This window comes from Oncorhynchus keta, chromosome 9 (assembly GCF_023373465.1).
Source record: "Oncorhynchus keta strain PuntledgeMale-10-30-2019 chromosome 9, Oket_V2, whole genome shotgun sequence".
In the NCBI taxonomy this organism is placed as follows: domain Eukaryota; kingdom Metazoa; phylum Chordata; class Actinopteri; order Salmoniformes; family Salmonidae; genus Oncorhynchus; species Oncorhynchus keta.
In genome coordinates this window covers 20,523,017-20,579,116 of record NC_068429.1, presented here as the reverse complement: position 1 = coordinate 20,579,116, position 56,100 = coordinate 20,523,017, and the positions used below count along the sequence as shown (strand labels likewise).

Below are 56,100 nucleotides of genomic sequence, written 5' to 3'. Positions count from 1 at the left end.
TAGGCTCTAATCTATGGATTTCACATCTTAGAAACGTGATCCACCGTTAAGACTCAGACTCAGGCCTGTACTAAGAACATACCTCAGCCTCAATGGATCAAAAGAGAAAGGAGGAGCGAAGACAACAGGTGATACTAAGTCCAACACTTAGCTACAGCCTCCACCAGGATTCTCATCCAACCCCTCTACACATAAACCTTGCTGTCTATCTCTCCGACATTTGCAACCTTGTTTCAATATTCAAATTTGATCTCCAGCTGTCCCATTGTAATGAACGCGATAGGCAGGCAGCGTTTCTCACCCAGTCGAAGTCAGGAATCAGCCGACATCTTTTTAATGGATATGTACAAAGAAATGTACATTTGAAAAAGGTCAAATGAAAAGAAGTGCAGCTACTTTGCAGTCTTTCCAGCTTCAGTTTGAAGACATTGGGTTAGCTGTGTTGTTGGCTAGCTCCTCTGAACAACAGTTTCCTGACAAAAGACCACATTATCTATGCCAGTAGAAATTGCGCCTCATTAGCTCATTGTTATGGATGTATCCAGATAAATGTCACTAGAAAACAGCTTAAACAAATGCAGCTACTGTTGTTATTCTGGCTGCATTGCTTGATGTGGCTGTAAGTTAGCTGTAGTTGGCCAGCTAGCAAGCAAGGGATAAGAACGTTGCCATGGAACATTTAGAATGAAAGACTGGGTCACGTCCATAGATACAGAACAAAAAGTCTCAACCACCAGCCGGCTTGGGTAGCAACCTTAGATTTGTGTGGAATTATATCTTGTGGAAGGATGAAACAGTATGAATAAATTCATCAAAATAATGAATTAATTAATATTTTAATGAATAAATGTTCATTAGTATTTATTTACAGTACCCCCACACCATCACACCTCCTCCTCCATGCTTCACCATAGGAACCACACATAAAGAGATCATCCGTTTAGCTACTCTGCGTCTCACAAAGACACAGCAGTTGGAATAAAAAATTTCACATTTGGACTCATCAGACCAAAGGACAGATTTCCACTGGTCTAATGTCCATTGCTCGTGTTTCTTGGCACAAGCAAGTCTCCTCTTCTTATTGGTGTCCTTTAGTAGTGGTTTCTTGCAGCAATTCGACAATGAAGGCCTGATTCATGCAGTCTCCTCTGAACAGTTGATGTTGAGATGTGTCTGTGAAGCATTTATTTGGGCTGCAATCTGAGATATAGTTAACTCTAATGAACTTGTGCTCTGCAGCAGAGGTAACTCTGGGTCTTCCTTTCCTGTGGCGGTCCTCGTGAGAGCCAGTTTCATCACAGCGCTTGATGTTTTTTGCGACTGCACTTGAAGAAGCATTCAAAGTTCTTGAAATCTTCCAGATTGACTGACCTTCATGTCTTAAAGTAATGAGGGACTGTTGTTTCTCTTTGCTTATTTGAGTTGTTACTACCTTCTGTATACCACCCCTACCTTGTCACAACACAACTGATGGGCTCAAATGCATTAAGAAGGAAAGTAATTCCACAAATTGACTTTTAACAAGGCACGAAATGCATTCCAAGTGACTACCTCATGAAGCTGGTTGAGAGAATGCCAAGAGTGTGCAAATCTGTCATCAAGGCAATATTCTATTGTGTGCGTGGTGTGTGTGATCTAATGTGTATTACGGTAATGACTTCATTTGAATGCTCATAGGGCAAGGAGGTTTTCCTGTCAACATCACCTGACAAGGAAAACCCGCAGGCCCTGCTCATAAACTGCAGAGAGTTGACTGATTGATGCATTACCACCAACACCATTGTGTCATTGGGATGTCATCAGTAGTGATAATGAACTATTGTTTGTTTGCCTCTGTCCACAGGGGCGTTAGTCAGTGGATTCCCAACTGCGTGTTTGACATCCTGATAAAGTTGGTCGGGTTCTCTCTCTCCACGCAGCTTTCCTGTAACATCCCATGTGATGCGCTCAAACACACAACAGGAACACGGACGACCCAGCTTACAACAGGAAAGGGACAGACCAGTGTGGGGGGGCGAGGGTGGGGCTTGGACAGGAAGTTGAGAGAAACATTAAGAAGGGGAACAGGAAATTACCTCAGACGAGACAGGGGGGAGGGAGAGACCAAGAGAGGGAGAGAGAAAAGAGTGAGAGAAAAGAGAGAGGGAGAGAGGAAGGAGTGAAAGAAAAGAGAGAGGGCAAGAGGAAGGATTGAGAGAGAGAGAGAGAGAGAGAGAGAGAGAGAGAGAGAGAGAGAGAGAGAGAGAGAGAGAGAGAGAGAGAAGTAGTGAGAGAAAAGAGAAAGAAAGAGAATAGATAATACACACCAGGACAATACTGTACTGTATATACTGTAGGGTGATGAGATTGTACGTCACAATATGGAAACTTTCTCCAAGGTATCCTATTGTATTATAATGAGCTACTCTACGTTATAAGTTAGAAAGTAAACATCCACCAATACCCTAAGTCTATATTTACACCTCTAGTTAGGAAGTGACTTCATATCCAACATCATCCTCCTCCTCCTTATCATCTTCTTCCTCCCCAGTCTTACTCTCTCAGGCGAGGAGAGCTACGCATAAAGAGAATTCAGATCACGAACAGGGGGTCAAGAGAGAATGGGGGTACCATTCTATTTTTGGAGGGCTACCATACTTCATTTTTCAAATGATAGGTCATGGCCGGTCCCTCTTGTGGTAGGTCCTGGGTTGTCGTTAAAAACATGGTTTTATCTATTTGGTGTTACAACCTTGAAATTATTTGGGTTGGTCACAAAGAAAACAAGTTTTAAAACCACTACAATATTATTCTATAGCACAATAGATTTGTGGTTTGGGGGCCTCTACAAAAGCCTATATTTCAGCCCTCTTCAGAATATGGACTTGGGTGATATTATTAAAATGACTATTTTCCATTAGAGCCCAGCTCAAGGAGGAGAGAGAGTACAGTATATTGTGAGAGAGATCTATATAGCTGATGTGTTCAGGTTGGGTGTCAGCCAAAACCCCTATCCATTAAAACTCATATACACAAATTTCAACCACCTCTCACTGGGGAGAATGAGAGCGCTTGAGACACAACGAGAGAGAGAAAGAGAACGAGAGAGAGTTAATGGGAAGGCCAACACCAGAACAGCTTTAGTCAATGGGTCAGTATCTGAATAATGACTGTTATAAATTATCCTGCTAAAATGTGAGAAATTCATACTTAAACTTTTGACCATTATGTAAAGGAAAGCAAGAGGAAGTGGAAAAGGATATAAAACACATGGGATAAATGACTGGTTTGATGGCGGCATGGACATCATGAAATAGCGGTTTCAATGTGGTTGATTTCCCTCTCTGACTGTGGTCATACATTTTGACCTGAAAACGTGTCAGTGAACTAACGAAGAAGCACCATGTTGACTGTTGTCCATCTCAAGGTGACAGCTGAGACAAATAAAGGATGTTTTCTCTAGTTAAACACAGAGAGAGCACACACACACACACCTGTTTGAACACTCACAAGAGCAGTTCCCTTTCAAAGAGTATGTGCCCTTAACAGATGAGGAAATACGAATGTACTGTGTGTACCAGCCAGGTAGGCCTAACTTAAATGTCCTGTCACTGCTAATGGTGTATTCCGGGACACAGAACAAATTATACCGTGAAAACCAAGAAAGAATATTGTACAGTACAGAAACTTAAAGGATAATTGAACTGAAATACTTAGTGTGAGACTATGTTGGTAGCGTGAACGAATAAGATCCCCTAAGTGGTACCGTGCAACTGTGAGATCACCTCTGAGTAGAGGTGTAATATACACAACTGAAATATTTTCTTAAAGTAAAGTAAAAAGCACAAATTTCTCAGCTACTACTATGTTGGCAAGCATGACCAAATAATATTCCCTGTGTTACCATGTAAGTGTGAGATCACCTCTGAGTAGAGGGGGTCTGTTATGGAGTCCGTACCATCTGGGAACCCCCACTGTGACAGGGGTCTTGGGAAAAACCTGCCTGGGTTGAGAGGAGGAAGGATGAGGAGAGGACACCCAAAATAAATGAATGAGCAGAAACAACATTAGAAGAGAAACAAACACAGGGCTAGTCTTACAGCCACCTGCTCCACAGACCACTGACTCTACACCCTAAACCCTACACCATACCCAACCCCTGTCATGAACCATGGGATAGATGTAACTCTCACTCCTGCTGAGCTACAGTTGATTCTGTCATGGAGAGTGCAGGAGGACAGAAAACAAACAAAAACTAAAATGGAAATATAAGAACAAAAATATAAATGCAACGATTTCAAAAGATTTGACTGAGTAACAGTTCATAGAAGGAAATCAGTCAATTGAAATAAATTCATTAGGCCCTAATATATGGACTTTACATGACTGGGTATACAGATATGCTTCTGTTGGTCACAGATACCTTTAAAAAAAAGTAGGGGCGTGGATCAGAATACCAGTCAGTATCTGGTGTGACCACCATTTGCCTCATGCAGTGCAACACATCTCCTTCACATAGAGTTGATCAGGTTGTTGATTGTGGCCTGTGGAATGTTATCCCACTCCTCTTTAAAGGCTTTGCGAAATTTCGAACATCCCAAACATGCTCAATGGATGACCTGTCTGGTGAGTATGTAGGTCATGAAAGAACTTGGACAATTTCAGCTTCCAGGAATTGTGTACAGATCCTTGTGACATGGGGCTGTGCATTATCATGCTGAAACGTGATGGCGGGGGCTGAATGGCATGAGAATGGGATCTCATCAAGGTATCTCTGTGCATTCAAATTGCCATTGATAAAATGCAGTTGTGTTCATTGTTTGTAGCTTATGCCTGCCAATACCATAACCCCACCGCCACCATTGAGTACTCTGTTCACAATGTTGACGTCAGCAAACTGCACGTCCACACGATGCCATAAACGTTGTCTGCAGTGTAAGGCCAGTTGGATGTCCTGCCAAATTCTCTAAAATGTTTGGGGCGGCTTATGGTAGAGAAGGGAACCTTGAATTCTCTGGCAACAGCTCTGATGGACATTCCTGCAGTCAGCATACCAATTGCGTTGTGCCTCAAAACTTGAAACATCTGTGGCATTTTATTGTCCACAGCACAAGGTTCACCTGTGTAATGATCCTGCTGTTTAATCAGATTGTTGATATGCCACACCTGTCAGGTGGATGGATTAGCTTGGCAATGGAGAAATGCTTACTAACAGGGATGTTAACAAATTTGTGAACAACATTTGAGAGAAATAAGCTTTTTGTGTGTATGGAAGATTTTTGGGATGTTTTATTTCAGCTCATGAAACATGGGACACTCCCTTTACATGTTGCTTTTATATTTTTATTCAGAGTAGTATAGTAAACACTGTCGAAGATGAAGCCAAATATGATACAGATTTTGCTGCTGGGGGTGCTGTCGTGTAACATCAGTACCAGCATAGCAATTGGTACGGCCAAAGATTTTTTATAACTAACCCAAGATAGACCACACAGCTTGTCGTTTCCAATGGAAGCAAATTAATCAATCATAGGGGGCAGAACAAGCAAAGAGGTGGGCAGAGCCAAGCACCAGCCAGCAAGCTCCTATTAGTAGGTTCTAGCATTTATTTGCATATTTCCGTTAGGGAACTACTACTCTGTGAAATGCAGGTGTGCAATAACTCAATTCTGCCCTTGAACTCCTTCTAAACAATGCATTTTTTAAAACTTTGGCAAAGTCCACAAAACTTAGTCCACTCTGTTTGTAACAGATGATAGTTTTGGGAACAGAAAACTGTATTGAGATCAAATGTTTAATCGATGACCAAATTTGCAGAATGTCGGCCAAAATCCATTTCGCTCAATCTTCTTCTACTGCCGGCCACTGGGTGGTAGAAATGCCAACGGAGGATTCAGATTTATACAAAAGGGTGAAGAATCAGGCTCATTGTTCTATCTGTGGTATGGTTGCAGCTATGGAGCCAGATAGAGGCCAAAAGGTTGAACGTACATATCGTTAGGATCGTAAGAAAATCCATACGTAAATTGTTGGATCGTAAGAAAAGCCATGCGTGAAAACATGAAACATAAATGTGAAATTTAATCTGTGAACATACAAACACCATGTTACGATTACGGACTAACATTTTAGGCTTGAACAGATCTTGTGTTGCAATTCTGACGTACAATAACACCTTTCAAAGTTTTGACAGTTTGATCTCACCAACAGAAAAACGCATACACCAAACAGCCTGTAAGGAGTGCTATGTGAACAAGAATAACAACGGTATTGAAAAAACAGAGGTCAGGGAAACCGGAAAGAGGTATCCTGCATATTTTCCAGTTAAAAGTCTCCATTCTCTATTACTCCTCAGTTGAGTTACTTCACATTTAGGCAGCTAATGTCATGGATTTGTTTTCCAGTGCAGGTCTAGATAGCACTAGCTGTATTATGCCTACAACAGTGCAGTTTCAGTCCACTAGGTGTATCTCTACAGCATGGGCATATCTCTGGGTGACGTGGACATCTCCATGCATGCATGCACCTTATAAAAACATGAGTAATTCAATATTGCACCGTCCCATTCTCTGGGCTCTGTCTGCAATCATAACCTGTAGTATATTCCAGGAATAATGAAGCATAGAATAATAAAAGAGGTGATGAATTATGTATGCCACCGGAGTCTCAGAATATGCCTTTCTGGAGGCATGCAGCCATAGTCATTATACCCTCATGTCTGCCTATTTGCCTCCTAGCCAAATAAAGTGCAGAGCATGCATGATGCGTGTAACTCAGAATTCCAACATTTAATTCATCCTTCATTCACTTCAGTCAAAATAGCCAGGTGGGACGCTAGCTTCCCATATACCCTAGAGAGGTTAATAGGCACAAATACCATAACTATTATCCAGGGAAGTGGGTAGCGCTACCTTGGAAAATATTTAATAGAGTGTATTAGAGACGGGAGTGAGGAAATCTAAACACCCTGGGCATGAGCAATATACCAATTTGGCTCGAATATGGGAAATTAGTAGAGGTACTCAGTTGCAAACAGACTGGGTACTGGAGTGCATTGATAGAATTTGTACTTAGGCTTTGATGGCAGGTTTGAAACCTGTGATCAAAATGGCAATTGCGGGGTTGTGGATGAAATAGAGCAAGATGTTTTGAGAGTGGAATATAACTCCACTCACTTTGCAGGCGTGTGAGAAGTTAATACGGCCACAGTGAAAGTTACTAACCATGGTTTCAATGGCCAGGGTAAGACAAAGAAACATAGCGAAAAAACATCAAAGCGTAAGGAGATAGCTCCCTGTTTTAGATGTGGGAAAATCGGACATTGGAAGAACGAGTTTAGAGTAGGAATGGAGCCTGCTGCATTCGGAGGAAATGCTGCCATGCAAACTTTTACATAGCTGTGTATGACCTCAGTTCCATCGATAGTGGTTCATAGAGATTACAGTTTCTATGTGAAGGAAGACATATGAGATCACATCTTACCCAGCTTTTTAAAACCTTTTAAGGAGGCTGCGAATTTTCGCAGATTTTTGTAAAAAAAATGTCAACGTCCTGCTACTCATGCAAGGAATATAGTATATGCATATGATTAGTATATGTGGATAGAAAACACTCTGAAGTTTATAAAACTGGTTAAATCATGTCTGTGACTATAACAGAATGTGTTTAGCAGGCAAAATCCCAAGGAAAACTGTTCAGTCTCTGTATTGTCTATGGCAAGGGAAAATAGATGGCGACCCGTTTACAATGCCTACAGCTTCCACATGATGTCACCAGTACTGTCATTTGCTTTGAAGTTAATCCTTGGTCAGATGAGAAATAGGCACTTCCTGTCATCAAGTACACAGCAGGAAGTTTTGAGAGAGAGAAAATGGACCATCATTTCAAAACGTGCTGCTATTGAATACAGATCGCCCCGTGATCAATTTTATCGATTATTAACGTTTACTAATACCTAAAGTTGGATTAGAAAAGTAGTTTGAAGTGTTTTGTCAAAGTTTATAGGCAACTTTTTTAATTTAAAAAAATGACGTTGCGTTTTTGAAAGCAGTTTTTTTCCTGATCAGACGGGCTTCATAAATGGACATTTTGGGTATACATGGACGGATTTAACCGAAAAAAGACCCAATTGTCATGTTTATGGGACATATAGGAGTGCCAACAAAGAAGCTCGTCAAAGGTAATGAATGTTTTATATTTTATTTCTGCGTTTTGTGTAGCGCCGGCTACACTAATTATTCTGTTTACGTCCTCTTTGGGTATTTCGGGGGTTGCATGCTATCAGATAATAGCTTCTCATGCTTTCGCCGAAAAGCATTTTAAAAATCGGACATGTTGGCTAGATTCACAACGAGTGAAGCTTTAATGGAGTACCCTGCATGTGTGTTTTAATGAAAGTTTGAGTTGTATCGAGTACTATTAGTTGCCACTTTGAAATTTCCGCTGATGTTGATCCCTGTACAGGGACAGCAGCCATAAGAAGTTTTAATAGTTGCCAGGATCAAATATTGCGTATTCCTTATGATGAGAAATTGGCTAAATTTGCCACAGGAAAACCATTTTGGCTTGAAGAATCATGCGAAATGCCAGGGGGATGGATTCTAAAAAGGTAACAAATTAAAATTATCTGGCCAAACATTCCTTGCAAACTCAGAAAATATATTTTTTTCGATCTCATGAGATATTTTGTGGTTTTATTATAAAATAGATTTACATTTTATGTCGTCTTATTCTGAAATAGATTTCTAAAACGGACGAAAGGGTCGAGGGGTAACAAGGAAATAGCAAGGGGGTTACTAAACCTAAAATGACCTTTTAATTGTTATAGTTCATGAACATTGTGGTACGGTGGTTATGCAGAATTATTGAAAGGTTTAAAATGTTTATAAATGGTTTCGGAAGGACAGGGAAAGAAAAGGGAGAGGAAATATTTAATGGTGTCAAATGCCCTGTATCCTGACTTTCTAGTGAGGACTTAATTATAAAATTAATGAGAAACACCAGTATCTGTTCTATTTTACCATTACTTTGTGAGACAGTATTTCCTTATGGAGTTATCAAGAGTTGTAATTCTAAGTTGATTGGTTATTTGAATTAGTTTATTTTTGATTTAACATGCTGTTTTTGTTCAAAAGGGAAATTTACCAGTTTCCTGGGGTCCTGGTCCTTGGGTAAATATACAAATGTATTTTGTTCAGTTTGCATATAGAAGGAAAAATACATGTTAAATAGGGATGAGTTACTCCAAATAGATTGTGATACGTGTATTGCTGATTTCATTTTTTCTTTTTGTGTCGATACAAATTTCACCAGATTGGGACTGCTGGATTGTTGGTGGGATTCTCCAATGTTTTTTTTTATTTCACCTTTATTTAACCAGGTAGGCTAGTTGAGAACACCTTTATTTAACCAGGTAGGCTAGTTGAGAACACCTTTATTTAACCAGGTAGGCTAGTTGAGAACACCTTTATTTAACCAGGTAGGCTAGTTGAGAACACCTTTATTTAACCAGGTAGGCTAGTTGAGAACACCTTTATTTAACCAGGTAGGCTAGTTGAGAACACCTTTATTTAACCAGGTAGGCTAGTTGAGAACACCTTTATTTAACCAGGTAGGCTAGTTGAGAACACCTTTATTTAACCAGGTAGGCTAGTTGAGAACAGGTTCTCATTTGCAACTGCGACCTGGCCAAGATAAAGCATAGCAGTGTGAACAGACAACACAGAGTTACACATGGAGTAAACAATTAACAAGTCAGTAACACAGAGAAAAAAGGGGAGTCTATATACAATGTGTGCAAAAGGCATGAGGAGGTAGGCAAATAATTACAATATTGCAGATTAACACTGGAGTGATAAATGATCAGATGATCATGTACAGGTAGAGATATTGGTGTGCAAAAGAGCAGAAAAGTAAATAAATAAAAACTGTGGGGATGAGGTAGGTGAAAATGGGTGTGCTATTTACCAATAGATTATGTACAGCTGCAGCGATCGGTTAGCTGCTCAGCTAGCTGATGTTTGAAGTTGGTGAGGGAGATAAAAGTCTCCAACTTCAGCGATTTTTGCAATTGTTCCAGTCACAGGCAGCAGAGTACTGGAACGAAAGGCGGCCAAATGAGGTGTTGGCTTTAGGGATGATCAATGAGATACACCTGCTGGAGCGCGTGCTACGGATGGGTGTTGCCATCGTGACCAGTGAGCTGAGATAAGGCGGAGCTTTGCCTAGCATGGCCTTGTAGATGACCTGAGCCAGTGGGTCTGGCGACGAATATGTAGCGAGGGCCAGCCGACTAGAGCATACAAGTCGCAGTGGTGGGTAGTATAAGGTGCTTTAGTGACAAAACGGATGGCACTGTGATAAACTGCATCCAGTTTGCTGAGAAGAGTGTTGGAAGCAATTTTGTAGATGACGTCGCCGAAGTCGAGGATCGGTAGGATAGTCAGTTTTACTAGGGTAAGCTTGGCAGCGTGAGTGAAGGAGGCTTTGTTGCGGAATAGAAAGCCGATTCTTGATTTTATTTTCGATTGGAGATGTTTGATATGGGTCTGGAAGGAGAGTTTACAGTCTAGCCAGACACCTAGGTACTTATAGGTGTCCACATATTCAAGGTTGGAACCATCCAGTGTGGTGATGCTAGTCGGGCATGCGGGTGCAGGCAGCGATCGGTTGAAAAGCATGCATTTGGTTTTACTAGCGTTTAAGAGCAGTTGGAGGCCACGGAAGGAGTGTTGTATGGCATTGAAGCTCGATTGGAGGTTAGATAGCACAGTGTCCAATGACGGGCCGAAAGTGTATACAATGGTGTCGTCTGCGTAGAGGTGGATCAGGGAATCGCCCGCAGCAAGAGCAACATCATTGATATATACAGGGTTAGGGTGCTAACTCCCTGATCTTACATTTGTTATTGAGATAATGTTATTAAGAAAATTGGGAATGTAATTTGTCATATAGTCAATGCTTGTCTGGATTTCTTGAAAGAGAAATGAATTGAACTAAACTGTTGTTCTGATCTGTCCTCTCTTGAGGTTATCACGGAAGGTGACGTCAGATGGTGTCTTAATGCATATAGGAATAATTTGGCCACAAACAATGTGTGTGAGCCTCGAAACCCTCCCTAACCGTCTGAAAAAAGAGCAACAAAGGCGTTCAATGCAATAGTGATTTTATACACTCCGATCTGAGTCCGAGTCAAACCTGGGTACGGGCGGCAGGAGTGCGGAGACCGTGAGTGTGGAGTGAGCGTTGAGAGATAATGGCTCAGGTGAGAGACTCGTGTATGTGGGAGAAACGGATGTATCTATTTGGATATTGAATCGGGACATTTTCAAAGACCATCAAATATGATAGGCAAGAATGAACTGTAATGCTATCTGAAGAAGACATGCTAGAATGATAAGTGCTGGGAGAAGGGGGTGGGGGGGGGGAGAGAGGTCTACACACTGCAAACCATTTAGATTAAGTATGCACTGAGATACCGATCTTTCATTACAAGGCCACTTGCGACAGGACAACAGGGACAAAGGGTGGCTGTGATGAGAATAGTTATTACCAGCTCCATTTTACAAATGTACATTAATTCTTATGGCTGGAGGGCAGTATTGAGTAGCTTGGATGAATAAGTTGCCCAAAGTAAACAGCCTGCTCCTCAGTCTCAGTTGCTAATATATGCATATTATTATTAATATTGGATAGAAAACACTCTAAAGTTTCCAAAACTGTCAAAATATTTTCTGTGAGTATAGCAGAACTGATATTGCAGGTGAAACCCTGAGGAAAATCAAACCAGGAAGTGGCTTCTATTTTGAAAACTCCATGTTCCATAGCCTGCCTTTGCTCCATTTAAAGGGATATTTTATTTATTTATTTCACCTTTATTTAAATAGGTAGGCAAGTTGAGAACAAGTTCTCATTTACAATTGCGACCTGGCCAAGTTAAAGCAAAGCAGTTCGACACATACAACGACACAGAGTTACACATGGAGTAAAACAAACATACAGTCAATAATACAGGAGAAACAAGTTTATATACGATGTGAGCAAATGAGGTGAGATAAGGCAAAAAAAGGCCATGGTGGCAAAGTAAATACAATATAGCAAGTGAAACACTGGAATGGTAGTTTTGCAATGGAAGAATGTGCAAAGTAAAAATAAAAATACGTAGAATGTATGCACACATGACTGTAAGTCGCTTTGGATAAAAGCGTCTGCTAAATGGCATATTATTATTATTATTATTATTAAAAATAATGGGGTGCAAAGGAGCTAAATAAATAAAATAAATACAGTAGGGAGAGAGGTAGTTGTTTGGGCTAAATTATAGTTGGGCTATGTACAGGTGCAGTAATCTGTGAGCTGCTCTGACAGCTGGTGCTTAAAGCTAGTGAGGGAGATAAGTGTTTCCAGTTTCAGAGATTTTTGTAGTTCGTTCCAGTCACTGGCAGCAGAGAACTGGAAGGAGAGGTGGCAAAATAAATAATTGGTTTTGGGGGTGACTATAGATATACCTGCTGGAGAGCGTGCTGCAGGTGGGAGATGCGATGGTGACCAGCGAGCTGAGATAAGGGGGGACTTTACCTAGCAGGGTCTTGTATATGACATGGAGCCAGTGGGTTTGGCCACGAGTATGAAGCGAGGGCCAGCCAACGAGAGCGTACAGGTCGCAATGGTGGGTAGTATATGGGGCTTTGGTGACAAAACGGATGGCACTGTGATAGACTGCATCCAATTTATTGAGTAGGGTATTGGAGGCTATTTTGTAAATGACATCGCCAAAGTCGAGGATTGGTAGGATGGTCAGTTTTACAAGGGTATGTTTGGCAGCATGAGTGAAGGATGCTTTGTTGCGAAATAGGAAGCCAATTCTGATTTAACTTTGGATTGGAGATGTTTGATGTGGGTCTGGAAGGAGAGTTTACAGTCTAACCAGACACCAAGGTATTTGTAGTTGTCCACGTACTCTAAGTCAGAAGGTTTGTACAGTTACAGATCTATTTTAACGGTTACATTTAATGTTTTACGCATGGCTATTCTTACGATCCTAACAATTTACATATGGATTTTCTTACGATCCTAACATACGTTCAACCTTCCGGCAGTGGTGTAAAGTACTTAGTAATAATTTAATGTATTTTTAATTAAGTAGTTTTTGGGGGTCTCTGAACTTTAATATTCATGTTTTTTTATTTGTTTTACTTCACTACATTCCTTTTAAGAAAATATCATACTTACTCCACACACCAAAAGTACTCATAACATTTTGAATGCTTAGCAGGACAGGAAAATGGTCCAATTCTAACACCAAACAGACCGTCCCTACTGCCTCTGATCTGGCGGACTCACTAAACACACATGCTTCATCTGTAAATTGTCTGAATGTTGGAGTGCGTCCCTGGCTATACGTAAATAAATACAGAATTTGAAATGATTTATACTTTTACTTTAGATCCTTAAGTGTATATTAAACCAAATACTTTTATACTTAAAAAAATAGTGGTAGGGTTGTAGAGAATCAAAGAACCATGAATGTAATAAGAAATCTTAAGTGAGCTTAAGCCCGGTAGCAACCACTACAGAATGTCCGGTCAGAACAAGGATGCGATGGGTGTCCAGGTTAAGGGGAGTTTAATGGAAGACACACCTGACCACTCATGGTTCAGATAACTGAGAATCATGTCCAGTGAGAACAGACATTAAGTTAAGATGCGGCAGCGTAGCCTAGTGGTTAGAGCGTTGGACTAGTAACCGGAAGGTTGCGAGTTCAAACCCCTGAGCTGACAAGGTACACATCTGTCGTTCTGCCCCTGAACAGGCAGTTAACCCACTGTTCCCAGGCCGTCATTGAAAATAAGAATATGTTCTTAACTGACTTGCCTGGTTAAATAAAGGTAAAAAAAAAAAAAAATTCACAATAAACATCAGACATACAGGGATTCAATCCAAAGGAAAAGTTCAACAGAAGAGCTAACTGTGGAAGTGCTCATCAGGATGGGGAACGCATGTTTCTGACCACAAGGCATGCTGGGGTCATATACTAACTGAAGTTCTGGGAATCAAGTCCACTGACAGGCTGAAGGAGATGTGGTGATAAGTATTTGGTGTGACCTTGACCAATAAGACACTAACAAAAGTGGGGGTCATCTGAATGGGAGACTAAGTTGCCTGACTAGAACTAACCAGAAGGGATGGCTAGAATCAGCGACTAGTTTAACAGACTTTGACTCAAATATAATTTTTTCTGGGTTGCTATTATCACGAACATTGTAGATCAGACTGGATCTCCTTCAGCATAACAGCATATGTTGAACTTTTACTATCAGTGTGGTAGCGTTTCTTTTGGGGGGGATTTCAGATTTATGAATTGTTGCAACTGGTTTTCTTAACATATCCTCCTTTGCAGTAAGTAAAGGGCTTATTCCTTGGCTACTTGCAATTTGAATTTATTATGGATCCCCATTAGCTGCTGCCAAAGCAGCAGCTATTTTTCCTGGGGTCCAGCAAAATTAAGGCAGTTTATACAATTTAAAAAACATTACATTCAGATTTCACAACACACTGTGTGCCCTCAGGCCTCTACTCCACCACTACCACATATCTGCAGTACTAAATCCATGTGTATGTATAGTGCATATGTTATTGTGTGTATACATGTGTCTGTGCCAATGTGTGTTCCTTCACAGTCCCATAAGGTGTCTTTTAAATCTAGTTGTACTGCTTGCGTCAATGACTTGATGTGGAACAGAGTTCCATGTAGTCATGGCTCTATGTAGTACTCTGTGCCTCCCATAGTCTGTTCTGGACTTGGGGACTGTGAAGAGACCTGTGGCATGTCTTGTTGGGCATGCATGGGTGTCCGAACTGTGTACCAGTAGTTTAGACAGACCGCTCAGTACGTTCAACATGTCTTATAGATAAAAGTAGTGATTAAGTCAATTCTGTCCTCCACTTTCAGCCAGGAGAGATTGACATGCATATTATTAATATTAGCTCTGTGTACATCCAAGGGCCAGCCATGCTGCCCTGTTTTGAGCCAATTGCACTTTTCCTAAGTCCTTTTTTGTGGCACCTGACCACACGACTGAACAGTAGTCAAGGTGTGACAAAACTAGGGCCTGTAGGACCTGCCTTGTTGATAGTGTTAAGGCAGAGCATCACTTTATTATAGACAGACTTCTCCCCATCTTAGCTACTACTGCATCAATGTTCTGCATCAATATCCTTGCCTGTGAAGCCCTTTTTGTGCAAAGCAATGATGACGGCACGTGTTTCCTTGCAGGTAACCATGGTTGGCGAGGAAGAACAATGATTCCAAGCACCACCCTCCTTTTTGAAGCTTCCAGTCTGTTATTGGAACTCAATCAGCATGACCGTGATCCCCAGCCTTGTCCTCGTCAACACTCACACCTGTGTCAATGAGAGAATCACTAACATGTCAGCTGGTCCTTTTGTGGCAGCGCAGTGGGAATGTGTTTTTGGGATTCAGTTCATTTGCATGCCCAAGAGGGACTTTGCAATTAATTGCAATTCATCTGATCACTCTTCAAAACATTCTGGAGAAAATGTAAATTGCCCTCACACAAACTGAGGCAGCAGACTTTGTGAAAATGAATGTGTCATTCTTAAATTTTGGCCACAACTAAGTGACCTGTAGTGACTATTTTACTTAGCTGAAAGTCAGCTGTCAATAAGACGTTTAATCATACAAAATGAAGTTATTTCTGATCCCTTAATATTTACTGTGTTGCTCATCTCCATAGCAACACTGGAGGAGATAAAATAGTTCAGGTGGCCCTGGACTTCTGGAGAGCAGGGCGAGACAGAGATGGAGCTGAAGGATTTGGAAACACCGCTCTCCTTGTCCTACAACAAGCAGAGTAAGCCAGCTGTTCACTATCACTCTTTAGATGCACGGTTGTCGTTCTCGTATTTAACAAATCATGCATTGAAAGATCAAGTTACACGTGTCTAATGTTAAGATTAGTCCCTTCTGTGTTTATAATCCTGGAATTAGAAAACAAGGCTTTTTAGACCTCAAATACAAAATTCATTTTTTATTCTGTCCATCCTTGTTTCTTTTCCCTAACCCGTCACATCTGATGTGTGACATGGTTGAGATGGCTGCCAAGGGCCTGAAGCCCAACCAGGAAGTGGCTAACCAGTCGGCCAGAGAAAACAGAGAAGCTCTTCTCCGTAAAGGGCTGCAAGACCATCAGCAGCAAGCTGGACCAATGCACAGCGTTGCAGTTAGCAGCTGCGGAGTGAACGATCTACGAATCATAATGAGTAGTAATTTATGATGAAAGGTGATTTTGTAGGTCTGATAAATCGGTCTGTAGATGCCGACGGCAAAGAAAAAGAGAACATCTACCATCTACTCTTCTGTGGGGACTTTGGATGACCCTCAGGTATCCAGACATCAACGGGCTTGCCTGCTGTCAGACTTTTCTGAGGAGTGCAGGGGACTTGTATAGGCTGGCTTTCTCCCACCATCCTTTTTCATAAGCATTGCACTTAATCAGTTTTGAAGGACCCCCCCCCTTCTCAGAGCGCAGTCACATATGAATCTTGTTGAGGCAATATGCAACCAAGAAAAACAAATGACAACTATTTGACAAACACTTTTAGTCACAGTCCAGAATTTAGTTACGAGACACCTTGTTGCAAAATATGCCTGATGTTTTCTCCATCATACGGTTTAACCACAGATGTCTGTTATTCCATGCCAGCCCCAACTCTGGCTGCATGGTACAGGCAGTCTGTATAGAGGAGCGGTTTCCTGGACACAGATTAAGCCTATTCCTGGACTATTAAACAAGGTCAATGGAGAGTCTCCATAAATGCTCTAGTCCAGTACTAGGCTTAATCTGTGTCTGGGAAAACGTCCCATAGAGTTCTTCATTTTACACCAGCAGTACAGCATTAATGCAGCCGTCGTTCTCTGGGTTATTTGTCACCTGGGCGTATTTACCTGGGGAAGAAGAGACATTTTAATCGCTACATTTCAGAAATTGAATTACACTGAGATTGTATGCAGTTTTATATTAGTGTTGTCAGGAGTGAGTTCAATCTAATATATTGTCATCAATCACTATTCTTTACTTTGGCCACACCTGTCTTATCAGACATTTCTGCACCGTTTAATAAAAGTATACATCCTCCTGTAGCAATGCCGGACTACACCAACCCCCACAAATCTGCAGCCCTCTGGTTAAATAAATAACATATAGGGCCGGGTTCCCAGACAGTCTAAGCTTAGTCGTGGACTAAGCATGTTTAATGGAGAATCTCCATGGAAAGTGCTTTTTAGTCCAGAACTAGGCGTAAATTGGTGTCCGGGAAACCGGCCCATATTGATCCAGATAAATATCCATGTGAGAGGACAGGAGCTGACTCACCCCAGATGACCTTTCCCCCCTGCGTTACCAGGCCCAGCTCGCTGACGTTGACCTCTACCACGGTTCCCTTGGTGATGACCCCCAGGGTGGTGTAGAGGGGTGACGAGGGGTTCTTCTTCACACCCAGGATGGGAAGACAGAATGTGGCCTTCAGCTCCGGGTGGGTCACATGGGCCTTTTTGAAGCGTAGACCCTGAAGAGAGAATAGGGCAGAGGCGGGTGGGACATTTTATTTCAGGGTTTTTTGCCTCTTAACTAGGAACATCATTGAAAGAAGTGGAAAAACCTGTTCAACACTGAGCACACTGGAGGAAGTTTGCCAATGGTTCCCAAAGAGCAAAACGTTTAAGTAAATTTAAGTTGTTTCATGTCATTTAGTTGAATGCATTGGTTGTAACTAAGTTGCTCTAGACTGATACATTTTACAAATGTAGTCGCTCACACAGTGATGAGGGTGTTAACACGTCAAAGTTTCAAACACTGCAACTAACTGAGAAAGGCGTCAACATGCCAAATACTGTACATTAGAGAACATACACATTAGGGCTGGGGGATATATTCAAATTAATTATCTGTTTGCGTGATATTCTAAAAATGCATGTATCGCATAATTTAGTTTTGTATTTATATCCACTTGTTCTCATGTCTTTTTGGTCTCGTCTCGTTCGCTCTGTCTGTGCACCTTTCCATTCACACCAGAGATCTGTATATAATGACGAGATGCTCATGTCTCCATCCTAACAATGGGAGTCATTGTCCCAAAGGCGGGAAGGCAGGTGACAAGCTTATTTTTAACCTAAGCCCATAGAAACGCATTGGGCTTAATTTGTACAGATTTTGGCAAGAGTTAACTTGCTACTTGCATTTGAGGTTGGTCCAACCTCAAATGAGACATTATTTTACTGTAAGAGGATAAATTAATCTTTCGAATCATACCCTGTTGATGTTTCAACTCAAATCTTGAGCAGAGCATACACTACTAAAAACGGTTGTACCAATTTTCATTGTGGAAAATGAATGCTCAGTTTCACACGCATTACTGCAGCATTTTAGTCAAACAAAGATTGCGATACAGGCCGTTTAGTCGGTTTTATAAAATGTGCAATAAGCAGTAACTTCTTATGGCTGCAGGGGCAGTATTGAGTAGCTTGGGGTGAAAGGTGCCCAGAGTAAACTACATGCTCCTCAGTCCCAGTTGCTAATATATGCATATTATTAATAGTATTGGATAGAAAACACTCTGAAGTTTCTAAAACGGTCTGAGTATAACAGAACTCATATGGCAGGCAAAAACCTGGGAAGAAATCCAAACAGGAAGTGGGAAATCTGAGGTTGGTCAATTTTCAACCCAGCCCTTATTGAATACACAGTGGGATATTGGTTATGTTGCACTTCCTAAGGCTTTCACTAGATGTCAACTGTCTTTAGAAACTTGTTTGAGGATTCTACTGTGAAGTGGGATCTTCACAGTAGTGAGAGAGGAATGAGTCCGAGGTCTGCCAGCAGTCACGCGCTGGTCACGCGCATTTCACATGAGAGGTAGCTGCGTTCCTTTGCTTTTCTGAAGACAAAGGAATTCTCCGGTTGGAATATTTTTGAAGTTATGTTAAACATCCTAAAGATTGATTCCATACATCGTTTGACATGTTTCTACAGACAGTAACGTAACTTTTTTACATTTCGTCTGCAATTAGGGAACGCGCTTCATGACTTTGGATTTGTTTACCAAAAGTGCTAACAAAAGTAGCTCTTTAGACAAAAATGGACATTATCAATCAAAACAAACATTTATTGTTGACCTGCGATTCCTGGGAGTGCATTCTGATGAAGATCAAAGGTAAGTGAATATTTATAATGCTATTTATGACTAATGTTGACTACCCAATATGGTGGATATCTTTTTGGCTGCTTTGTTGTCTGAAAGCTGTACTCAGATTATTGCACGGTTTGCTTTTTCCCGTTAAGCTTTTTTGGAATCTGATACACTTCTCCTTAATGCAACCGCTGTATCTGTATTTCCATGTCTAGCAACTGTATTTTCATCAACATTTATAATGAGTATTTCTGTAAAATGATATCACCGGATGTTTTTGGAACTAGTGAACATAATGCGCCAATGTATAGCCTCCAGTATTTATGCTGCAGTAGTTTATGTGTCGGGGGCTAGGGTCAGTCAGTTTGTTATATCTGGAGTACTTCTCCTGTCCTATTCGGTGTCCTGTGTGAATCTAAGTGTGCGTTCTCTAATTCTCTCCTTCTCTCTTTCTTTCTCTCTCTCGGAGGACCTGAGCCCTAGGACCATGTCCCAGGACTACCTGACATGAGGACTCCTTGCTGTCCCCAGTCCACCTGGCCATGCTCCTGCTCCAGTTTCAACTGACCTGAGCCCTAGGACCGTGCCCCAGGACTACCTGACATGAAGGCTCCTTGCTGTCCCCAGTCCACCTGACTGTGCTGCTGCTCCAGTTTCAACTGTTCTGCCTTATTATTATTCGACCATGCTGGTCATTTATGAACATTTGAACATCTTGGTCATGTTCTGTTATAATCTCTACCCGGCACAGCCAGAAGAGGACTGGCCACCCCACATAGCCCGGTTCCTCTCTAGGTTTCTTCCTAGGTTTTGGCCTTTCTAGGGAGTTTTTCCTAGCCACTGTGCTTTTACACCTGCATTGTTTGCTGTTTGGGGTTTTAGGCTGGGTTTCTGTACAGCACTTTGAGATATCAGCTGATGTACGAAGGGCTATATAAATAAATTTGATTTGATTTGATTTGTATACTGAGATTATTTAAAATCTAAATATGCACTATCGAACAAAAAAACACATGTATTGTGTAACATGAAGTCCTATGAGTGTCATCTGATGAAGATCAAAGGTTAGTGATTAATTTTCTCTTTGTGCTTTTTGTGACTCCTCTCTTTGGCTGGAAAATGGCTGTTTTTCTGTGGCTTGGCTCTGACCTAACAATCGTTTATGGTGCTTTCGCTGTAAAAGCCTATTTGAAATCGGACACTTTGGTGGGACCCCAACAACTAAACAAGTTCAGGTCCAGCAGTCATTTGAAAGAGTAAGAACATTTCAGCGAGACAAATCAAAAGGCAAAATCCATTAAACGCCAAGACAATGAAATTCATTGCCCGTGACAATCAACCTTTCTCTGTTGTGGATGATGTTGGCTTTCCCCGACTCATCGAGCACCGGTACACACTACCAAGTATGTGCTATTTTTCAGATGTTGCCCTACCGGAGTTACAGTATTGTTGAAACACATCCATGAGCTACTTGCTATGGGCGCCACTGGTATTAGCTTCACAACTGACATTTGGACCAACGATGTTAGCCCCATGAGCATGCAGAGTCTGACAGCACAGTGGGTCGATAAGGATTTCGTACTGAAGAAAGCCGTATTGCATTTTCAAGAATGTGCTGGTTCTCATACCGCTGCTGCTATTTCAATGGCATTTGAGAACATGTTTGCAACATGAACACACTCATTTCTCCATTTGAACAACTGACTCAAGAAACGAGCTCATCAACTGCGTCTGCAGCAGACGTGATATCCTCGGTCATGGCATTGAAACGCCCGCTCAACAAAACTGCCGACACAGACCGAGGGGTTAACTTACAAAAGTACTCAAGGCTGTGAACAAACAATTCGGTGGCATTCTCTCTGAGCCTCTTTACTGTGTCGCCCCCATGTTCGATGCTAGGTACAAGGACCGTTACTTCGATGCAGACAAGAAACAGGATTCGCGTGACATTTACATACACAGCTGGACAAGATGGAAACGGACACAGTGACAGAGCACACCGAGGAAGAGAGGCCACGGACAGACAGAGCTGAAACTTCACTGCTTGACATGGATGATAAAATCCTGATTGAGAATGAAAACGACTTAACAACGAAACAGCAAACAAATATGTTTTGATTACGTTTTACTGGTAATGAGGACACAAATGCCACTTTTTGGTCACTGCAGGAGGGACTGGTGCACTTCACAAAATAGATGGCATCATGAGGTAGGAAAATTATGTGGATATATTAAAGCAACGTCTCAAGACATCAGTCAGGAAGTCAAAGTTTGGTGGCAAATGGGTTTTCCAAATGGACAATGACCCCCAAGAATACTTCCAAAGTTGCAGGAAAATGTCTTAAAGACAAAGTCAAGGTATTGGGGTGGCCATCACAAAGCCCTGACCTCAATCCTATAGAAAATGTGTGGGCAGAACTGAAAAAGCGTGTGCGATAAAGGAGACCTACAAACCTGACTCAGTTACACCAGCTCTGTCAGGAGGAATGGGCCAAAATTCACCCAACTTATTGTGGGAAGCTTGCGGAAGGCTACCCAAAACGTAAAGAATTATAGGCACGGCTACCAAATACTAATTGATTGCATGTAAACTTCTGACCCACTGTGAATGTGATGAAAGAAATAAAAGCTGAAATAAATCACTACTATTATTCTGACATTTCAAATTCTCAAAAGAAAGTGGTGAGCCTAACTGACATAAGACAGGGAATTTTTTACTAGGATTAAATGTCAGCAATTGTGAAAAACTGAGTTTAAATATCTTTGGCTAAGGTGTACTGTATGTATGTATGTAATATATATATATATATACATACATACATACATACAGCACACCTTATATATACATACAGCACACCTTATATATATATACACACATACATACATACAGTACACCTTAGCCAAAGATATTTAAACTCATATATAAATAAATAAGAGGTCGACCGATTGTGATTTTAACGCCGATACCGATACTGATTATTGGAGGACAAAAAAAGCTGATTTCGATTAAATCGGACGATTTATATAAAATAAAAATATATATATATATATATCATACACACACACACATTTTGTAATAATGACAACTGCAACAATACTCAATGAACACTTATTTTAACTTAATACACTGCTCAAAAAAATAAAGGGAACACTTAAACACAATGTAACTCCAAGTCAATCACACTTCTGTGAAATCAAACTGTCCACTTAGGAAGCAACACTGATTGACAATACATTTCACATGCTGTTGTGCAAATGGAATAGACAACAGGTGGAAATTATAGGCAATTAGCAAGACACCCCCAATAAAGGAGTGGTTCTGCAGGTTGCAACCACAGACCACTTCTCAGTTCCTATGCTTCCTGGCTGATGTTTTGGTCACTTTTGAATGCTGGCGGTGCTTTATTTTAGTGTTCCCTTTATTTTTTTGAGCAGTGTATAATACATAAACACACACACACACAGCTCTGAAGTGACAATGATACAGAAGCGTCTGCTTAGGAGACCAATACTCTCAACTGTTTGAATAAAAATAGAGCTTAAGTTACCTGTGATGAATGTTGAAATTAAAAACTGTAATTTCTATATGCAGGAAATCCTATTTTAATAATGGACATGGTAAGAATTGACGACCAAAGTGCGAGTCATAATTCCCATGACACCTTCTAGCAAAATCTGAAAAGCAGCTCCTTCATTTATTCTATAGGATATTTTTAGATTCACTTAAAATAAGGTCTGTGTTTCGTGTAGGCTTGCACCACCGTGCCAATTTTATAACTGTGTAGATATCCATAAGGACAAGGTTACTCTGATCAATATTGGCTAAATATAAGCGAAGATAATTTTTTTGTAGAGTGGATTTATGAAAATGTGTTGACGTTACCTTATCCTAGTGAGATTTACACAGGTATCAAAATGCCGAGGCGGTTTAAGCCTGCACGAAACACAGACCTTATTTGATGTAGATCAAGACATTCTCTATGGAAGACATGAATGGTAAAAAATAAGGAAGGAACACCTTTCAAGTTCAGCCGCAAGTTAGAGGAATTATAACGCGTCGACTATTTCTCTCTAAACCATATACCTTTGACTAACCCGGAAACTATCACCTCGAAAACAAAATGTCTATTCCGTTCCGTATTTTATCTAACGGCTGGCATCCATGAGTCTAAATATTCTTGTTACATTGCACAACCTTCAATGTTATGTCATAATTACATAAAAGTACAGCAAATTAGTTCGCAAAGAGCCAGGCGGCCCAAACTGTTGCATGTATCCTGACTCTGCGTGCAATGAACGCAAGAGAAATGACAATTTCACCTGGTCAATATTGCCTGCTAACCTGGATTTGTTTAGCCAAATATGCAGGTTTAAAAATATATACTTCTATGTATTGATTTTAAGAAAGGCATTGACTTTATGGTTCACATTGGAGCAATGACAGTGATTGATTGATTGTGTTTTATAAGATAAGTTTAATGCTAGCTAGCAACTTACCTTAGCTTACTGCATTTGCGTAACAGGCAGGCTCCTCGTGGAGTGCAATGTAATCAGGTGTTAGAGCATTGGACTAATAATATAAATAATATATGCCATTTAGCTGACGCTTTTATCCAAAGCGACTTACAGTCATGTGTGCATACATTCTACGTATGGGTGGTCCCGGGAATCGAACCCACTACCCTGGCGTTACAAGCGCCATGCTCTACCAACTGAGCCACAGAAGGACCACTAGTTAACTGCAAGGTTGCAAGATTGGATCCCCCGAGCTGACAAGGTTAAAAATCTGTCGTTCTGCCTCGTTCCTAGGCCGTCATTGAAAATAAGAATGTGTTCTTAACTGACTTGCCTAGTTAAATAAAGGTGCAAAAAATTAATTTTAAAAATATATTTTTTAAAGAATCAGCAATTTGGCGCCCAAAAATACAGAATTCCGATTGTTATGAAAACTTGAAATCGGCCCTAATTAAATCGGCCATTCTGATTAATCGGCCGACCTCTATCATATATATACACACACTAGAGGTCGACCGATTTTAATCGGAATGGACGATTAATTAGGGCCGATTTAAAGTTTTCATAACAATCGGTAATCGGCATTTTTAGACACCGATTATGGCCGATTACATTGCACTCCACGAGGAGACTGCGTGGCAGGCCAACTACCTGTTATGTGAGTGCAGCAAGGAGCCAAGGTAAGGTGCTAGCTAGCATTAATCTTATGAAAAACTAGTTAACTACACATGGTTGATGATATTACTAGTTTATCTAGCATGTCCTGCGTTGCATATAATTGAAGCGGTGCCTGTTAATTTATCATTGAATCACAGCCTACTTCGCCAAAAGGGTGATTTAACAAGCGCATTCGCGAAAAAAAGCACTGTTGTAGCACCAATTTGTACCTAACCATAAACATCAACTCCTTTCTTAAAATCAATACACAAGTATATTTTTTAAACCGGCATATTTAGTTAATTGCCTGCTAAGATTAATTTATTTTAACTAGGGAAATTGTGTCACTTCTCTTGCGTTCATCGCACACAGAGTCAGGGTATAAGCAACAGTTTGGGCCGCCTGGCTCGTTGCAAACTAATTTGCCAGATTTTTACATATTTATGACATAACATTAAAGGTTGTGCAATGTAACAGCAATATTTAGACTTATGGATGCCACCTGTTAGATAAAATACGTAACGGTTCCGTATTTCACTGAAAGAATAAACGTTTTGTTTTCGAAATGATAGTTTCCAGATTTTAACATATTAATGGCTCATATTTCTGCGTGTTATTATATTATAATTAAGTCTATGATTTGACGTCTGACTGAGCGGTGGAAAGCAGCAGCAGGCTCGTAAGCATTCATTCATTCATTCAAACAGCACTTTCCTGCATTTGCCAGCAGCTCTTCGCTGTGCTTCAAGCATTGCACTGTTTATGACTTCAAGCCTATCAACTCCCGAGATTAGGCTGGCAATACTAAAGTACCTATTAGAACATCCAATAGTCAAAGGTATATGAAATACAAATGGTATAGAGAGAAATAGTCCTATAATAACTAGAACCTAAAACTTCTTACCTGGGAATATTGAAGACCCATGATAAAAGGAACCACCAGCTTTCAAATGTTCTCATGTCCTGAGCAAGGAACTTAAACGTTAGCTTTCTTACATAGCACATATTGCACTTTTACTTTCATCTCCAACACTGTTTTGTCATTATTTAAACCAAATTGAACATGTTTCATTATTTATTTGAGACTAAATTGATTTTATTGATGTATTATATTAAGTTAAAATAAGTGTTCATTGTTCATTCAGTATTGTTGTAATTGTCATTATTACAAATATGTATATATTTAAAAATAAAATGTAAAAAACGTCCGATTAATCGGTATCGGCTTTTTGTGCTCCTCCAATAATGGGTATCGGCGTTAAAATAATAATCGGCCGACCTCTAATATATACACACACACACACAATAAATATATATTATACACACACACATATATACACACACACAGTATGCTAGTGAGTAATGGCACCACCCTCCTTACCATGGGTCTGATGAAGCGTTCATATTTGGGAGGCTTGCGGGTGAAGTTGTCACCTACAAAGCACACTTTGGTCACCATCCTCTTCCAGGCCTTCTTCTGCCTCTTGCCTGTACGGATTACTTTGAGCACCTCCGTCTCCCCCTGGGCCCGAACCTTGGGCAGGGGCACCTCCCATTTACCCTACAGGGAGAAACAGAATATCCGATCAGAGAGCATTTCAGGACACCTTTAAGAACCTGTTTTCAACTAAACTGGCTTGGGCTTTGCACACTTTCATTGAAAGTGCATTTATGTTAAGGACTAGGCTTAATATGGGATTGCTGGAAACCAATCCATACAGTTTTATGTTGACATTTGAAACAATGTCAGCTAGGTATTGTTCCCTTTTATACAAGATAATCTGTCCAGACATACACTGTCTTCGGTGAGACATGATGAAAACACAAACAAGCAAGGCATCGAATACTCACAGCCTTCTCCTTCCTCTTCTGTTTGATCATGTTGGAGAGGATCTTGGCGCGTGACTGTCCCTCTCTGTCCAGCAAGTAGGCTGGTACTGCTCCCTCAGGCGTCTTGTCGTCGTTCTTCTGCTTGGTCTTCCTCTGTTCGTGCATTTTGAGGCTGTGGTGAAACAGGTTGTGGTACATAGCTGTCAACAAACAGCAGCAATGGCAAATCAAAGGAAACATTTGTTTGCCCACGCTACAGACAACTATATTGGTCCATTAATACAGGACTAGTAAAGGCCCAGTGCACTACTTTCAAAAAAATGTTATTGTGATTTTTCAAAGGGTGCTGCAGCATGGTAGTGTATACTCACGTCTTCTTCATCTGGATCTTCTCAGAGTGCCTCTGTTTGTGGTAGAGTTTGGCCTTCAGACCAATCATCTTCCTGGCTTTATGTGAGCGCTCATGGGCCTCACGGCTCTCCTTCTTCCTCTTCCTCTCCTGATGGTCCAGGCGCTGGCCATGGCGCTTGCGATGTAACTCAATGTGTTCGTTCTGGGGCTGGGGTAAGAGGCAAAGAAGGATTACAATTCAACTTCTTTTTAAAAGGGTTAGGGCTGTCTGAATGTGTGTTAAGTAAACACACATCACAAATAACGAATTATTTCTGAATATATAAAGATCGGCTTACTTGGCTCAAGCATCCTTAAAATATGTTTGGAATGATGACCATTAAAGTAACTTGGTTAGCTAATTGCTTAGCTACTTGAGGTAAGGCAAGATCAAAACAATTCAGTCCAGCGGGCCTATTCGTATAGTATGTTTCATTGTCATTTCAAATGGTATTAATTAACTATTGTGCATCGGATTTGTAAATATGTATCTGAAACAAGCCGTGGTTTTAAATCTAGAGCAGTTCGACCAACAACACATTTGAGACACTGTCGTCAGGCGTCTGCCACATGTTAGCTAGGCAGCTAGCTAACTTTGCATGCTAACACATTTTCCCATCAAATGTTATACGTGAAACGTGGATATCTTACCATTTTGTGTCTAGAATGTTACGTGTTCAGGTACAATACTTATTTGATTTAATTGGTTGTTTCAAATGTGTTTTTTTTCCGTCGTTTTGACTTAAGGCTTGGGTCTTTGGTGTTTATTTTCCCCGAAGCCAGAATGTTAGAGGAAGTACGTGACTGGAGTGTCCTCAAACAAATTCCGGAATGGAACCTGGTGCGAGGGTTCAGGAACTGTCTCGTTGCACACTATAAACTGTACTAAATTGACGAGTTACCTATAAATTACTAATACAATTTAAACAATCTGGACAGTTTTAATACTCATTACACTTGGCTTTTTAAAATGTAAAACCGAAAGTGAAATTCTGATGGGAATGCTGCTTGGGAATGTATTTTGAAGGTTGCTTTCATGAGGAAAATGTGGATAGATTTCCTATAGTTGGATCATTGAGATATGAATACATTACTGTTTTTGATTATTGTTATCATGAAAAATGATTTCCAGGCATTTAAAGAATGTGTTTATCTTATTTGACAGCCAGTTCAAGGCCAACAGTAGGTGCTAAGTTTAGAGTTGAGCAGGGGCGAAACTGCCATCAAGGCAAAGAATCTTTGAAGAATCTAAAATATTTTTGTATTTGTTTAACACCGTTTTAGTTACTACATGATTCGATGTGTTATTTCATAGTTGATGTCTTCACTATTGTTCTACAATGTAGACAATAGTAATAATAAAGAAAACCTTTGAATGAGTAGGTGTAAAAACTTTTGACTGGTACTGTAGATATAAAACACTGTGTTTAATAAAATAAACTAGGCTATATGTACTGAACTTGTCTGATCCTTTAAGCTGTTTGATTAAATAATTATGACACGTATTACTCAAGAGGGAGCCAAAGATAAAACATTTAAAAAACAGTTTGATGCTACTCCTGCTGCTGCTGGCCTTCACAGATTCTGCCATTATGCTCCTGAAGTTGCCTGTAATAGGCTACACCAGCAGTCAGCAACCTTTATCATTTGGAGTGCCAATTTATCTTACCAATCTGAGTGCCAGTTGTGATTTGCATATATTTGTGGAACAGTTTCATCTAGTATCTCAATCATTGTCTGTGGTTAATCTACATTCTAAATCTAAATGAAAATGATACAAATCTAAAAGTAACTTGCCATTGCCAACTATGTAAAAATTGCCTACATAAACACAAAACCTAAAAACATTGTAGCCAGCAGGTAGAAAATATCCTGATAAAAAATAAATATTCTATTAATCACATTGGTTACCCATGACCTGTCTGTAACAACCTTGAAATATTGTATCAACAATCAACTGTATCGCCTGAAACTTGCTCTACCAAACATGAAACTATTAAAATATATATTTTTTTAAATGAACCGCTCATGTTCTCACAGACGCCATAATGGGACAGATATAACGATGTGATGTCTAATTCTAAGTCCATGTTTAGCACCTTTGACCAAGGTCATATTTACTTTTTTCTACAGTGTGCACTAATAAATATGTCCCAGGTCGTAATGAATCTAATCTTTCCTCCTCGGTTTCAGGGCTACACTACCGCCCTGCGAACTCTGACAACGCCACCTTCTCCTTCCAGCTGGACAGCTACGAGGCCATGAACCTACAGCACCAGAACACTGCTCAACAAGATGGCTGGCCTCGCCTGATGACGTCACCTCCTGTTCCTAAACTATAAGAAATGGCTGCAGGATTTGAGATTGTTGCAATTCGAAACTGAACAGTTATGGTTTGACAAATATCAGCATCCAGTTCAAGCATGTGGCATGGCCACACTCACAAGAGACTAGGATTGGACTAATGGACTTTTGTACCGAACAAGAGCACAATTCAGTTGTTATAGTATGTTTCTGTGGAATATACATGATGTTTGAATGTAAATGTAAGCCAGGAATGCCACTGTCGATACTCTTGTAAGGGTGTTTGCTGTGCAAACAGATTAATCAAGAACATGATAGTCCGTGTATGAGGGCATATAGTAGTGCTGCTGAACATATTGTAGGAAAATGTATGGACATTGTACGAAAGATGATCTTGTGATGATATGTGTAATTTCCATGAGCGTGTAAAACTATCACACTTCAGGTGTCCACAGCACTGTACACAGACAACTGACCTTGCAAAGGTTTATTATTATTATTATTATTAAGTCCCGTGTGGCTCAGTTGGTAGAGCATGGAGCTTGCAATTTCAGAGTTTGAATCCCACGGGGGACCAGTATAAAATAAAATGTATGCACTACCTACTGCAAGTCACTAAGAGCATCTGCGAATTGACTAAAATGTAATTATTAATCATTTGAATCATACATTCATAAAAACAAATGGTTTTCTAAAAACAAGATCAATGTGACATTACATGGAATGAGAATTGTTTTTAAACAAATGTTGGCTCGTATCAGTGCATCAATGAAGTCATGAAGACGATCACAGTGGTCTTCACTTTTCATACCCCTTTGTACTCATGTGCACAGTAACCTGTAAAGAGAGGCTCAGCTGGGATACCACGCCTGGGGAGGGAGAGAGAGTTACCGGTCAAGAGAGAGGACAGGAAGAGAGAATTACCACATTGTATACTACCGTCAAGAGTTGATCATTATTTTTACTACAACTGGGGGGCCACCATGGAATTAAATAGAACAGTAATACAGAGAAGTAAACTTAGCAAAAAAACAAATGTCCCTTTTTCAGGACCCTGTCTTTCAAAGATATTTGGATTTTTATTAATTAACTTCACAGATCTTCATTGTAGTAAAGGGTTTAAAACACTGTTTCCCATGCTTGTTCAATGAACAATAGACAATTGTTGAACATGCACCTGTGGAACGGTCATTAAGACACTAACAGCTTAGAGACGGTAGGAAATTAAGGTCACAGTTATGAAAACTTAGGACACTAAAGAGTCCTTTCTACGGACTCTGAAAAACACCAAAAGAAAGATGCCCAGGGTCCCTGCTCATCTGCGTGAACGTGCCTTAGGCATGCTGCAAGGAGGCATGAGGACTGCAGATGTGGCCAGGGCAATAAATGGCAATGTCCGTACTGTGAGACATCTAAGACAGCGCTACAGGGAGACAGGATGGCAAACCACGTTCAACAACACCTGCACAGGATCGGTACCTCCGAAACATCACACCTGCAGGATAGGTACAGGATGTCAACAACAACTGCCCGAGTTACACCAGGAACACACAATCCCTCCATCAGTGCTCAGAATGTCCGCAATAGGCTGAGACAGGCTAAACTGAGGGGTTGTAGGCCTGTTGTAAGGCAGGTCCTCACTAGACATCACCGGCAACAACGTTGCCTAAGGGCACAAACCCACCGTCGATGGACCACGCAGGACTGGCAAAAAGTGTTCTTCATTGACGAGTCGCGTTTTTTTCTCACCAGGGGTGATGTTGAATTTGCGTTTTATCATTAAAGGAATGAGTGTTACACCGAGGTCTGTACTCTGGTGCGGGATTGATTTGGAGGTGGAGGGTCCGTCATGGTCTGGGGCGGTGTGTCACAGCATCATCGGACTGAGCTTGTTGTCATTGCAGGAAATCTTAATGCTGTGTGTTACAGGGAAGACATCCTCCTCCCTCATTTGATACCCTTCCTGCAGGCTCATCCTGACATGACCCTCCTGCATGACAATGCCACCAACCTGCTCTTTCTGTGCGTGATTTCCTGCAAGACAAGAATGTCAGTGTTTTGCCATGGCCAGCAAAGAGCCCGGATCTCAATCCCATTGAGCACGTCTCGGACCTGTTGGATCTGGGGCTAGTGCCATTCCCCCAGAAATGTCTGGGAACTTGCAGGTGCCTTGGTGGAAGAGTGGGGTAACATCTCACAGCAAGAGGTGACAAATCTGGTGCAGTCCATGAGGAGGAGATGCACTGCTGTACTTAATGCAGCTGGTGGCCACACCAGATACAGACTGTTACTTTTTGACCCGCCCTTTGTTCAGGGACACATTATTCCATTTCTGTTAGTCACATGTTTGTGGAACTTGTTCAGAATATGTCTCAGTTGTTGAATCTTGTTATGTTCATACAAATATGTACACGTTAAGTTTGCTGAACATAAACGCAGTTGACTATGAGATGATGTTTCTTTTTTTGCTGAGTTTATATGTATCTCTATGGGCACGACTTACTGGACCATGCGACAGCGGTGCTTGGCTAGACGACTGTAGGCATCGTTTAGGTCCCTCACATCCCTGTCACTCCACAACCGCTCCCCCACAGCACTGGCACGGGGCCTGAGCATAGGAAACACATTATGGGACCAACAGACTTCTTAGTAATTCATCTGTAGGCTATAACATTGCTGAACATATGTGTGAGATAATGAAACATCCTTTCTCATCTATTATTGATGTGGCGTTGCCTGGTGTACCAGAGTCTAGGGGTCAGGTTGGTAGCATCCACATATTCTCCCCACAGACATGCCTCTCCTCCAATCACCAGCTTTTTCTGAGCATCTGTGCCTGGGTTCAAAGGGTAATTTAGGGGTCAGGGGGTAATCACCTTCACATAAACATATATGTAAACATTTATGTATGCCAATTTCTGTATTTAATCTTACCATGTGAACACAGATTTTGGAGGGACATTTTTCTGCTACTTCAGTCAACAGGTTTACACTTAGTTGCACAGAAATCCAAACCGTGACCATCGGCTCATTAGAAAAAAAGCAGATGGCTTTTGGCACGGTGGGGGTTTTCCCTATTCAGACTCAGAAAGTGGGTGACCTCAGAACTGTCACAGTAATCCACTAGCACTCTACAACAGCAGGGCCAGGCAAAGTCTTTCTTTATCACAAACCATAAAGCAAGTCAATCGCTGTATTGGTCTTTGCTGCCCTACTGTTAATATTGAGTGAGATATTGTCAGTGGTGGAAAAAGTACCCAATTTTCATACTTGATGAGAAGTAAAGATACCTTAATAAAAAATGTCTCAAGTAAAAGTGAATGTCATCCAGTAAAATACAACTTCAGTAAAAATCTCAAACTATTTGGTTTTAAATATTCTTAAGTATCAAAATAACATGTAATTGATCAAATGTACTTATGTATCAAAAGAAGTATAAATAATTTCAAATTCATTATATTAAGCTAACTAGGAAGCACAATTTTGTTGTTTTTTCATTTACCGACAGGCAGGGGCACACCAACACATCAAACGACACGTGTTTAGTGAGTCCGACCAAATCAGAGACAGTAGGGATGACCAGGGATGTTCTCTTGATAAGTGCGTGAATTGGACCCTTTTTCTGTCCTGAAAAGCATTCAAAATGTACCAAGTACTTTTGGGTGTCAGGGAAAATGTATGGAGTAAAATGTACATTATTTGTCTTTAGGAATGTAGTTGAGTAAAAGTTGGCAAAAATATAAATAGTAAAGTACAGATAACTTTTTATTTTATTTTTTTAAGACTTACGTAGTACTTTACACCACTGCGTTTGTGAGTGTTGTTGTGAGTGTTGGAGCCGAGGAATCGTACTTTCCCAGAAATAAAGCCTCTGTCCAAAGCATCTAGATGGGCTGCCTGTGTAAACACAGCCTAATTCTGATTGTTCTCCACTAATTAAAAATAAATAAATAATTGGGAAAAAACAATATCAGAATTTATTTGCCTGTGTAAACACAGCCATATAGGACACACACCATAGAAGTTCTATGGGTCGGCCTTGTAAATGGCCTGCCAGTCTTGGCCGTAGGAGATGCGGTTGAGGTACCAGGGTGTGGAGAGCAGGGTCTGGTAGCCTGATGCTGTGACCCTCGTCATCTCAGCCTGGTACTGCTACTGGTTGCCTTTCCACATGTGGATTAGTGAGTCTGCCTTCAGCTACATACAGTAGACACACACAGATACACATGCAACATGTGATTGAGAAATAGCCTTAGCAATTAGGAGTATTATTAGTACTGATAAGGGTAGAGTAGTATTTTTTTGAGAAAAACATTAAATAGAAAAACAAAATGCCACAGCAGAGCTCACGTGGATAAGCTTGCATCAGGGTACATTCAAGATACAAAACAACAGAGCAGTGACCAATTGAAGTAGCGGTCCTCTTGCTTCCGGTGGGGTGGTTTTCATCAATGCATTGGCATTCATCTCTCTTCGGGGGTAGAGATCACAATACAGATGGAGCAAAGTCCAAAGTTGCCTGCATTTATAAGGTTTTACAGTGCATTCGGAAAGTATTCAGATCCTTTGATTTTTCCCCCACATTTTATTACAGCCTTATTCTAAATCGACACACAATACCACATAATGCAAAGCAAAAGCAGCTTTTTAGCAATTTTTACAAATGTATTAACAATAACCTGAAATATGAATACTTATTGACATCAGACCCTTTACCCAGTACTTTGTTGAAGCACCTTTGGCAGCGATTACAACCTCGATACTTCTTGGGTATGACGCTACAAGCTTGGCATACCTGTATTTGGGGACTGTCTCCCATTCTTCTCTGCAGATCCTCTCAAGCTCTGTCAGGTTGGATGGGGAGCGTCGCTGCACAGCTATTTTTAGGTCTCTCCAGAGATGTTTGATCAGGTTAAAGTCTGGTCTCTGGCTGGGCCACTCAAAGACATTCAGAGACTTGTCCCGTAACCACTCCTGTGTTGTTTTGGCTGTGTGCTTAGGGTCGTTGACTTGTTGGAAACCTTCGACAGAGGTTCTGAGTGCTCTGGACCAGGTTTTCATCAAGGATCTCTCTGTACTTTATTTTGTTCATCTTTCCCTCGAGCCTGAGTCTCCAATTCCCTGCCGCTGAAAAACATCCCCAAAGCTTGATGCTGCCACCACCATGCTTCATTCTTCGGGACCTTCAATGCTGTAGAATTTTTTTGCCACCCTTCCCCAGATCTGTGCCTCAACACAATCCTGTCTCAGAGATCTACGGACAATTAATTCGATCTTATGGCTTGGTGGGACCTTATATAGAAAGATGTGTGCCTTTCCAAATCATGTCTAATCAACTTGTAGAAACATCAAGGATGATCAATGGAAACAGGATGCACCTGAGCCCAATTTCGAGATATATATATATATATATACAAAAAAAGTGTCGAAAAAACTGTTTTCGCTTTGTCAGTATGGGGTATTTTTGTATGTAGATTTATGAGGATTTTTCAATTTTTTAATCAATTTTAGAATAAGGCTGTCACGTAACACAATTTGGAAAAAGAGAAGGGTTCTGAATACTTTCTGAATGCACTGTATGTCAACTTCTTGCTCATAATGTTTAACATGCTACAGTGTTACTGGTCTTGAATGTAACCCTGATATAAGAGAAGCATTGTGCAGCTGAAAAACAACGCATCATGAATGCCAAGTGAACATGTACAGAAAGAAAAATAATTGACAATGTAGGGATTGTCAGGGATAGTATTTGGAAAGTAATACCGTGCAACAAGCCATGAAGATGTATACTTTGGGCCACCTGTCAACATTGTAATACTGTGTTTCTCAATAATGGTCCTGGGGACCCAAAGGGTTATTTTACTTTATGCCCTAAAATTACACAGCTGATTCAAATGATCAACTCACCATCAAGCTTTGATGATATGAATAAGGTTTTTAGTGGTAAGGCAAAAACCAAAATACCCCTTTGGGACCCCAAGACCAGGATGGAGAAACATTTGTAATAGATGTAAACCAGACACTTTCTCAACTGAATATGCTGCTCTCAAAACCAGCAAGAGGTAATGGCACAACATAGAGCCGTACCCGCCTTCAAACAGTCACCATCTCCCTACAAAACTTTCTTCCAGAGAGCAGAGATTTCGATACAGCTGTGCAATATTAAAGCTCAAACCTGTTGAGTGAAGTCTTTCAGTTTTTAATCACTATTTTGGCATTTTCAGCCCTGGCGTGCTCGGGCAAAACACAGGGAAATTCCCATATATATACATTTTACACACGTTGAGAGTACAAAAACACCATCTGATGAAGCCAACTGACCCTTGAAGCTGAGCGGCTCGGCTCTGTAGAACTTCTGCCAGTCCTGTCCATAGCTAATGTAGTCTAAGTACCAGGGGGCGGAGAGGATGGTGGTGAAGCCTGCCTCCGTCACCTTCTGAAGCTCCTCCTCCACCTTGTTCCCCATCCACACATGCACTACCGTGTCCGACTTCAACTGCAAGTATTACACTGATTTGTTAGACTCCGAGAACATATTTGTCTGTGTATTATTTGTGGATGTGGTGGTCAGACTTGGGTTTCAAATAGCCGATCGATTCAAATACATTGAGCGTTTGCTTGAGTCTGATGGGAATTAGATTAAGCTTCCTCGAATCCCCTCTCTGCGGGGAGGGCCAGATGGGTGGTATTTTCAGTTTTGGGACATTTCTATTGGTCTATTAATCTAGGCAAGCTCAAACAGACACAGATAGACTTGTGTGTGTGAACCAAGTTCTGGTGGTTATCAGATAGAGTTGGAAAGGAAAAGCGAATACTAACAGGGGGGAAACTATAGAAGCTAAGCCATGAAACTAAATGTACTACTTATGTAAACACCAGGCAAGAAGTGAGTAGGGTAACTGAAAATATACTGATTATAGAAGTATCAGAATTTGATTTCAGAAAATGACCCTTTGATTTCTAGACATTAGAGTGGCTGCGTTTCACTCTGCCAGTGCTTATAACTGCTGTTGTTCTGCTACCTTAACACCGTTGTCAAAGACCTCCTGCCAGATCATGTAGCCCTTGTTGGTAGTGGTGACAATATCCAAGAGCCTATCATGTGACAGAAAATAACCACATGATAATGTGAATAATTCAGCTTAAGAAAGAAAAAAAGAGTGGAAATCAAGGAGAGGAAATCTTTGAGAATATATGGATAAATTACGTTTTTTCAGGTTGGCTGAACGAGTGATCAACATAATTTGTTTCACTTTAAGGCCATCCAGAGGTCTGAATGAAGACACACCTCTGGATGTAGAAAGACTCCAGCTTGCTGTAGTCCATCCCAAAGCCTTGCTGCTCCATGAACTTCTGGATGTCAGGGTTGGACTTCCTGTGGATCACAGAGACAGAAAGTGGAAGTGTTTTTATTGATGTGCTTGATGTCACATGGCTGTTGGCTATTGACAATTATTGTGGTCATAAATTTGTAGTGGATGAGGAGTCTGTGGTTAAGTGGGTGCTGAATATGTTAACTGTAACTCCCATTGGAAAATGCATGTTAAATGTCCCTGTCTCACCAGCAGCTGAAGTCGACCTCGTCTCCTCCCAGATGGACGTAGGCATCAGGGAACACTGTGTTGACTTCCTTGAAGAACATCCTCATAAAGTCATAGGTGGTGTTGAGCATGGGGTTGACCGGTCCGAACGAACCAGAGGGGCTGGCTCCAGAGTAACAGGGGGTCAGCAGGTCCTTCTGCCCTGGAAGGGGTGAGCATGAATGAGAGGGAAGAATGAGTGAGAAGGGTGCATTCGAGACGAAGGAGGTGTCATTTGGTGCAGATAACACCAATGCAATATTAGGTAGCTGCATATTTCAGTTAAATTCTTACAAAAAGATTATGAAAATGTGCATGTCTAAAGGACAAAAGACAACCCTGACCCCCTAGAAATGAACCCCTTGATACAGCCAGAAAATGTTCATCTGAATGACCCCACATTCACCTTTGCCCCATGACTGAGTGTGCCCAGGGGTGTCAAACTCAGGGACAACCCGAATGCCCCTTAGGCGAGCAAACTCGATGACCATCTTCACATCAGAGGGCGTGTACACATGTGTGTACGGGTGGTATGCTCCCTGCAGTCACAGGATAGAAACAGTTATCTACACACATTTGACATTTATATGAAACATGCATAATTTATGCACGTCCTGTACTTCATGATCACAATGAAGTTCAGACTGGTTATATATCCCTACATCTATTATTACAGATGTGTTAGCAATATGATGGCTCTACCTAGCCCTCCAATAGGCCTTGTGAAGCACCGACCATATTCTTTTCACATTTCACTGTCGCCATATCCCCTTCACCCATCTAGTCCTTTCAGGTGTGGGAAACTGAAGGCATATCAGCTGAAATGGGACCAGGATATCAATAACAATGCCCATCTACTCACATGTTGACTCAGCTGGGGGAAGGTACGGCTCAGGTAAGGGAAGGAGGGGTCATCTACTATGTGCCAGTGGAAAACATTGAATTTGTTCCACGCCATGGTTTCCTGTGTATGGATTGGGGGAGAACATTATGTTATGAGTATGATGTTATGTTATGCCATTATTAGAAATTGAAAATGATTTGATCATATGGCCAACGCAAACATTTAACCATAACAACAGAGTGAACTGAAATCAGGATCCATGTATCGTCCTCTCACCAGATTGGCTAAAATGACTTTGATGGGCAGGAAGTGACGAGAGGTGTCCAATAAGAGGCCTCGATGTGCAAACCGCGGGAAGTCGTGAATGTCTGTCCTATTGATGCTTTTCTGTGAGAAAAAAAACAAAAATGTAAAATGAAATTATTATTCAAATATTGGTACAATTTACACAATGAATACTGAGTCACTGAGGCCAAAACCACAATGTTTGATTGAAAATATCTTGCTAAATTGAGGGCAACAGAATGTCCAAATGTGTTGATGCAATACAAACACTTGGCATAATAACAAATTAAAACCGGTGAGGTAGTTTACTTCCGTAATCATACGACTGGTGTTCAGACATGGGTGAGGCCTCCTGGTTGAATGTAGCAAACTATTCACATGGCACTAACGCAAACTTACTGCTCCATATTCATCCTTATACACCAACTGGCTAAAAGTCTCCAGACCTAGCAATTAAGAAACGAGACACAGACAATGGTTAATCAACAGAGTCACAATCGCAACGATTGCAAAGACATGCTTTACAACTAGGGATGTGCACCTTACCATTTCAAGAGGATTCGATACGTACCTAGATGTATGGGCTGCGATACCATATAGGACAGATACGTTTTTAGTTTGAAACGATTTGTGAGTCGGTTTGATATGTGATGTGTGTAAATTATGTATGTCTATAGTGCATGTACTATGTAGGCTCCTGAGTTGAGCCATAAGGGAGACTAGGCATCTACCATCTCATTACCACTATCAGATTAGGGGGGTGCACTGTAGCCTGGTTTTGGTCCCCCCACTTTGGTTATGAAACCACCATCACACACACTTGTCATTTTTGCAGATGAAATGTTTGAGATAGCTAATTTCTAAACGATAAATATTGATTCTATGACAAGGCCAATACATAGCACAACTTTGGATTTCACCCCCCCACATATCAAAATCAAATGGGTTTGATCATTTGGAAGTTAACAGAGTGATCTTCTCTTCTCTCACTTCTGCCACACAGTTCTCCTTGCAAAAGTGATTGCTGTCCTCGTTATGAAGTTATGAACTTTACCCTGTATATCAAAAAACGACCAAATACTCAGATTTTTTAGAGCAAAACTACCAACACTATTGCAGACGCTCTTATCCAGAGGGACTTACAGGAGCAATTAGGGTTAAGTGCCTTGCTCAAGGGCACATCAACAGATGTCACCTAATCATCTCTGGGATTTGAACCGGCAAGCTTTCGGTTACTGGCCCAACCTCTTAACCGCTAGGCTACCTGCTGCACAGTGCGCAGTTTGATTAGGCTACTGATATCACCTGGAGTTGTTCTGCATTCAAAATGACTTGTAGATCAACAACAAAATAGTTAGATGCAGTTTGACACTGAAGGGTAGGACTTCAGTTGTCACAATAGATGGCCTTTTCGGAAGGTATGAAGAACGTAATATGAGCAACGACAACAAATTGAACTTCTGATTCAGAACGTTTGAATAGATTTTCTGACCGATGCATGCTACATTTGGGCCAGTTTGGGGTCCGCGAACCAATGCACTTGTATCTTAAACATTTGGATCTGTGACCGATGGGTATCGGTGAATTGTTACATCCCCATTTAAAACACACTGCTGCAAACTGGGTATGTCTCAAATCAAAGTTTTCCATATGCACAGGATACAGTGTAGTGTTGTCAACAGTACAATGAAATGCTTACTTGCAAGCTTTCCTCTCAGGACAACAGTACTATAGAAAGTATAAGTCTCAAAGATCAGGTTATGGAGATAGAAAGTACTAGAAAGTACTGTAGCTCTCAAGGTCTAGACACAAGAAACTCTAAAGGCAACCACAAAAGTTGCACATGGGTTATGAAAACAAACAATAAAGGGTTATTATAGTATGAAAATAGAGGATGTTGTGACGGTCTTGAACAAACCTCTTCATCAGAATATAAACAGTGTGTAGAATAAAAGCCATGACCCCTACCTCTCAGAGCTCCCCACACCTTAGGTGCTTTCAGCACAGCAACAGGAGAGTCCACTGACAGTTTGTCTGTGGAAAGGCAGAGAGAACACAGTCCTATGTTGTGTTTTAAAATGTGTTAACATCCAATAATGCAAATAAATTCAAAGACATACATTTGTCATGGTTACCCATCTAGGTAAGTGAATGTTTCTTCTTTGATGTGTAAGTAAATACGTTCATTTCTCTATTAGTTTGGGGCCTTGAAACTCATCCACGACCAAACATGCATGTGTACTACTGGTGTGCATTCATGAAACAGTAGCTAAGGGCCTTCACAACAAAGATCTGACCATAGAATAAATCCATTATCTCCAAGACAATCCAGGTAATCCCTCTGTGGGATAATCTCAATTGCATTTTCTTGATTCCTTGCGTCTGCTCTTCTCGACTGCATCTCAAAACTCAGAGGTCCTGCCCTTCTGACCATCTCATCCAATGGGCCTCCCTCTTGGTCTACTACTGACGTAAAATATACTGGCAGACGTAAACTACACCAGAGGATAATACTCCCCTAAGCACTGGTGTGGGATGATGAGACCTCAATCCCTCTGGGGAGGCCCCTCCACTATACGACTGAAGTCTCTTCCATTTGCATATATCCTGCTCCAGTCCCAAACTTGAAAACATGTGCCCATAGTCACAGAGTCTCAGGAGTGCTGATCTGGGATTAGGTCCCCCCCTGACCATATGCTTTATAAATCAGATCCTGTGTTAGCACACTCTGAAAGTCTTTGTGCATACGGACCCTGTCTTAGAACTCCAGCACCCGTCTTTTCTTACTAGCACAGACTTTGCTGACAGCGGTTTTATTGTGGTAAAATGTACATATTATGACTGAGATATGTAGTTCTCTCCCCTAGCTACCTTAAGATGAATGTGTAACAGTATAGCTTCCGTCCATCTCCTCGCACACGTCGACAACTGCCTCCCACGATGCATCATTACCCATCGTTCGACAAAAGCCGCAGCACTTGCTGAGCAAGGGGAACAACTACTTCAACGTCTCAGAGTGAGTGATGTCAAAGATTGAAACGCTGTTAACGCACACCCCGCTAACTAACTAGCCATTTCACATCAGTTACAAATGCACTATAATTGTAAGTCGCTCTGGATAAGAGTGTCTGCTAAATGACTAAAATGGAAGACAAACACCATGCCTGTGAACTCACATGACTCGTCAGATGTCACACTGGGGTAGCTGTCACACTCAGAGTCAGCTGATGTGATCCACACCTGTAATTCAGAAATGTCAGAGGCCAATGTCTTTTTGCTCTTGTTTTGCCCTTGTTTTCTGGAACTGGTAAAGATGTACTCATCATACCTGAAGGAAGGAGGAACAAAACCAGTGTGTCATGTTTGTGTGACAATTGGTCTAGAACCCCAGGAAGATAAGAAATGTAAGTAGAATATCTATCCATAATACACTTCAGCAGCAAGACACTTGTATTTATACATTCATTTATCTAGTACTTTTGAAAAACATTCAGATTGATACATCTGTAGGCCTAATAAAATAAAAATGGACTCCAGGCATTTAAAGCAAACGTTATTCAAATGGGACATCTGCAGTTTAAACAATAAGAGACACCTTTTGGGGTCAACAGTTTAGGGTTGGAGCTGGAGAAATGGACCGCCTCATTCATAAACTCATGAGGCAATTCATTTATATTCTTCAAGAATCAATGGGTACATTCATTTAAGAGTAAAACTACTGATGTAGCAACCGAATATTGCCACTCTAAAAGGAGCTGACGCAAAACAAACAAATCATGAAAGCATGCTGATTGATGCCTGTTATTTACACGACTCGGTCGTCTTACCTTCGATATGCATTTTGAAGAAGTCTGCAGCTCGCACCAGAAGACGATTCTTTAGCGTCGAATATATGGAAGCTAGCACCGCTGAGTTTGAATACTACCGTGGATATTTTGACTTTCTGAGGCAACGGCCAAAGAGATCCATATGGAGAATCACCCAGAGTAGGCTCCTCGTCTATTTCAGCGTCATTATAATCATAATCTTGCGTTGCCCAGCAGACAACAACCGCGAGCAACAACGCTGCAAACTTCAGCGTCGCAAACATGATGTGCTATGGTGTTGCCAGTCGACTGGCAAGACTGCATTAAGCCTCGAGCGGGTGGGGCTTGAATCAATGTGGAAATAGGACGAAATCTAATCTAGCAAATCATATAAAACATGTCTTTATTTATATATTGAGCCATTAGACAGCAAATCACTGAAAACCGAACATTTGTTTGGTTAATGGTCAAGCAGCCAGTGTAATATGTGACCACAGGGACTGGCTAGATGACCTTTCAATCTAGCTATCTGAGGACTTTCAACTCAAAAACCATGCAAATGAAATATAAATACATTATTTATGAGTTAGAGGTCCTCAAGATAGCTAGGCTATTTATTGTAAATACCTACTATAAGTATGAGTGTCTAGAATATCTCCACAAACACATTACAACATGATTATGTTTATTTGCTCTCATCCCCACCGGATGGATTAAAGTCTTATTGCCACATAAATAGATCATGGTTAAAAAAAGCATATGGAGAAAATACATAAGCAGGTTGAGGGATAATCTAGCCAGTACCTATGGTCACATATTACACCTGCTGTCTGAACATTGACCAAACGAATGTTCAGTGAGTGAGTAAGAAGACTTGATAATATGACTCCTTGCTCTTTGAACGTTCTCGAATCAACCTTTTCTCAAGCTTTCATTTTCTCCAGCAAGTGGCGATGTTGTCACAAAAACAGTCATGTTTCACAAAGTTGTTTCAGACTCTATTGAAGTTTTCATTCAGTCTCACATCAATCTCAACAATATTTCACAATTTCTAATTGGATTAATTATTTGTGACAATATGTTTCAAGCAGTAAAACGTTTGAAATGTTGCCAATGTTGCATGCCAAAATGACCTATATCCATCTAAACGTAATGTCCCGTGTCTGTCTGTCCATTCATTATATTTTACAAATATGAACACATTTAAGGTGTAAAGACCCTGGCAGGCAAAATATATATTCCACATAATTTGTATACTAGACTATGTTGGGTCATGGCCAGGCCTCTGGTCACGTGTATATTGGCACACACGTACAGCGCCCCACAAAGGATTCCATACCCCTGGTCTTATTCCACATTTTAGTGTGTTACACCCTGAATTCATAATGGATTAAAGTAACAAAACACATTTCACCCCTCTACACACAATACCCCATAATGACAAAGTGAAAACATTTTTTTAAATGTTGCACATTTATTGAAAATGAAATACAGAAATGTCTCCCTGAAATATTCATATCTCTGAGTCTGTACATGTTAGAATCATCTTTGGAAGCGATTACAGCTGTGAGTCTTTCTGGGTAAGTCTCTAAGAGCTTTGCACACCTGGATTGTACAATATTTGTCCAATTATTATTTTCAAAATTCTTCAAGCTCTGTCAAATTGGTTGTTGATCATTGCTAGACAACCCTTTTTAAATCTTGCCATCTTGCCAGTGTAGATTCGGCCTTGTGTTTTACGTTATTGTCCTGCTGAAAGGTGAATTAATCTCCCAGTGTCTGGTGGAAAGCAGACAACCAGCTTTTCCTCTAAGATTCTGCCTGTGTTTAGCCCCATTCCATTTCTTCTTCTTTTTATCCAGAAACACTCCCATGATAGAGAAATATGTGATTCTAATGACATCATCAACCAATTAGTAGACAATTAGTAGGCAATACCTACTCAAAATTGATCAAAATCACGATGCACACCTATGATGTCATTGGAAACGCTTATCTTCCTCTGTTTTAGTAGAAAACGTAGAAATGCACCAATTTCACATGTTGATGTTGGGGTGGTGCTGGAGATGATGACTATGAAGTTGGAGAATGGTGACGTTTCCCATTAAGGAAGTTGACTTCATGGAAATCAAATGTAGCCTAATATAAATCATATTGTGTGCATTTTATCATCCAGTAGGCCTCGTATGGTGTGCAAACAAATGTGAACTCACGTCTACATTACAGTGGAGGCAGGCAGGCTATGGGCTATTTAGGCCTTCTGACCTGATCAGGATACCATTTGTCTGTTGAGCGTCTGTTTGTAATAAAGGGCACAGTTCTGCAGGTGAGTAAATTGTACTACTCTTAGATTTGAGACGCCAGACTCTTTCTCACTGACTATTTTACTGTTTTATTACTTCTCCCTTCCGTTGTCATCCTACCGCTGCTGCTGCTGCTCCGTTCCCATCACACTAGACTACTTTGCATAGCTTTACCTCTCCCACTCCGCTTCCTCCACACGAGGACGATCCTCCCCCTTTCTCACTATAAACACACCCATTGATTTTACGAAGGGAAGACCCGACTCAACGGAGCGCACGGTATGCACTATCGACATAGAACTCCTATAGGATCAGAAGCAAGTCTGGAGTCAGTCCGCGAGCGCAACCCTTTATCTTTATTCCTTCAAACTGGACGGAACGACGAATGTTGAACTGGAGATCTCATCACTGAACGACACATGTGGATGAGTCGAGTCCATTGACATCTATATAGGGATAGAAATATTGTCCAGATCCTTTCCAAATAAGGCTATTCCTTTTTGAGGAACCAAAGACGCGCATTCTCCCAAGCACAGGTGGCTTGCTTGAACCAGCATCGTGGCTACTCTTCCAGCAGTGGCATGTTCGAGGGATAAAGCAGACACAATTGAACTCCTACTTTCACCCAAAGAGGTAGGAATGGCACATAGCCTATTTGTATTTTTCACATTTGAGAATTGTTATTGCCATTATTGTTGATGTTGTGATATAGGCTCCATGCACGGAGGAGCTTTGATGGAGCATTTAAGAGGATCACATCTCCCATTATTGTGTCTTTCTGTGGAAACGCCTCATTTAAGAACAGCCTAGACACCATCCTGTAATGGATTTTGCAGCATGACACTTATTAAAGGAATTCCTCAAATGTCTGTCTAGGAGATGTCATATTATAATAATTTAGAGGACATTTGCATTATCATGTTAATTGGCTGCATATATTCTAGCATACTTTAACGAGAGAAGCAAGACAAAGCAAAGATTGAGATCATATAGCCTAACATGTGTTATTTTTAGGGCACGAAGAGGACGTTTAGCATGTGCACGTCTTTTATAAATATATTCAAGCCAATCCCATCTAGAAACACTGAGGCGATGTTTATAAAAAAAAATATTTAAAAAAATCAACCCTTGCAATTGTAACCCTTATATTGTGTTGTCTTCTCATTGATTAAACCCGGTCTATTCTGAATGGTCTCCCTGGGTGCCCTTCACAGCTGCTCCCGGTGTAACGAGATTAACGGAGGGCATCAGGTGTGATATAGTGCCAACATAGCTGCTGATGTGTCATTAATGTTCCTTATTCGGTTAGTCCCGTGGAGCATTGGGTTTAACAACACAATTAACCTCTCGCACAGAGACGATGACAGCCAGTCGGGGACCGCCGGCATTGTATTGGTTACATGACAATTAGGACTGATTGGATTTGAATATACACTCGTAGATGACGGCTGTTTACACTGAGGGGTTAAATTAGCATTTTGCACAGTGATAGGGTTTATTTTTCCTGCATGGATGGGACAGTTATAGGATACACATGCCTTGCTGTTTACTTTTGCAAGTTTTCTCCCTGCCTAGCCCCCCCACCTCTTCTCTCTATATCCCTGGTCCACTTTGAACACCTGGCAATGATTTGACAGATTCCAGCCAGCCCCAGACATCAGATCAGACAGTGTGTGTGTGTGTGTGTGTGTGTGTGTCATGACATCATCCAGCACAGCAGCTATCTGTCTGCCTGACCCAGTCATATCAACGTCTCTGGCAGACAGACATTGCTTTCTTGATCTCAGCCCAGGGAGCGAGCGACCCTGCTGATATTGATCATATCACACACCCTGCCTGAAATCAAAATGAGACTGAGAGGTTGCATTCCAAATGGCACCGTATTCTCTATGTAGTGCACTACTTTGACCAGGCCGCATTCCAAATGGCACCGTATTCTCTATGTAGTGCACTACTTTGACCAGGCCGCATTCCAAATGGCACCGTATTCTCTATATAGTGCACTACATTGACCAGGACCCATAGGGCTCTATAGGAAATGGGGGGCCAATTGGGATGCACCCTGAGAATGTGATGGAGACTCACTACCCTTCCTTAGGACTGTGAAGAGATGAGTGGCTTGGCTTGGACTCGCTTCCATTTATATTCAGGGATTCTGGTTAGAAAAAGGACTTTAAACTGTAGGCTACATCCCAATGCTTTAAATATATTATCATGCATTTTTCTATGATGTGTTTGTATGGGTTTCCATATGTTTGTATGGGTTTTCTTTTTAGAATCACTCATGCCACTGGCTATGTCTATTACTTGATTATTATACAGTATAATAATGCAAATACAATTCATAATTTTGTTCTCTTTCTCCAGGATTCAATGAAAATGTCTGTGTGCGTCCATGAGAACCGCAAGTCGCGTGCCAGCACCGGCTCCATGAACATCTACCTGTTCCACAAGTCGTCGTACGCCGACAGCGTCCTGATGCACCTGAACACACTGAGGCAGCAACGTCTCTTCACCGACGTCCTCCTCCACGCCGGGAGCCGCTCTTTCCCCTGCCACCGTGCCGTGCTGGCCGCCTGCAGCCGCTACTTCCAGGTAAAGACACTGTTACCCAAGGCAGGATACTGTTAGTGTTTGCCATTGGAAAACAAGTCACGTTTAGCTGCCATGCTAACACTAGCTGGACCAAATGCTAATCCGCTAACTCTTGGTTTCCCACCCCCTTGTTTGTCTGTCAGGCTATGTTCTCTGGAGGTCTCCGGGAGAGCCAGGCCAGCGAGGTTGACTTCAGGGACTCCATCCACCCTGAGGTCCTGGAGCTGTTATTAGACTACGTCTACTCCTCTCGCGTGGTCATCAACGAGGAGAATGCAGAGTCTCTGCTGGAGGCCGGGGACATGCTGGAGTTCCAGGACATCCGGGATGCCTGTGCCGAGTTCCTGGAGAGGAACCTGCACCCGTCCAACTGCCTGGGCATGCTGCTGCTGTCCGACGCCCACCAGTGCACCAAGCTGTCTGAGTTGTCCTGGGCCATGTGCCTCAGCAACTTCCCCGCCATCTGCAAGACAGAGGACTTCCTGCAGCTCCCCAAAGACATGGTGGTGCAGCTCCTGTCCCACGAGGAGCTGGAGACAGAGGACGAGAGGCTGGTCTATGAGGCCACCCTCAACTGGGTCAACTACGACCTGGAGAGGAGGCACTGTCACCTGCCGGAGCTGCTGCAGACCGTCCGCCTGGCACTGCTCCCCGCCATCTTCCTCATGGAGAACGTGTCCACAGAGGAGCTGATCAACGCCCAGTTAAAGAGCAAGGAGCTGGTGGACGAGGCCATCCACTGCAAACTGAAGATCCTCCAGAACGACGGGGTGGTGAACAGCCCCTGCGCCCGGCCCAGGAAGACCAGCCACGCCCTGTTCCTCCTGGGAGGACAGACCTTCATGTGTGACAAGCTGTACTTGGTGGACCAGAAGGCCAAGGAGATCATCCCCAAGGCGGACATCCCCAGCCCCAGGAAGGAGTTCAGCGCCTGCGCCATCGGCTGTAATGTCTATGTGACCGGCGGGAGGGGCTCAGAGAACGGTGTGTCCAAAGACGTGTGGGTCTATGATACTGTGCATGAGGAGTGGTCCAAGGCAGCGCCCATGCTCATTGCCCGCTTCGGCCACGGGTCAGCCGAGCTGAAACACTGCTTGTACGTGGTTGGAGGACACACGGCCGGCACCGGCTGCCTCCCCGCCTCACCCTCGGTGTCCCTGAAACAGGTGGAGCAGTTCGACCCGGCGGCCAATAAGTGGACCATGGTGGCGCCGCTGAGGGAAGGTGTGAGCAACGCGGCGGTGGTCAGCGTCAAGCTGAAACTCTTCGCCTTCGGCGGAACCAGCGTCACCCATGACAAACTTCCCAAGGTGCAGTGCTACGACCCGCAGGAGAATTGCTGGATGGTTCCCGCCTCCTGCCCGCAGCCCTGGCGCTACACTGCCGCCGCCGTCCTCGGCAATCAGATCTTTGTGATGGGCGGGGACACAGAGTTCTCGGCGTGCTCGGCCTATAAGTTCAGCAGCGATACCTACCAGTGGACTAAAGTGGGAGACGTGACGGCTAAGAGGATGAGCTGCCAGGCCGTAGCGTCAGGTAACAAACTGTATGTGGTGGGGGGCTACTTTGGCACACAGCGGTGTAAGACTCTGGACTGTTATGACCCGACGCTGGATGCTTGGAACAGCATCACTACCGTACCCTACTCCCTCATCCCCACTGCCTTCGTCAGCACCTGGAAACATCTTCCAGCCTGACCTGCATGGCATTCTGGGATAACCCCACATCTCCATCCCAACCCCCCTCTCATGAGGTATGGAGATCTCTCTCTCCCTCTCTCTCTCTAGTCTGTTTGTTTGTTACTATCTGTCAGTAGAGGAATGAGATGGAATGCATAATGTATTAGTGATACTCTAGGCAGTCCAGACTGGAGAGTCCAAGCGATTTCAAATATTCTCAGCTGAGCTGAGTGCATAAGGCAGTTTCTTGTTGTCAGTTTTTATAATGAACACGCCTCGTCACATATCTATTGGGCTGTGTTTTGAACTCTCATTGTCACATACTGGGATGATATAAGTAAAATTCCCAGCTCATAGGTTCAAGACAGCTGTTTTCATTCAGTAGCCAGTAGATAAAAATCCCGTTCTTCCTCCATCACCCTACAAAGATCCTGATTGAATCAAGCACAAATGGACTATTGATAGAGTGATTAGATTGCCATGCGATTTTGGCCAGGGCTGAACTGCATGCTTTGAATACTAACCAAGCAGCCGCCGCTATTTGATTTGTGTCTGTTGATACCAGTGAAAACCACAGATACAGGGAGAAACAAAATACACCAGACGACTGTGTGGAGTGAGTGGGAGGATGGGGGATTGTATGTGTAGGTCATGAGAGTTATGAGACCGCAGGGTTAGGGCGAGACAATTTTGACTTTGCGGCTGGCCTAAGGGGAAATCACTCCGTTCTGCCTACAGGACAAGACTCGTGACAATACACTTCAACCTGTACGAGGCAGTGAAGGAGGAGGCACACAGGGAGTAATTGAAACAGAATAGAATACTTTTATTGTCCCTGTGGGGGAAATTTGTCTGAGGGGGTTGAGAGCGGGGAGGCCAATTAGGCAAGTTACATGCCGGCAAGCTACAACATCCTGGTGAGGCTAATCCACTCTCAATTGCCTCTTTTTGATGGATTTATGATGCTCTGGGTGGGAGGTGAGAGAGGCAGTCTGGAGTTACTGAGATGAGAAGGCAGAGGGTGGTAACAGGGAGTAAGGCTTCGGTGCCTGTCTTTCAGTGAGAACGCGGCTGCACAGCCATGCAGACAAGCAAAGCACAGCCAGTACACACACTCCGGCCCTGACAAATAACAGTGCCTGGACAGGAAGTGAGTGTTTACTGTTTCTCTGAGCAGCCCCAGTCTCCCCCACCTCTCCCCTGGGTCTGTGTGTCTGTCTGTGTGTATCTGCAAAGCCTTATAGTAACCACTCTCTGTCTCCTTGACGATAAGCAGGCCAGACGGATGTAGAGCACAGACCATTGGCAACCCTGCTCATTCTGAACACTGGAGACCCTGGTGTCATAATCCAACTCTCGCTTTCACACTCACACACGATCGTATAAAGGCAGACATACATGCACACACACACACACACACGCATGTAGACACAATTGGCAGACCTTCTCATTTCGCAGACCTTGGTGAAATGGCTGTGTGCCCTCAGCTCATGAGCCAAAGAGAGGGGAGAGACAGAGAGGGAAAGATAGCTAAATAGATTGATCGGCCTGGGATACTGATGCGCCTCTCCGCTCCACTATTCTTTGCTCTCCTTTGATGAAATGCTCCCTGACTTAAGTGCACATTTTTCTTCAGTGACTCATCTCTGAAACAGAGACTGCAGTGAAAGCTTTAACCCTCTAGACTAGACCAATGCAACATACTGCTTTTGGGTGTACAATTATTTCAGATTTCAGTCACTGATTTATTGTAAGGCCTGCTCCTCTCTTTTGTGTAGGTGCCCATTTTTCTGTAAACAGTCATAGTGTGGAGTGGTGACTCCACACAGTGACACTGACATATTAAATAGTGGGAGGAGAGGAGGGTGAAAAACAGATCTCTTCAGTTAGTCTGTTTTCACACTTTTTTGGTTGCTCAACACTTCCCAGGGGGACTCCCCTCTACACTTCCCTCTCCTCATCCCTCCCTTTTCCCTTCCTCTCTCTCCCTCTATTAGGTCTAGTCCGTCCTGCTGGCTTGTACTGGTTACAGCCCCACTAGGTATCTGGTGCCAAGCCAATTCATGCTTTTGTTCAGAGATCTGCTTTCGTCTCGCAAGGGTGCCAATACTGATAAAATCCCATTTGTTATCATTCCATTTTGTAACATCCAAGGTTGGTAAGGACTGGGGAATTCCACAGTATAGAATCCTCCAAAATCTGAAATGAGGATTTCATTATCAGTCAGCTAGCTCATTCCACTCATGCATTGGAGAGGATAGAGATGCTTGCTTATTGTTATTCATCCTTCGCTATGCGATGACCTCCAGGCAGATATCCCCATCACTAGACCTGGATCTTTTCTGGAAGCCTAATTGAGAAAGGCCTCTTCTGGGAGGCAGAGTTGGCGGAGCGACCGTTATGCACTCGTGTGTGTGTGTGTGTGTGTGTGTGCGTTCGTGTGCATGTGTGTGCCTGTATGTGCGTTTCCTCTAGCTGCCACAGCCAGTTGTAAGATTGGGCTTCCCCCTCAAGATAGGGCCACATGGGAAGAAGGCGAGAGAGATGGGGGAGGAGGATATGTATCTAAAATGGATATTAGACTCTCGTTACACATGGGGCCTTCCCAAGGCTATAAACCATCTGTGGTGTAATGCTGAAAACAATTACGCTTTTAAAACCGAAAAGTCAGAATAAGATGCAGAGCAGAAGTCAGATTTGAAATATCTATCTGGATTTAGATTTGGGGAAGCGATAAAAAAGAACCCTAACTGTGTCGGGGGAATGGCAGTAAAGTGGATGAATTTCACAAAGGAGTCCATTAGCCTTCTAGCCTAATGCATGATATCTCTGACAAGTCTCTAGAGGAACAGGTGCAAATGCCACGGCAGGCAAGGCAGTGTCTGTTTTAGTTTAGTCTTTTACTGAGGGGAGAAAGAGAATGAGTTAGGGGAGACAGTAAAGGAGTGAAGATAGGGTCTGGAGTCTATCTGAGGGATTTGTCTGTCCCTGAACATTTGAATCTTAGCAAATATGTTAAATAGTCTACTTTTGAGCCTTTTTTCGAGGCGCAAAAGCAGAGATATTTTCCATGACCTCTTAAACACTTTGTCTAATGTTTTTTTTTTCTCTCTCTCTCTCCTTTTTCCTCAGATTTCTCTGTTTTGCATCATCCACTGGATTCCAGCTGTGAAGATAGAATCACACTCTAACTTCCTGTCTGTGCAATAAAAAAAGACTTTCTAATTTTCTTCATGACAAAAACTGAACCATTGTATAAGTGTGAAAACACACGATCCGCCCTAATGCTACTGTGAGTTTACAGACGTTTAAAGAACCATCAATGCTCCTGAGAGGACCTTGTACACAGAATGATGTCAATGATGTCATATCGTTTCTGAGAGAGAGGTTTGGACGTTATTCATGCAAACAAACCCAACAACCTGCTGCTTGTACTGTAAGATCCAACAACCTGCTGATTGTCCTGTAAAATCCAACAACCCCCTAATCCCAGTGTACTATCGGCATACCGCGCCTGTGCGTCTCAGCCTTCCATGAAAGACCCATCAACATATCAGTCAGTCACACACTCACACAGCCTGGATTTCTTTCCGTTCAATCATGAAATGCTTGTACTACGGACTATGTCTTTGCTCTTCTCACTCTGATAATTCTGTGATATGAAATTTGAAAAATGAAGAAGAAGAAACATTCTCTGCACAGGGCCTTTAATGTAATAGCATGAAGGAGCACCTGTTTGGACATAGGATACATGAGAGAGGAGAGTGACCAGACTCCTCTTCAGCTTGATTATGAGCAGCTGATCCATAAACAGTTCTCTCCCTAGTGTATCTGAGACTTTAGAGTCTTCTTGTTCCAGTTGTTCTGCCCTCGCCAAGGAAGAGGAGAGAGAAAGACAGAGATTGACAACCTCCTCCCCTCCTCTTCCTGTCCCCATCACCTAGTAGGCGTTTGGGGTTTAAAACGTTGTAATGGGTGTTGGAAGTTCCTCTTTGGCAGTTTGCTAGTGAGACCTGGCTCTAGCTGTCACTACGTGTTGTGAGGACTTGAAGTTCCAGCTGAGTCTGAGAGGGGAGTTGGGGAGAGGGTGAAGGAGGGTCATGTCCTGACATGTCTACCGATGTAAAGTTACCACCCCCTTTCGCCCTGCCTCCCCCAACGCCATTCTTGCTGTAGGTCACTACACTGTCCTGACCCAAAATAACAATAATCAAAGAAGAGAAGTGGACAATGCAACATAGAACTGAAGAAAATGCTAATTCAAGCTCAGTTGGACACTAAGGGCTCGATTCAATCTGTAGTGCTGAATATCACTATTACAGCGTGATTGAAATTGAAAGGCAATGTTTCCATGTTCGCGGAGACTGCATTCACGGTAATAGCTGCATATGTCGGCTCAATCAGAAATTACCTTTAAAATGTTAAGCTTCCTTTACGGATTGCATCCAGCCCTGAAGGGTTTGCTCTTGCACACTATTTACTGTTTGTTCCGAAGTCATTCCAATGAGCAGTATTGTTGGATCACTGATGGATACATTTTCTACTTTGCCTAGAAGATTATTCTGAAGTCTTCAGAGCATGTACCATGGATATGGGGACTCAAGTATGATTGGCATGATGAACTTCTCTGGCCAAGTGCATCTTGTTAACTTCCGAACCAAAACTGAAACGTAATACATTCATGTCTTATCTTGCTCTAGTGTATCATGTTTCATAAGTCTTAATTTATACAAAAATTACTTTACTTTATTTATTGTTTCTCTGCCTGCATTCATTTCCAGGTAAATTAATGTAGAACTTTTTAAGGGTAAATCATGCATGACCCTTGTTATAGATGCTCTATTTTATTGTTTATCCTTTGGTCTGCTTTTTTTGCACAGTTCAGTTTCTCCCAAAGTGCAACCTGTTCCAACCATATGGTCAGTGAGGTGAACAGGTCCTAGGTCTGGGGTTAGGAGTCAGTATACGGATGGACACTTAGATTACCTAGAGTGTAAGTGGCCAGTGGGTGGGAATGTGTTTGTTTTAGAGGTGGACTCTGGGTAGAGTAACATCTCACATTTAAATGTGGACTGCTATGAGGCATATCTGCTTTATTTTAAGTCCCACACTCAAATATTCAATATTCTGACTTGAGACGAGCGTATGTAGCTCAGACTTCTGTGTACATCATTTATCAATGTCAACGGGAGACTTGCATGAAAAATACAAGCTAAGCATGTAGATCTCAAGTCAGAATACTGACATTTTACTGTAGTGTGAGTGTGAAGATAAGGAGGAGGATGTGTAGTTAACTGAATCCTGTAAATGTAAAGGGCAGTCAGACACCGCAGTGCTCTTCACCATATGGGCACTGATGTATGGGAGGGAATATGACAGGGGAGAGTTCCAAAGACCAAAGAGAATGTCTTAAATACTTGCATCCACAGTTTTGTACCAGTAGTTGATTTCTGGATGTTTTTGTCTGTTTGTCTGTCTGGGTGGCCAAAATATTGACATGTACAGTTTAGCATGATGAAATCATTGTCAAGGTCAACATAAAAGCTAACAGTTGTATAGATTTTCCCAGGCAGGATGTGTTCTGGGTGGATTCAGTGAATGGCCTCAATCCCTTGTATTCCACATTCCTTTTTGATTATTTGAGCCACCCAAACATCCCAGCCCTCCTCACAGCCCAACTTCCACCTCCCAGCCCTCCTCACAGCCCAACTTCCACCTCCCAGCCCAACTTCCACCTCCCAGCCCACCTCCCAACCCTCCTCACAGCCCAACTTCCACCTCCCAGCCCTCCTCACAGCCCAACTTCCACCTCCCAGCCCACCTCCCAACCTTCCTCCCACCTCCCAGCCTACCTCCCAGCCAAACTCCCACCTCCCAGCCAAACTCCCAGCCCACGTCCCAGCTCCCAGCCCAGCTACCAGCCCAGCTCCCAGCCCAACTCCCACCTACCAGTCCACGTCCCAGCCCAACTCCCAGCTACCAGTCCACGTCCCAGCCCTCCTCCCAGCCCAACTCCCACCTCCCAGCCCAACTCCCAGCCCAACTCCCACCTCCCAGCCCAACTCCTAGGGCTACAAAAGCACAAACTGTTTAAGGAATTCTGTGGAGAACTCATTGGCGCCTTGATGTCGACCCCCTAACCAACCAACCCACAGAACACTGCACCTTTCTCCTCACCAATCAGATAAGAGGGTTCCTTTTAAAACATAAGTTACCCTGGCAACAGTCAACAGTGAGTGCCCCTCCAATTTACAAGTGATTGTTCAGTGTCATATTTTCCCTCTCATTTCCCTTTTTGCCCCCTCTCTCTTCCCGCCTTAGTGATTCACCCCGCTTACGTGTAGTGTGTTCTGACTGGCTTGCTGTAGGCATTCACCAAAATGATGGAAACTTCTTTATAAACACTTTTAATGTGCATTTGCTTTCATTTTTTCTGTCATGTTTAAATATTTTATAACATTGTTTGTACATGTGACCGATTTTTTTTCACAGTGAAATTCATGGCAAAATAAATGAGTTTTTCCTCTCTACTGTAATCACTTGCCTTACCTGTCTTTATTTGCAATTGAGCTTTGATATAGTGCAACTATTTGTGTAACTATTTGGTGTGCACACACAATGACCTCTAAAGAAATGTATTCTAACACTATGCTTAAACCAACATCCAATGTCTTTCCCAGGCTGAACTCATGAAGGCACGTGACGGTTTTGCATACAGGCTATCTATCATTCCTAAGACAAACTTCCCCTATAAACCTCTTGCAAATATTTTGACATAGCTCTTGAGTAGTAGGAATGAGGAAAAATACAACCCACTCATTCCAGCAGTAGCACTATAGCCTTGGGTTCCGAAGGCCTAGCTAGCTCATTATTGCATGTTTCACATATTTAGGCAGCTTTAGAGGGAATGTAGTTCACTTTAATTGTCCCACAGTATTAAAGCCCACTGTATTATCCCTCCACACAGCCTTTTGTTATGTTAGAGGAGAGACTAAAATAATCCTATCTACTGTATGCCTGTGGCTTTCCATCTCCGCTCTGTTCTCTCACCCTGTTCTCTATTCTCTCACTCTGTTCGCTCACTCTCACTCTGTTCTCACTATGTTCTCTGTCTGTTCACTATGTTCTCTGTCTGTTCTCTCTGTTCTCTCTTCTGTCTGTTCTCTCACTATGTTCTGTCTGTTCTCTTTCTGTTCTCTCTCCCCTCTCCTCTCTGCTCTCTCTTGGCTCTCTCTGCTCTCGCCACTCTCTCTGCTCTGCTCTCTCTCGACTCTCTCTGTTCTCTTTGCTCTCTCTCGACTCTCTCTCTCTCTGCTCTGCTCTCTCTGTTCTCTCTCTCTCTGTTCTCTCTCTGCTCTTTCTCTGCTATGCTCTCTCGGATCTCTCTGTTCTCTCTCTCTGCTCTCTCTGCTCTGCTCTCTCCCTGTTCTCTCTCTCTGCTCTGCTCTCTCTGTTCTCTCTCTCTGCTCTGCTCTCTCTGTTCTCTCTCTCTGCTCTTGCTCTGCTATGCTCTCTCAGATCTCTCTGCTCTCTCTTTCTCTATCTGCAGCTTAGGAAGGAATAAGGCAAAAAAGACTGCCCAGATACTTTCCCTTTTTCTGCCATGTCACCTAGGCAACGGTGACCTTTATCTGCTGAAAACTGTGGGGGCTGAGGAAGGAAAAAGGAGAACTCTCCCGCCCTTCCCTCATCTCTCACTTCCTACACCCTCCACTCGCTCTTTCCACATGAGACAGTGCAGAGAATACGGTACATATCTGCTTGCCAACTGTGGACTCACTGTGTTTAACATTTCCTTGTCTCTCTAACAAGTTTAATATCCCATTAGTGTGGAGACTGCAAAGCAGAGAGCACAGCACAGCTGCTTAATAAGACAGCATCCCAAATGACCCTATTTAGTGCACTACTTTTGACCAATACCCTATGGAATTAGAGTGCCATTTGGGACTCAACATACCACTGCATTCCTCTAGCACTGTGGAGTCCAGCTCCTCTCCTTTCTGCTCTGCTTAATGATTGGCGACAGCAGGTTCTGAAACACCAGTTTAACTGGCTCCAGTCCTGACCCTCGCCATAGACAAACAACACACGTACCCTTTCACAGAAAGATGTGGAACACGACCAAAA

The 56,100-nt window shown here is 42.2% G+C and overlaps 3 protein-coding genes across 9 annotated transcripts; 1 reads left to right on the top strand and 2 right to left on the bottom strand.

The window, feature by feature from the left end:
• Positions 1–16,584: 16,584 nt before the first annotated feature.
• Positions 16,585–27,410, bottom strand: LOC118387384 (ribosome biogenesis protein NSA2 homolog). Its single transcript, XM_035775685.2, has 6 exons — positions 27,229–27,410; positions 26,559–26,746; positions 26,209–26,359; positions 25,739–25,918; positions 17,373–17,565; positions 16,585–16,945 (listed from the first exon to the last, which is right to left on the bottom strand). The coding sequence occupies exons 1-6, from the start codon at positions 27,229–27,231 to the stop codon at positions 16,878–16,880; spliced, it is 783 nt and encodes a 260-aa protein (XP_035631578.1). The 5' UTR covers positions 27,232–27,410; the 3' UTR covers positions 16,585–16,877.
• Positions 27,411–28,348: 938 nt separating this feature from the next.
• On the bottom strand, positions 28,349–41,916 carry LOC118387383 (beta-hexosaminidase subunit beta-like). 6 transcript variants are annotated; one of them, XR_004826408.2, is made up of 15 exons: positions 41,418–41,916; positions 40,767–40,918; positions 39,559–39,624; positions 37,990–38,036; positions 37,582–37,692; positions 37,324–37,425; positions 36,868–37,000; positions 36,444–36,624; positions 36,170–36,256; positions 35,904–35,976; positions 35,203–35,377; positions 32,898–33,078; positions 32,671–32,778; positions 31,627–31,717; positions 31,440–31,489 (listed from the first exon to the last, which is right to left on the bottom strand). XR_004826408.2 is itself a non-coding variant. In XM_035775684.2 (14 exons), exons 1-14 carry the CDS (start codon positions 41,678–41,680, stop codon positions 29,687–29,689), a joined length of 1,650 nt encoding a protein of 549 aa, XP_035631577.1. In that variant the 5' UTR covers positions 41,681–41,911; the 3' UTR covers positions 28,352–29,686. The 6 variants fall into 6 exon arrangements, 1 of the variants encoding a protein (XP_035631577.1); XM_035775684.2 differs by lacking the exons at positions 32,671–32,778; positions 32,898–33,078 and adding an exon at positions 28,352–29,750 and having other exon boundaries at positions 31,385–31,489; positions 41,418–41,911; XR_004826407.2 differs by having other exon boundaries at positions 32,671–33,078.
• enc1 (ectodermal-neural cortex 1) lies at positions 40,875–54,509 on the top strand. Of its 2 annotated transcripts, XM_035775682.2 has the most exons (5): positions 43,444–43,722; positions 43,854–44,332; positions 46,067–46,294; positions 46,438–48,047; positions 51,106–54,509. In XM_035775682.2, exons 3-4 carry the CDS (start codon positions 46,073–46,075, stop codon positions 47,989–47,991), a joined length of 1,776 nt encoding a protein of 591 aa, XP_035631575.1. In that variant the 5' UTR covers positions 43,444–43,722; positions 43,854–44,332; positions 46,067–46,072; the 3' UTR covers positions 47,992–48,047; positions 51,106–54,509. The 2 variants fall into 2 exon arrangements, with proteins under 2 accessions (XP_035631576.1, XP_035631575.1); XM_035775683.2 differs by lacking the exons at positions 43,444–43,722; positions 43,854–44,332 and adding an exon at positions 40,875–40,994.
• Positions 54,510–56,100: the final 1,591 nt, after the last annotated feature.

What these genes read in the sequence shown, in the direction of transcription:
- LOC118387384 (XM_035775685.2), bottom strand. An exon ending in AGAAGAGGAAGGAGAAGGCT is followed by an intron (nt 25,919 to 26,208) that starts GTGAGTATTCGA and finishes TTCTCCCTGTAG; the next exon opens with GGTAAATGGGAGGTGCCCCT. An exon ending in AACGCTTCATCAGACCCATG is followed by an intron (nt 17,566 to 25,738) that starts GTAAGGAGGGTG and finishes TTCTCTCTTCAG; the next exon opens with GGTCTACGCTTCAAAAAGGC.
- LOC118387383 (XM_035775684.2), bottom strand. Translation starts at nt 41,680, where the DNA reads ATGTTTGCGACGCTGAAGTTTGCAGCGTTGTTGCTCGCGGTTGTTGTC. An exon ending in GGTGTGGGGAGCTCTGAGAG is followed by an intron (nt 38,037 to 39,558) that starts GTAGGGGTCATG and finishes CTTAATTGCTAG; the next exon opens with GTCTGGAGACTTTTAGCCAG. An exon ending in CGAGCCGCTCAGCTTCAAGG is followed by an intron (nt 31,718 to 35,202) that starts GTCAGTTGGCTT and finishes CTTTGAACCCAG; the next exon opens with GCACAGATGCTCAGAAAAAG.
- enc1 (XM_035775683.2), top strand. Translation starts at nt 46,073, where the DNA reads ATGAAAATGTCTGTGTGCGTCCATGAGAACCGCAAGTCGCGTGCCAGC. An exon ending in CCTGCAGCCGCTACTTCCAG is followed by an intron (nt 46,295 to 46,437) that starts GTAAAGACACTG and finishes TTTGTCTGTCAG; the next exon opens with GCTATGTTCTCTGGAGGTCT.